We start from the raw sequence: 72,089 nt of genomic DNA on the forward strand, positions 1-72,089 counted from the left end.
ACAATGTCATGACGCACTTAATATACCATTCTGAGCAACTTTATGTTACATGTATAAGGGGCGATCGAGATGTTTCCGTTCGAATGGCACACTGACTCCTTGCCTGCCAGCTAGTCAGTGCTTATACATCCGTATCAGGGTGATTCTGATTTGCATATACGGTGCAGCAACGCCTTCAAACGGAAACTTTCTTATCACCCCTTAGAGAAATAAAGTTTTAGTGCCAAAAAGCTTTGTATTTTTTAGCAAACCATTCATACACGTGCGTAATTTCATTAATGGGACTTGCTTTCTACAGTTTCAATTGTCACACTTAGTATATGTGCTGTAAGATTTACCCTTGCAATCGAGAATGAAGTCTCACTTCGCAGAGGACTGTGGCCTGGTATGAAATTTTCCGTCAAATTAAAACGTTTGTCAGACTAAGATACGAACCTGGAAACTTTGCCTTTCGCAGGCATGCTGGACTATCCGAGAACGACTCGTGACCCATCCTCAGAGCTTTACTTCTGCCCCTACTTCATCTCCAACATTCTGCACTTCATAGAAGTGCTCAGTTGGAAGAGCACTTGCTTGAGAAAGACAATTTTTCCATGCTCGAGTCCAAGTCCAGCACACAGATTGAAAGCTTTAAACAGCCGGAAAGTTTCTTGACGCTATAATCAACGGAAATAACTTTTTTCAAATGTCTGAAGAACTTTTTTATAAGTTTTTGCTCTTATGCAGACCTCCAGTCGATGAGCTCTCTAAATTTATAGGCAATAGTAGAAAGTTTCCAAAAAATATGCAGACCTGTTTCTCCACCTGCAAACAAAATTGCTCTGTGACCAGTACAAGTGTAATTCATTTACTTGTAGCATCCATCACTAATGGCAGCACTATGCAAGAACAGCAGCAGCAGCACTATATGTTTAATGTGGAGCCGACCTATAGTTTTTAAGTATAAAAAGATACCGCACACAATTGTCACAAAGTAACACCTAAGTCACAAAGTTGCCCATTTTTATGGTAGTAATGTGAAAAGTCATTAATATCCATTTCTAATATTTTATAAAACATATTTTATCATATATCTAGGAAGTAGAGAAAATCAGAGCGTTACAGACGAAATTCTGTCTCACTACAGCTACTATTCGTCTAAAAGTTTACTTGGGGTTAAGTAGTGAATGCGCAGGTTTCACTTTTTCGGGCAAATTCTAGAAGAAGGAAGCTATTCCAGCCAATTCGAAGAACACGCTTTTCCGCGTGGTTTTACGAACCGTTGTCCCCTGAGTAGTCACCAGTCTGCCGGTCTGACAAAGGAAAGGCCCCAGATATAGCCAACCGATTCTACTCATGTTTGACAGGTCGTTTGTACACAACGTAAAATGAAGGATTATATTTTGGGTCAGTAAACCCCGCTTTGGAGAAAACTACCTCCAAAGTCCATGAATGGCAAACGCGCCAGAATTGACAGGATAGATAAACAATAGAAAACTGAGAATTTTTCGTCAACATATACGGGATCCGCAAACACATATTTTCCTATAAATACTATTTCGACTGCAACTTATGTACACATAAGGCTGTTCAACGAAAGCACAGCTGATGTAGCGACCAAAGCGTCTGCTACGAAGGTAGGCAAATGTCTAAAACTACTTGGATTAGTAAGGAACCAACAATTTAGTTCTGTTCGATTTATAATTTCTTTCAATCATTCTGTTACATGTTCTCAGTTTCCTACAGACAACTAGACGGATAGTACCTGTCACATAAACATTCGAAGCAAATACACCAGCGGCGCCAAGAACATCTAACGATGGTAATCTTCGCGCAACTGTATTGTTTCTCCCGAAGATTCGGAGGAAAACAAACTTGGGTTACTTTTAAAAATATCTTTTTTTCGGAAATTAATTTTTGTGGATACCATGCATACAATGACACTGAAAAACATACGGTGAAAGTTGATCACGAACTATGCTGTGCATGAATCTCTATTGCATTTGCTCGGTTGTGGTATTCCTGCTGGGTTTGCAGACGAAGACTGTAATTTAGAAGCCTCGAAATAAAGCCTGTAGCATGGTGATAAAAATATACGTCACTTGGCTGACACACAAGTATGCAGACTGATGACATTACTTCCACGTGCAAGACGGTTAACCCTCGTCATCTATAAAAATGCTGTCATTCATGATGGTGTTACTTTGTCCACCTCATGAAAACAATATTAGACAGAACTTATTAGGGTTTTAAAATGTGCTCGGTATATGTTGCGCCAACTGAAATCTTCTGTTTTGCGAATTTGGAGTAAGTGAAGTAAACATTTTTAAACAGTTCGTTAAACGATCGACCACTTCTATATCCCGAGGACCAGATTAATCATTAGTTTATTATAACCACGAGAAAACTTCAGACAAAATTTCCACTTGCTGTGATGGAACACTGCGCCGTATACGAATGCGATAGCTTATGTACACTGTCAACTGCGACGAAGGTTAGTTTTTCCCCTTATGCGATAATGTGCGTCTAATACTGGTATTCGCAGCAATTTTACACAGGATTATTTTCACACATCAAGGGTTAAAATTTTTATTCCTTACTCAAAATGGCTGGCTCAAATGGCTCTGAGCACTATGGGACTCAACATCTGAGGTCATGAGTCCCCTAGAACTTAGAACTACTTAAACCTAACTAACCTAAGGACATCACACACATCCACGCCCGAGGCAGGATTCGAACCTGCGACCGTAGGACTGAAGTGCCCAGAACCGCACGGCCACCGCGGCCGGCCCTTACTCATAAAAGTAGTTTGAGAAATTTATTTGCCATCTTTATTATTATTTCTTGTTAATTTACTTACCTTATTAACTCTCCTATTCTTACAATATTCGTCGTGAAGAAAAGTAAATGAAAAAAAAGAAGCAGATAGCCACGGCGAATCGAACACGTGTTCTTCTCGGCTTCCCCGCTAAATGGGTACATAAGCAGAACTCAGAAAGTTTCTTTACTCAATTTGTAGGAAAATTAGCGTTTGTGGATCCCATATACGTTGATGAAAAATGTGAGTTTTAAATTATCCATCGATCCCGGGAATTCTCCATCTAATGCGCATCATGAAGTTTAGGGGTAATTTGCTCAAAAACGGGAGGAAGGGCCAGAGGAAAGAAGGTTTGAGCAAAAATATCTTAGAGTCCATTCTTGTAGGTTTTAAACAATCGACATGGGAAATTTGAGCGGAATCGGCTGGCTTTCCCGTTGTGAGACGTGTTGTTCGCGCGGCTCTGCGCGAGCGTGCCTAACCAGCCACGAACCGCAGCGCCGCTGCGTAGCGCGGGTTGGCCTACACAGCCAGGCGCGGCACAGTGCCGCGGCACGCTGGACTGACCGACGCGATTGCTGCTGTGGAGGTGCGGCACGGCACGGCGGGACGGACGCGCTGCCGAATTGGCGGCGACGCGCCATCGCTCGCGCTGACGGATGTGGCGGCCCGCTGCGCTCCCATTAGCGCGGGGCTGGCCGCCGCCGCCGCCGCCGATTTGCGAACAACTTGTACCGCTCGCTAATGGTCGCGATTCTTTATTGGGCGCGAACGCTGTTTTCCTGTTGTCCGGCATCGACCGGACTCTAAACCACCCTCTCCCACCTACAAACACACACACACACACACACACACACACACATGCACACACAAATATACCTCCTGTTAAGTATCGCCTTATCACAGACAAAAAAAAAAAATAAACACAGTTTTATGTCACTCTTGTCATTACTGACAAACTGCACCTTGTAGCACCAGATCTGAAGAAGATCTTGTTTCAGTACACATAGTAGCGAGCACAGTTAAGTTGTTCATTTTTATTGTTATATGACTGGTTTCGGTCTTTAAAGAGACTACCCTTAGCAGTGGTCTCCAAGACTTTACAGATGGACCTGCTCCATGTCAGTGGTTCTGATGGTCACCAAAGAATGTAAGATCTGAAGTCATCTAAAAATGAAGACAAACAACCTAAACGCGATCACGACTGTGTGTATTGAAATAAGTTATAATACTATAGATCGCTGTTTTCCCTGGAGCAATGTTCCACAATTTTTTCAAGAAGACCTGCTAGTCAGATCGAAACCAATGATCAGTAGTAAAAGAAACAGCGACCCAGATGGTCTTTTTTTATTCAAACTAAATAAGGTAGCGCTGGAAGCATTTGCGTAACTGACGTCATGCACATCCACTTACATATCTGCTGCGCTGATGGCTTATTCAGTTGCTAAAATACAGGGCGATTTCAAATTACTGAACTGTTTCACGTACTTTCATCATACACTGTACTTAGACACACTGTCTGAAAAAAGTTGACACACCCAGAAGTGGAGGACGAAACGAAGTGAAACTTCATGGTACACGACACTATTTCAGTATTAGAACCAAGGGCAACACTTATTAAAAAACTTGCAGTTTGAGCATGTTTATCATTAAGACGTTGGACTCTCTCTGGTCTGAATGAATGCACTAATTCGTTTAAGAAGGGAGCAATAAAGACGTTATATCCTGTCCTGAGTCAAACTGGCCCACAACTGTCGTAACAGATTATTGATAACCAGGATACTGGCTGGGATGGAACTGACCTCTGAGCTGGTTCCACACATGTTCCATCATGGACAAATGTAGGGATCTTGCAGCAAACACTTCGTTGCAGCACATGCCACGTACATCGAGGATTGTCCTGCTCGAAATTTGCACTATGACACTGTCATATGAGAGGTAACACATGAGAACGCAGAATATTTGTGAAGTAACGTTATGTCATCAAAGTTTCTCCAGTTACTAACAGCCGAGGTCTGAAGTTATACCCGATGGTTCCCCACACAACGCCATCAGGTCTAACAGTGCTGTGCTTCTGTAAAACGTGTGACCTTTCCCCAGGTAGCACCACACTCATCCACAATGGTTGTCCAGGGTACTGCAGAACAGCGGTTTATTTCTGAACACAATGCGATGCCATTCACCAGCAGTTCACTCTACCCAGTCACAGCACCATTCCATATGGAGCCAAGTGTGTTGTGGTGTTAATGGCACCATACGCGTAGTACACTGATTCCAGTTGTCTGACTGCTGCTAGATTTACACCAGTGGTATGGGATGAAATAAAATAATTTTTCATACATATGGTCTCGCTTTAAGGAAATTTCTGCCTCTGCAGCTTACCAAAATTGTGGTAGAATAGTAGGGCTCTATTTCTGTTCAAGAAACAAACACCTTACTGTGCTACAGTGACTGCAAATCTTTTTAATTTCTTAAATCATATTAAACGACAAGATAGGATTGGGAAAAAATAAAATCAGTTTTGTAAGAAAGTAGTACTTAACTACATTTTTTCATACAACGTTATACACAAACGCTAAGAAGTATTATTCCCTCTTTTCTCTCTTGACAGCCTTCGCACAGCAGTATTCTCCAAATAATTGCTTCTTATACTCTTTAAATTCACACTTATCGCAATCAAACGGCTGGGTGCAACAAAACGAGGTATTTTATCCGTTAATAGCGATTGTATGGATTTAAAACTTACAGTAGGTAACTTTGGCACTGCACAGGAGCATGAATTACACCTTACTGTGCTACAGTGGCTGCAAATCTTTTTAATTTCTTAAAACACATTAAACGACAAGATAGGATTGGGAAAAAATAAAATCAGTTTTGTAAGCAAGTAGTACTTTACTACATTTTTTCATTCAACATTATACACAAACGCTAAGAAGTGTTATTCCCTCTTTTCTCTCTTGACAGCATTCGCACAGCAGTATTCTGCAAATAATTGCTTCTTATACTCTTTAAATTCACACTTATCGCAATCAAACGGCTGGGTGCAACAAAACGAGGTATTTTATCCGTTAATAGCGATTGTATGGATTTAAAACTTACAGTAGGTAACTTTGGCACTGCACAGGAGCATGAATTTTTATCATGTTCTAAGTCATTCACAAGCACACTATGACTGAACAGGTAGTTTATAATTTCGTTGAATACAGCTTTAACACATAATAACAATGACTCAGTCTGTCTGTTGTAATCTGTAATGTACATGGTTCGCCATGAAAACTGCAAGTTTTTGGATGGGGTACTGCAGCCAAGCATTTGGCTGTTGAGAGCTGAAAGTTGTCTCGATTTGTCTGTTACAGTTGGAGATGTGGTTGCCATGATGTCCTCGAACATTGAGCGTACTATACTATGCTCACTCTCTGGCGATTTTTCCATAGAAAAACTAGTCTGTTATGCAGACACAATGACTTTTCACCCATTTTAATATTCCAATCCGCCAACCTGTTCCAGACTGTAACACCATTTTGAGATGGGTTGAAAACTTCGACATAACGATCTCTGTAATGAAGAAGAAATCACCTGGCCTGTTCAACACACCACATACGTCGTAATACAGGAAGCAAGCTATATTATAGTGGTTAGACACTGGACTCGCATTCGGGAGGACGACGGTTCAATCCCGCGTCCGGCCATCCTGATTTAGGTTTTCCGTGATTTCCCTAAATCGCTCCAGGCAAATGTTGGGATGGTTCCTTTCAAAGGGCACGGCCGACTTCCTTCCCCGTCCTTCCCTAATCCGATGAGACCGATGACCTCGCTGTCTGGTCTCCTTCCCCAAACCAACCAACCAACCAAGCTATATTATGATGCAGTTAGGCAATGAGGAGACTATGCTTCCTAGCACACGGTGCAGCTACATACAGTGTTAGTAATTCAAAGGCTGCCTTAAAAAGCGAATTTGCAGGCCACATTATCTCCAATGTGCCAATTTCCAATGGCTTGCTCACTTACCTGATCCAAGCTTCGTTGACTTTTCTGTATGGATATCTCATGTACAGAATACGTTAACTGGCCACACTACACTGAAGACCTCAACATGATTATTGAGGAGGAAAGCGTTCGTATTCCACACCAGATGTGTTTGATCTTACTCCGAGTTTACAGAACCGGCTAGAATCATGCGTAAACGTAAATATCCAACGTATGAGCAACGTTAGCTTCAAAAGTTAAATGAAACGATGAAATATCCAATATAAACTGCGAGTTGTTACAAAAAATATTTTTCAAGCAAAACTGACTACGTATATATTTTTTGAAAACTATGCATTTCCAGTGATGATTCCAGAAGCTCATGGGATATCATACTGTTTGAATTACGTAAGTAAGTGAAGTAATCTCGACACGTGTTCTTGAGTGTTGTGTCTTTGTACTTTTCTATGAAGGACGCTTCAATACCATAGAGATGGTTATTGATGGGAAATGAGACGGTCATAGTCAGTCATTATCTGAACATCAATATACTCCATCTCATAGCTCATCCCACTTCATGTCTGTTAACTGCACTTTAGCACCGTCCTCAATATTCTCGATTACTACATCACAGCACCTCTGCCTCTACATCGTTATTAATACATTTGGATCCGTGGCAGTCCGATTATATGTACTAATGAACAATAGACTACTGGGACTCTTAGCTGCAGCTTGACAAATGGTGGTGAAGCAAGTAGTTGTGTGTCCTTTTCTGAAATATTAGGTAACCCATCTTCATATGTTACACCTTGATGAGCAATGGTGCATTGAACAGGTATGTGTCCTGCTGCAACATGTCAGTTACTGGCACATCAGATGACTGTTGCACTGCTGAAAAAAAGAAAAAGTCTTTAGTATTACAGAAATTACGTACATGAATAATGAGAGAGAGGAATACGTTAATGCTTACATGTCAGTTTTCTTGTCTCTTATTCTCCTTCGCGGCTAATCTCTGGTGCTGACACTTCATAATGCTCTCACTGCAGCGTACAGAACACAAATGATGAGGCACAATTGACCTAGAGAGGGGAGGAAAGAGCAAAGGTGTGAGGGAGGGAAAGTGGAGACAGTGGGTTATGGGGGACAGGGCAGGAGGGAGGGGGGGCGGTGGAGATTGGAGTTGGTTGACCAAGGTGGACATTGACCCCTGATGCTTCTCTACATCTACATCCATACTCCGCAAGCCACCTGACGGTGTGTGGCGGAGGGTACCCTGAGTACCTCTATCGGTTCTCCCTTCTATTCCAGTCTCGTATCGTTCGTAGAAAGAAGGATTGTCGGTATGCTTCTGTGTGGGCTCTAATCTCTCTGATTTCATCCTCATGGTCTCTTCGCGAGATATACGTAGGAGGGAGCAATATAATGCTTGACTCTTCGGTGAAGGTATGTTCTCGAAACTTTAACAAAAGCCCGTACCGAGCTACCGAGCGTCTCTCCTGCAGAGTCTTCCACTGGAGTTTATCTATCATCTCCGTAACGCTTTCGCGATTACTAAATGATCCTGTAACGAAGCGCGCTGCTCTCCGTTGGATCTTCCCTATATCTTCTATCAACCCTATCTGGTACGGATCCCACACTGCTGAGCAGTATTCAAGCAGTGGGCGAACAAGCGTACTGTAACCTACTTCCTTTGTTTTCGGATTGCATTTCCTTAGGATTCTTCCAATGAATCTCAGTCTGGCATCTGCTTTACCGACGATCAACACTATATGATCATTCCATTTTAAATCACTCCTAATGCGTACTCCCAGATAATTTATGGTATTAACTGCTTCCAGTTGCTGACCTGCTATTTTGTAGCTAAATGATAAAGGATCTATCTTTCTGTGTATTCGCAGCACATTACACTTGTCTACATTGAGATTCAATTGCCATTCCCTGCACCATGCGTCTATTCGCTGCAGATCCTCCTGCATTTCAGTACAATTTTCCATTGTTACAACCTCTCGATACGCCACAGCATCATCTGCAAAAAGCCTCAGTGAACTTCCGATGTCATCCGCAAGGGCATTTATGTATATTGTGAATAGCAACGGTCCTATGACACTCCCCTGCGGCACACCTGAAATCACTCTTACTTCGAAAGACTTCTCTCCATTGATAATGACATGCTGCGTTCTGTTATTTAGGAACGCTTCAATCCAATCACACAATTGGTCTGATAGTGCATATGCTCTTACTTTTTTCATTAAACGACTGTGGGGAACTGTATCGAACGCCTTGCGGAAGTCAAGAAACACGGCATCTACCTGAGAACCCATGTCTATGGCCCTCTGAGTCTCGTGGACGAATAGTGCGAGCTGGGTTTCACACGACCGTCTTTTTCGAAACCCATGCTGATTCCTACAGAGCAGATTTCTAGTCTCCAGAAAAGTCATTATACTCGAACATAATACGTGTTCCAAAATTCTACAACTGATCGACGTTATAGATATAGGTCTATAGTTCTGCACATCTGTTCGACGTCCCTTCTTGAAAACGGGGATGACCTGTGCCCTTTTCCAATCCTTTGGAATGCTACGCTCTTCTAGAGACCTACGGTACACCGCTGCAAGAAGGGGGGGCAAGTTCCTTCGCGTACTCTGTGTAAAATCGAACTGGTATCCCATCGGGTCCAGCGGCCTTTCCTCTTGAGCGATTTTAATTGTTCCTCTATCCCTCTGTCGTCTATTTCGATATCTACCATTTTGTCATCTGTGCGACAATCTAGAGAAGGAAACAGCTTTGGAAAAAGACATTTAGTATTTCGGCCTTTAGTCTGTCATCCTCTGTTTCAGTACCATTTTGGTAACAGAGTGTCTGGACATTTTGTTTTAATCCACCTACTGTTTTGACATAAAACCAAAATTTCTTAGGATTTTCTGCGAAGTCAGTACATAGAACTTTACTTTCGAATTCATTGAACGCCTCTCGCATAGCCCTCCTCACACTAAATTTCGCTTCACGTAATTTTTGTTTGTCTGCAAGGCTTTGGCTATGTTTATGATTGCTATGAAGTTCCCTTTGCTTCCGCAGCAGTTTTATAACTCGGTTGTTGTACCACGGTGGCTCTTTTCTATCTCTTACGATCTTGCTTGGCACATACTCATCTAACGCATATTGTACGATGGTTTTGAACTTTGTCCACTGACCCTCAACACTATCTGTACTTGAGACAAAACTTTTATGTTGAGCTGTCAGGTACACTGTAATCTGCTTTTTGTCACTTTTGTTAAACAGAAAAATCTTCCTACCTTTTTTAATATTTCTATTTACGTCTGAAATCATCGATGCCGTAACCGCTTTATGATCGCTGATTCCCTGTTCTGCGTTAACTGTTTCAAATAGTTCTGGTCTGTTTGTCACCAGAAGGTCTAATATGTTATCGCCACGAGTCGGTTCTCTGTTTAACTGCTCAAGGTAGTTTTCAGATAAAGCACTTAAAAAATTTCACTGGATTCTTTGTCCCTGCCACCCGTTATGAGCGTTTGAGTCTCCCAGGCTATATCCGGCAAATTAAAATCTCCACCCAGTACTACAACATGGTGGGGAAATCTACTAGAAATATTTTCCAAATTATCCTTCAGGTGCTCAGCGGCAACAGCTGCTGAGCCAGGGGGCCTATAGAGACATCCAGTTACCATGTCTACTAGAAATATTTTCCAAATTATCCTTCAGGTGCTCAGCGACAACAGCTGCTGAACCAGGGGGCCTATAGAGACATCCAATTACCATGTCTGAGCCTGCTTTAACCGTGACCTTCACCCAAATCATTTCACGTTTCGGATCTCCGTCAATTTCCTTAGATACTATTAACTGCAGGTAAGTACCACAAATGCTAGAACATTAACCCCTCGCCTTGGCGATAAGGAGTTGGCGTAGACCTTAGATGGTCTTGATTGTGCCAGACCTAGCTTTAATCCACTACTCATGTAATCAACATCTAGGTTCTCCAGTAATGGTTTTGATATATATATATATATATATATATATATATATATATATATATATATATATAACCTTAGCAACCCTCTCATGCTGATAAATTCATACGAATTGATTAATAACATTTATTTGAAAATTGTATAAATTAAATTTTTTATGTATTTCGGCCTTGGCACACATTTTATAAATGCAGTGGTTTTTTAAATATTTACTGAATTCTTTCCCGGCGTTAGCTATGGAACACAAGACTGTCTCTGTTAGCATAAAATGGTTAAATATTGCCAAGCCGACCTGAACGTTTAATTATCATTGACAAAACACACTTCACTATACGTTTAAGTTATTTGCTTTAGAAATTGAAAGAACGAACAGATTAACAACTTGAACGTTAATTATCCGCCTATGAATGCACAAATGTAAAACCAGTAATAAATTCCGTCAGCCTCAGGATCGCTGTAAAAGAAAAATATTTCGTAATTCACTGTTAATTTTATCTGCTCCCGATTTACGGGTTTGGTTAATTTTTTTTTTTTCGGAACAAATTTTTAAATGTGCCGCCGCTGCAAATCGTTCGGTCGCGGCACAGCCCAGCAACACCAACGATGATCGCTAAAAAATTAAATAATATACTTTTTTTAAACAGTTACAGTACATACGAATTGCTTCATAGTGGCGTACATAGTACAATTAAATGTCATTTCATTTTATTAATAGTGTGTGTGCTGGCAGGGAACGTTACATTGCCCCCTGGCAGTATTTGGCAAAGAGTTTCTATACTTTGACACAATGGTGCCAGTAACGTTCTTTACAATTCTGTTTTTTTTTTAAGGAATGTCTCTTTTAATTAGTCCCAGGGTTATATATGTTCATGGCTCCCCCATTTGGGCGAAAGCAGACAGGAAACCTGTGCAAAACTGTGCCGGAACCCAGCCATCCCAGTTGGTTCATGATTAATCTTGTCTCTTTAACAGTCATTCTTTTGAAATGATTTAGCAGTTTGTCATCAACGGTTACATGATATCACAGTCACATACAGTTCAACGAAAGTTTGTTGTGTGTGTTTAACAACTCGTAATTATAATTTTTGCGATATACTGCAAGGTCACTTGTCCTAGGATATATCACTTAGTTTTTTGAAATCATTTAGTACAACGTCGCATTTCATAATGTTCTCACTACCTACGTGTTACAAATCCATCTCCTACACTTGTTAACGTTCATTTTCTCTCGTCAATTTACGGGTATACATAATAAGTGTTCAATGTTTGTCTAAAATCGAGTTCATTGACATGTTATGCAGTTTGTGTAAATATTTTGGAATATGTCAATAATGCTGTAGTTGGTGAGCGGTGCGGAGTGATTGTTGAGCGGCGCTCGGCGCGGCGCGTTGGCTCCGTGTAGGTCATCGCCCCCGGTGTTGACAGCTACGGCGCGGAGATGCGTGTGACTGTCTGGTCTGCTACGGGCTGCTGCGGCCGCTGCATGGCTGAAGTAGCCGGATGCTCGTTGTATATCAGCTCGCCCGTGTGACATCTTCTTGCAGTGCTCCAGCAAACATGCAACAAGTTCACAAACAGTGTACTATCCTTGCGGGCATTTTTCCTGCTGTGGGAAAGAACGCATACAGTTATTGGCAGTTACTATTCAGTAGGCCTTCACTAGTCTGGTTTGCACAATGTTTCGTTGTCACAGTAACGCGTTTTATGGGCACACAATATTTTCTCACCATGTCATGACTTGTCATTAGTCACACGCAAGTTATCACCTTAGAACAAAATGTATCTCTGTAGTCAATGCGCTTTCCTGTCATCCCTTGACACACAAAGAGTATTTTTTTTTTCGCACAGTACAAGTTATAGTTTGACACTAGCTTGGTCCACCGTCTGTTATCGGCTCACTGTTCGCGTCGTGTTAGTTCCTTGTCCACTTGCACACACGGTGTAAGTAGGCTGTTTAGGTTTTTTTATTGGTAACGCCACGTAGCTCTCTGTATGAAAATCACTGGCTGTGCTGTGTGCAGTCTGTGGCTGGTTTGCATTGTTGTTTGCTATTGCAGTGTTGGGCAGTTGGCTGTGAACAGCGCGTAGCGTTGAGTAGTTGGAGGTGAGCAGCCAGCAGTGGTGGATGTGGGGAGAGAAATGGCGGAGTTTTGAAATTTGTAAGACTGGATGTCATGAACTACTATGTATATTATGATTTTTCAACACTATTGAGGTAAATACATTGTTTGTTCTCTATTACAATCTTTCATTTGCTAACTATGCCTATCAGTAGTTAGTGCCTTCCGTAGTTGGAATCTTTTATTTAGCTGGCAGTAGTGGCGCTCGCTGTATTGCAGTAGTTCGAGTAACGAAGATTTTTGTAAGGTAAGTGATTTGTGAAAGGTGTAGGTTATGTTAGGCAGGGCCATTCTTTTGTAGGGATTTTTGAAAGTCAGATTGCGTTGCGCTAAAAATATTGTGTGTCAGTTTAAGCACAGTCTTGTATAATTTTTCTAAGGGGACGTTTCAACGGCGATGATACAGTTTCTTATTGCTTGTTCAAAACATCCTCGTGACGTATTGCTGCAGTTTTAACAGTCACCGTCTGTCTCTGCCACACAATACTGCGCTTTTGTTTAAGTTTTTTTTTCAGTTACAATGTCCGTTGTGCAATGTTTTGTAACAGCACATTCGTAACTTCTTTGTTCGATCTTTACCAAGGTGTGTGATAATTGCGTACATGGTAACAAATATTAAAATTTCGTATTAGTTTGCCCAAAAATCATCTATATTTATGTTCGAGTAGATTTTATTTGTGCATTCCAGCCGGATTCAGGCATATTGTTCAATAACTCCTTTGAAATTATGTCTCACTTTACTTGCAAGGTCCTACGTAACTACAGTGTAGTCTCTGTAGGCTAAAATTGACTTGGACTGTATCAGGCTAGCTCTTTTCACTGATTCCATCTGCACATGCTTCAATTGAAGCTTCTTTGTGCGTAACTTTGCGTTACTTAAATTTGCAGTAAGTTTGCCTCCCATGGTGCCCTCGGGTCACTACTGGGTGCATTAAATACTGGTTTGAAAATAAAGTTCTCAGGGTCTCATATTATTAATATTATTCTGGGTTCGAATCTGTCAATCTGACAGCTACACACACACACACACACACACACACACACACACACACACACACACACACACACACACACACACACACATATATATATATATATATATATATATATATATATATATATATATATATATGATAGAAAAGACTGTACCAAGAAATATTTCAAGTGTGACACACATATAGAATATCATGCAGTACACAAACTAATCACTACTAAAATTTCCTACTGACGGATCTCTGTCACATTTTTAACACTACAAATAATTGCACTAATCAGGTTATCAGTGCAGACATTTAGAGCATGTTTAAGCTAACACTAATTAAAAAGAAGACATAACATAAATAATCATAAACAAAAGAGAAAGTGAATCATATTCTTATAACTAAATACTTCTACACTAGTACATTATCTCTACAGATCACACATCATTAATATTCGTTCATTTCCAAAAGAATGGTGTACCTTTTTACACATAACACATAGGACTATCAGTCATTTACTGTAGGAATATTTTCACATCCTTACACGGATACAGTCCACCTACTCTCCCTGAGTGGGGATCTGCTAAGAGATAGCTACTATTTCCTTCTTGGACCAAGGAATGGACTATGAGGCTCGACAGTACGTTTTGTGAGGCTTCACCTCGATATTGTATTGATATCCCTTAATAATTCCTGGTCGTTCTGAAAATAAATTTGCATAGTTAGATAATAACTGTACCAAATCCTGCTGTTGCATTGAGTTCAAATTTTCGGACTGTGATACTTTGTTCACAAGTGCGTCCACATTTGCTTTTAATTGATCACTTTGTACGTCTGGATAATAGAGATTTTGTCCTAGAGAATGATTGTCTAAATGTAGTATCCACTGATTCCTACATTTTATGTTAATAGCATTACAATTAGGCACAGGTACCTCTTCAGATCTGAGCATGGACAATTCTATCCTCCTACCCGTGTTCATCAAACTTAATTTTCCCCGAGAAAGGTCGATTACTGCTTCCCTTTCTCTCAAAAAATCTACCCCCAAAATGCAGGCTACCTTTAAACCCTTTACTACCAGGAACGAGCACGCTATGGCTTCTCCCCCTATATACATCTCTACCCGCACTTGGGAGTTTAATTATTTGTCGCTGTGCACTGATGGCTCCAGTGACTATGCAATTGTTCACAGGAAAAGTCAGCATACGCTTTTCTTTCCCCAGTACTCTGAATAAGTCCATACTCATGACACTGACAGTAGCACCTGCATCTACGATTGCTTGCACATCAATATTGTTAATTTTGATCTCTATTATCGCTTGTACTTTGTCTTTGTGCTCCTTTATGCACGTGGGTGGTTCAGTTATTAATTCATGTGCCATCTGTACCCCCACGCCGCGTGGGATTAGCCGAGTGGTCTCAGGCGCTGCAGTCATGGACTGTGTGGCTGGTCCCGGCGGAGGTTCGAGTCCTCCCTTGGGCATGGGTGTGTGTGTTTGTCCTTAGGATAATTTAGGTTAGGTAGTGTTTAAGCTTAGGGACTGATGACCTTAGTAGTTAAGTCACATAAGATTTCACACACACACACCATCTCTACCCCGTCATTATACCTGAGGATACAGATTTCCGATGTTTTGTTCTGTGTCGGGCTGCTCTCACTCCAAACCTCAGCCGACGATGGAGAGCGTATCTCGGCTGAATCTAGTTTGTTGGATTATTACTGGTGGATGGGTGTGGCTGTTCTGTGTCGCTGACCTCCACTATGTGTACGTTGTGTTGCGTCGGCCGCCACGGTTGCGCAATTGGCGCATTTTGTGGTGGCGGTCGGTTATTGTCATATCTTTCACTGTTATGCCGGTCCGGACTGGGCCTCTGGTTCTGTGGCCAAGTTCGGTTTGCATCGTTATAGGTATTGGTGTTCCACGGCCCCCTGGCATATTTCCATCTACTATTGCTTGATGGGCCTGTTTCATTTCGGTCATCGAACCTCCTTTTCCGGTCATTATTCACCAGCGGACTATTGCCGTTCCGGTCTCTACCTCTATTCCCGTTTTGTACATAATCTTGTCTCCTATTGTTACCTCCGCCGTTTCCATTATTTGGTGGAGGCGTGTTATTTCGACCATTTATGTGACCGTTTCCGTTACTTCTAGCCGAACAGGCTGCCTTAACATCCTCCTGAATCAGGTCACTTGAGTCCAGAACAGACAAGAAATGTTCCATGTCGTTCTCCGGTACGTGTATAAGTTTTTCCTTTACGTGTATCGGCAAGTGTGATTTCAAAAGTCCGATCAAATCGCGGTATGAAATCTGCTCGTCCCAGTAACGGGTCTTATTAATGTATTTCTCAAAATATTTTCGCAAATTGCCTAATCGTGGAGAATACGGCTCTGGATTATATACCTCTTTCCGTAATCTCTCCTGAATACATGTAGACCAATATTTGGCCAAGAATGCCTTTTCAAATGGCTCATATGCGTCGCAACTGTCAGCTGCTTCGGTTGCCCATAATGCAGCATCTCCTTGTATGTAAGACATAACGAACTGTATTATCTGTGTATGACTCCAAACGCTAGGCAAAATGTTTCTAAATCCCTTGATAAATACTACAGGGTGAACAGATTTCTTCTCCGTTGTAAAGATCTGAAACTGTCGGTTTTTAATCAGGCTTTCTTTAATCACTATTTTGGAGTGACATTTGTTTGTTTCGCTAACATTGGTTGCCTGTTCTGTTTCGCAGTCGCAATTTTTCACTGCTGTATTTATAAGCCTATCATTGTTGGACCTAGCTGCACCACATCAAAGAGGCCAGAAACAAGGGTTCTGCCCGGCTCTTTCAGCTTATAAAATAAATAAAATAAAATCAAATAAAATATTAATTATTTTAATGTTAATTATTCTGTATGATGGTGATTGTAATTGTAATTGATATTTGCTTATCTGGATAATTATTCGGTATCAGACGCTTGACAATGGCTTTTTCGTAAAGGCAATGTTACTCGTAGTTGACCGTGAAATAAAATTGAAATAATCGGACTTCGTAGTTAAATCGTTTCCAAAGACTGCTGCGGTAGGTGCGGACTCATAATCTAAATCTCAATATTACAATAATTTGCCAGCCATGCCAAAACGTCGTACAGAGGTGATTGTCTACTAAACATAAAAAAGTTACACTGTTAGTTAAATCAGATATATTCAATGAATAAGCCTACAGTTCATAATCCTACTTACTTTTATAAATATAAATTCTTTACAGAATCGAGTGCCTAGTGTGGTTGCAACTCGCAGTAATTTTCTATAACATGAAATATGGCGGTGTGCCAGACAATAAAATAAAATACGTGCTTCTCGCACCACTTCAACCAGAGCTCTCCTTTCTTAATCAAACATACGAGTAACGTAATTGTGCTTTTGTTTTATCAGCGACACAGCGCTGCAGTTTTGTGCCATAGGCTTTATTTATTTGTCCCTGATTATTTATTTAATTAATATTTCGCGTTTCCGAGGAAACTCACGCTCGGCATGCAAATGTGCCTTTATATTGCCCCCTGAATTGCGAGGCGAAAGGACACACCTGCAGGCGAGCAATTCACCTAAAGGCACAAGAAAATCTAAGTTATCTACAACTATTTACATGACCCATATTATACACATTATATACAAAATTTGAATGACGCGGGTGCGCCGTAAAAGTTCTTATGTTGGCAGATAGAGTGCGCGCATGCGCAGAAGCGTCTGTGTGACTGCCGTTATGTCGTGCAGTTAGATCACGCGGCACAGTATTGCAGTTCATATTGTTCGTGTGCGCGCGTCTCTCAGTCGTTGCACCAAGAAAATATTCAACCAAGATTACATATGAAGACTACATTCTATGACAGGTAACTTAGTTTTAAATTTACAATATTCGTTATAACACAATACAACTTAGATTGTTGAATGTTCTTAGTTACATAGTATTGTTTTGAAATACTTCAAAGAAAAATGTCCGTATGTTTCAGGTGCGTTGACCTATACACATCGTGTCGTTATCACAGTTCATATTCATCTGCTGCACAATAATTTTTTACAGGTTAGTATCGTCGTGGTAAAGTTTTTTTTGATCACAGTAACATCGTTGTATAACAACGTGATTAATACATAAGCGTGTCCATTTCCTATTTTCATTATAGTCATTGTGATGCAGTTCGTTGTGAGTAAAAGCATTGCTTATTACAGATCAGACGTGACCCGCCGAATAATTGGTCCACGTGCAGTTCGTTTTTTACATTTCGTGGAAGCTTGGTTGTAGAACCTCGGACGGCACATAGCTGGCGTCGATCCTTGGACAGTCCAGGTAAGAGTGTCCGTCACATTTCGAGAACATTTCATTCCCTGAAGTTCCAACCAAAATTCTTCCACCCGTCGTGTTGTTTTCTGGACAGGCACTTTGTGTCCATTTAATCCAGTTAACATCTTGAAGTTAGGTACTGTAGTAATGTCACTAGACGATGCACGAATTATGCACTTCACATTTTCAGTTTTTTGCTGAATATAGCTCACCTAAATGTTCGTAGTTATTAATCAAGGAAATCGTTCATCGCGTTTACATAAGTACGATGCATAATGAATGACATTAACCGTTTCCTTCACATAGGTTTCTGCGTAGTTGCAGAGTTAGTAATGTTCGTTAATGTCCGTGAACAGAGGTTCACTATGCAATGTCTTTTTTTTTTGGCACTCGTTTTGTTCAAATTTTTACATGATACATCAGTTAAAAAAAAAAGTAATTATACATACACACGTCACATATTTTCTTAGTATAAACATAATACAGTTGCACATAAACATGTTTACATCATCATTACATCGCTATAGGTTATTACATTGTGTCACATTTGATTACATGAATTGCAGATATTTACGTCCTCTTTATCGGTTTTGTGATGTCATCTGAAATTAAGATAGGTTAGACACAACATTCATTACATCAGTAGGCAAGACCAGGCGTTTTCACTACTCAATAAATATTCAAAATAGTAAGAGAGAGAAAATGTTCGATTCCTCGCGTTTTCTGCGTGTGTGTAGAGTGTCTGTGTGGCCTTGACTACTGGTAGATGCTTTTCGTGTTGAGAGATGTGCGTCTAATCTATTTCTCAAAGTAAAAGATCGCTTCACAGATGACGTCTGTCAGTTCGTCAGGTGTCATACCAAGTCAGTGGTACCTACAGTCACAAATGTTCCGTGAAAAATTAATATATCATTCACTGCTACGTAATCATAAATTTTACTTTAATATTCAGTCTTCTCGGTGGAGCCGCGGCGTTGAAAGAAAAGTTCTTCTGTCTTCAACTGCGACTCTGGAACGCTGAAATGAAAATTTCTATACTACTTATTATCTGTGTTGTAACGAGTTGCTTAGCAATGTTTTGATGGGTATGACTTTGACATTATTCAGCATGAAATGCTCTAAGATCTCGGTGTGCGTATAGCCCAATAATTTTGTTAGTTCTACGATGTTGTAACAGATACGCACCAGGGTGCGGTATGTTAACAATTATATAAGGTCCTTCATATAGCAGACGCCACTTAGCGTTGCGTCGTTTGCGTGCAACAGATTTATGATGAGTACGAAGTAGTACAAGCATTCCTACCTCGAATTTTTGTTTTCTTTTTATTATGTTTCTGTGATGTTTGTTTCGTATTTGTGCGTGATGTGTCAATGTAGTCAATACTTCTTTTATTTTCTGTTCAGGTGTGATTTCCTTGTCTGACAACTTAGGTAATGGTTCTATCCACTGATCGTTCTGTTTGCAATTGAACATGATCTCGTTAGGTGTGTAATTTGTATCGTAAATATTTAAGTTATTGTGTACGTCTTCGAAAAGACTTAGGTAGGACACCCAATTAGTATGTTTTGATGAAATATAGGTCCTCATGAATCGATTTAATTCTCGGAAAAGTCTCTCAGTCGCGTTACATTGTGGACTAAACCTCGAAATAAATATACTTTTAATGTTATTGTCCTTCAAGAAATTTCTCCATTTGTACCCAGAGTAGTATGCTGCATTATCTGACAGAATTGCTTTAGGTTTTCCCACGTGCGTCAGGTAATCACTTGAGAATCTTCGTATTATAGCACTTGCAGTGGCGGATTTTAAAGCATAAAGTTTTACATGTTTAGAAAATACATCGTAAAAAGCTAAGATATATTTGACGCCTCCAGAGCTTGCTGGATGCGGTCCACTGATGTCAGTACACAGAATTTCCAGGGGTTTACTGGGTAAAATAGAATGTAAATCTGTTTTTGTGGATAAATTCTGAGGTTTTGATTTTTGACATATGACACATGTTTTCAGTTCCCTGTAAATTTTTCTTCTCATATTGCTAAAATAACAGTATGTGCTGAGCTTTGCCAAACACTTTTTCGTCCCATAATGACCCCAAACTAAGTGTGTGTGCCAAATTAAATTACGTTCAGACTCTTTGGGAATGCATACACACCAGTTAGTAGCATTTGGATGTCGTCGATAAAATAGCACACCATTGTGTAACTTGTAATACTTAGTCAAAGGATGATTGTGTTTTTCTACCAGTAATGTTATTATCTTATACCAGTGAGGATCAGATTTTTGTAATTCAGCCATGTTTCTGCACATATCAATATAATATTGGTGATACTGCTTGTCTTGCATTAAGAGAATCCTGTAGTCATTTATATTTTCTAAGTCACTGTTGGTATCATTCATACCTTGTGGAAGTCTAGACAAAGTGTCCGCAATGGTGTTGTCCTTACCTCTTATGTACTTAATTTCAAAAGAGTAGTTCTGAAGTGTAACTGCCCATCGTGATAGTCTAGGATGTACAAGTTTACAAGTTAACAAAAATGTCAGGGCCTGGTGATCGGTGTAAATTACTGTATGTTTTCCAAATAAATAATAATTGAATTTCTTGAATGCCCATACTATGGAAAGTGTTTCTAACTCAGTAGTCGAGTATGTACGCTCACATTCAGTTAAAGTACGACTTGCAAACCCAATAATTCTTATCTGTTCCTTTTCTTTATTCTTTACAACTTGAAATAAGCAACAGCCCAAGCCAGTACGTGAAGCGTCACAAGTCATACAAAAATCTAAATTGAAATCTGGATGGCTCAATATGTTAGCATTCACTAAAGCATGTTTAATTGTATTAAAGTCATTCTGGCACTGTTCCGACCAGATCCAAACTTGATTCTTTCTGAGTAGATTTAGCAGATGTTTACTGTTCAAAAGTGGTTGTGGCAAAAAACGTCTGAAAAATGAACATAGCCCAAGGAATGATTTTAACTGCTTTTTAGTTCGAGGGCTAGGAAAGTTTCTGATAGCATCTAATTTACTGGGATCAGGACGTATGCCCTGTGAATTAATGATATGTCCTAAATATTTTATCTCACTGCAACCAAATTTTGATTTTCTTAGGTTGGCTGTGACTCCAGCTTGTGCAAATTTTTCTAAAATTCTTTGAAGTGTGTCAACGTGTTCATTCCAGGATTGTGTAGCTATCAGTATATCATCTACATAGTGTGTGACTGTCTCAACTAAATCGTCGCCTAGCACGGTATCCAGGGCTGTAATGAATACCCCAGAGCTGACATTCAGTCCGAAGGGTAGAACACAAAACTGATAGGTTCGCCCCCCGAACATAAATGCAGTATATTTCCGAGAATCAGGAGTGATACCCACCTGCCAAAACGAATTAGCGAGATCTATTGTGGAAAAATATTTTGCATCTAGAAATTTCTGTAATTGCTCTTCTAAATTTTCAGGTTTTGTGTGAACCGGTAAAATTATTTCATTAATAGCTCGTGCGTCTAACACTAACCTAATGCTTCCATTTGATTTTTTGACAACAAGTAGAGGACTACAGTAAGGTGAGGTGGATGGTTCAATGACCTTCCAGTCTAACATTTGTTTTAATTCTTGCCACACAGCAGGTCGTTGAGATAACGGTACGTTATATGTCTTGTGGTAGAAGATCTTGTGAGGCTTAACTTCAATCTTGTACACATACGTGTTGATAACACCTAATCGTTTGGTAAAAACTTGTAAATATTTGGATAACACTTCCTGTAGTTTTATACGTTCATGTACACTGAGAGCTGTAGCTTCACTTATCTTATGATCAAGCAATGTTTTCAAGTCCATTAGCTCTGCGTCAGATGAGTGTGTTTGCATGTCTTGAATGTCTTTGTCAAGTACTAACTGAACCTTGTACCCTGTACAGTGTTTGTCATGCTTTAGAGTTCTCCTGTCCAAATCAATAATAATTACCCTGCTTTTATCATTTAAAATACATTTACCTTTGGAGAAGTCTATAATGCAGTCCTTCTCGCTCATAATATCTATTCCTAATATGCAATTAGTCACAAGGTTTTGTACAACCAGGAATGGCCATTGTACGGTTCCATTACCTATTTTAACGTTTACAAAAACTTGCTTCGTAACCCTACATGACTTATTACCTAGTGCAGTAGTTATTTTACAGTTTTGGGCAGGAAACTCAGGCACAGGTTCCAATTCACACATCTTTTTATAAAAATTAAAAGATAAAACGCTCACAGCTGCACCTGTATCTAGGACAATAGTAGTTGGAATCCCACCTACTACACCAGTAGTGGATGCTAAAACAATTTCATTTGTGTTTAAACGACATTGTGTACTGTCTTGTAAAAGTTCATCTGATATATTGTTATTGTGGTTGTATCTTATAAATAAAACAGGTAGTTTTTGTTTAGAATTACTCGGCATATCATTATTCTGTTGTTCAAGTGTGGTGTCAAATAACTGATTAACATTGAAGCCGCCCCCCAAGAATTCTTCAGCCACGACCTGGGGCAAAGTAGTGACTGTTTCTAGTTTGTTGGATTAGCATTTGTACTAGGTACTGACACAGATTGAGGTTGTGCATCAGGTGTCATTTCTATTATATTCACATTCGGATATTGCCTATTATGATCTCCAAACTTTTGCGGTTGTTGTTGCTGTTGCGCATTATAACTTACCTGTCGGTCGTAAGGTATGCTCCAATTTTGTCCTGGTGGCTGCTGTGGTAAAGCAGAGTTTGAATGAAAGTACTGATCGTTACGAGTCCAACCTTGATGCTGTCTTGGCTCGTAGTTATTATTATTTCTATTTCTGTTTGTGTTTTTGTTATTACCTTTGTATCCGTTGTTACCGTTGTAGTTATTACCGCGGTGCCTTTTGTATGGATTGCCGCATGAAGTGATATTACTGTTGTAACTATTGTTTGTATTGGAATACGCGTGTTGATTTTGATTTCCGTACTGAGACGGCATGTGAGTTTGCTGTTTTTGTTGTACCGCGTATCCAACTGTGGGCGCGCCAGAATTGTGTTGGCAAGCCTGCATGTTTTGCATACCACTAGTGTAAACATTGTGGCTGCTGTTTTGCCGCGCGAAGCGCTGGTCTTCAAGTAACATGTCAACCGAATCTAAAGCTGTTAAAAAATAATCTGAATCGTCATCCGGGATATGTAGAAGTTTTTCTTTAATGTTGAAAGGCAATTTGGCCTTCAACGCACGGAGTATATCACGCGTTGCGACTGGTTCGTCTAAAAAGTGTCCCATGTTCAAGTATTTTTCAAAATATCTGCGTAAGTTGCCATTTTTACTGTTAAAAGTTTCAGGTTCTAAAATTTGTCTTCTGAGTCGCTCCTGGACGGATTGCGACCAGAATTTGTTCAGAAAAGCACGCTCAAACTCACTGTACGTGGTACATACGTCAGCTTGACTGTATGCCCAGACAGCTGCATCGCCTTGGATGTAACCGACAATATATGAAATCTTTTTCCGGTCACTCCAAGTGCGTGGAAATGCGTTACTAAAAGATTTAAGAAAAATCACCGGATGAATGGTTCGTTTTTCTGGGATAAAAATCTGAAATTGCCTGTGTTTCATTAAGCTTTCGTCTTCCTTTGCATTATGATATGGATTTGTCCCACTGTAATTACTGCTATGTCCAGCTGGCGAGTAATTACGATAATGTTGCTGTGGTTTACCATGATAATAGCTTGTGTTTGTGTTTGCACATCGTGGTATGTGTTGTAGTCGTGGTGCGTTTTGTTCTTGTGTATTTGTCGTGTGCGGAATGTGTGTATCATACTCGAATGTATATTGGTTTCTGAACTGTACATTTTGACTGATATTTTCGTTACATTCAGACTGTGGTCGATCGGTGAATTGTCCCATGGGTGCAGTGACGGATTGTACTGCGTCACTGATCAGCTGTTTGTTATTAGTAATGTATTGCGCTACGGAGTCGTGCACAATTGTTGGTAAATTTTCACGTAAGCATGTATCAAAATGTTTGTCTTTGTTCACTACCCAATCATTAAATTCTTTATTAATATTTTCAAAATGAGCTGTGGCATCAGATTGTAAGATGTCAGTCAGGTGTTGTTCAACATTGTCAAATTTATTCTGTACGTCAGTAATTCGTTTTTCAAGGTTGTCATGTAGTGAAGGATATGTTTGAATTTGTTCAGTAAGAACTTCACACGTGACATTAAGGTTTTTTATTTGTGTCTGTAAAAGTGCTACGTCAGTTGTAGTCTTTTCTTGTCTCGTATTAAGCTGGGAAAATTTAGTACTGAGTTCAGTCATCTGTTTGGTCAGTGTGGCCTCTATAAGTTCCACACGTTTACATAAAGTGTCATTACCTGTCTTGAGTGCTATGAGGTCAGATTTAATTGCGTCATTTTGTGTCTTTAAGGTTGCCATGTTTTCGGCGTTCTGTTTGATTAACATTTGTAACATGTCGGCAATGTTTACCGTTTGCAAGGTCTCTGCCCCCGCCGCGTCATTAGACGTGACGTCATGCATTAACATGGGCTCTGATTGAGACTTTGAAATTTTTGTGGTGGACGGCCTATTGTCAAAATTTTCGTCAACACTTGCGTCAATGTTTGATGAATCGTCACTACCGGTTGCTGTCGTAAAGTCATTTTCTAACACTTGTCTCACGTCCGAGTCGGATTGCGTCTGAATAGTACGTCCTTGCTGTTCCATTTTTGCGTATTGTTTTCTAGTTATTACCATGCCACACGTGAAATATGTTTCAAGAAAATATTTGACACTGATTTTAAAATAAAATGCAGTTGAGCATGAATCGCTCGTAGCAACAATGGCTGTCTATTAATTTAAAAATATAAACTGAATTTGAGATTATTGGTAATGGCTGCTGTCCATGTTACTACGTATCGTACAGAAGTCGGCCATATTGTACACTCGTGTATTGGTATTGTTGCATACGTTATTGTTTAGGGAAAAGTACTGAGAATGAAATTTATCACTGAAACTGTTATGCGGAAAAGAAACACTACAGAATTTACTGAAAAGCTAATACACTGAATTATACGTCTGGTCAAGCCTGCCAATGCAAGGATGCTGCGTCTTACCTTATTTTGCTGGAAGCTTCTTTGCGTCTTCCGGCAAAATTTCAGAATTGCAATGTCTTCAAATTTTGTTATCTCTCATACATTGACGTCCAGGTCCAGAAAGTTGATTTTTTTTTACATGAAACAAAGAGAACAATGTAACAAATGACAAAATAACAAGTCCGACACGCAGTCGCCAATATAAAATAAATAAAATAAAATAAAATAAAATATTAATTATTTTAATGTTAATTATTCTGTATGATGGTGATTGTAATTGTAATTGATATTTGCTTATCTGGATAATTATTCGGTATCAGACGCTTGACAATGGCTTTTTCGTAAAGGGAATGTTACTCGTAGTTGACCGTGAAATAAAATTGAAATAATCGGACTTCGTAGTTAAATCGTTTCCAAAGACTGCTGCGGTAGGTGCGGACTCATAATCTAAATCTCAATATTACAATAATTTGCCAGCCATGCCAAAACGTCGTACAGAGGTGATTGTCTACTAAACATAAAAAAGTTACACTGTTAGTTAAATCAGATATATTCAATGAATAAGCCTACAGTTCATAATCCTACTTACTTTTATAAATATAAATTCTTTACAGAATCGAGTGCCTAGTGTGGTTGCAACTCGCAGTAATTTTCTATAACATGAAATATGGCGGTGTGCCAGACAATAAAATAAAATACGTGCTTCTCGCACCACTTCAACCAGAGCTCTCCTTTCTTAATCAAACATACGAGTAACGTAATTGTGCTTTTGTTTTATCAGCGACACAGCGCTGCAGTTTTGTGCCATAGGCTTTATTTATTTGTCACTGATTATTTATTTAATTAATATTTCGCGTTTCCGAGGAAACTCACGCTCGGCATGCAAATGTGCCTTTATAAGCTATACCCACTCCCTAAAGGCAGGGGACTCGCAGTACCTGCTAAACTCAAAATTTGGAAAACGACCATCCTCCCAGCCATGCTCTACGGTTCAGAAGCGTGGAGTATGGCAGCAGACACCAATCTCAAACAGTTGGAAATCATCCAAAACAAAGCCTTCCGAATCGTTGCTGACGCTCCATGGTTCTCGAGCAATCAGGAGATCAGAGCAATGTTAGGACAGCCCTCATTCTATCATACCATTAAACAAAAATCATTAAACTTCTACGTATCATCAAACGCATCACCACACCAACTCATCAACTCTCTGGGAAGGGACGAAAACCCTGATCAGAGAGCACCAATCACCACAATCCATCGCCAATTCAGGCGTTAGTCATATGAACCCATACGTAAACATACACTTACATCATCATCACCGCCGCCTCCACTAACATCATCATCGCCGCCACCTCCACTAACATCATCTACCCAGGGGAGAAACGACCCCTAACCATTACCGTATAACCCCCGAATCCGCACCAACAAGGACCATTTCGAAAGACAGAGCGTTTTCAAGGACGCTGGCTCTTCAAACACATCATGGGTATAGACCCAGCCATTTCACTTCTGACCTAGCTGATGTCACACACGCCTGGGCGTCGCCGTGCAGCAAGCTGTTTTCCAGCTCCGCAAGACGACGGTTGACATTCCGCTGCCACAGCGGAATGTCAGTGTGCACCGCCCTTTTTAGGTTCTGCACTTCCGCACTCGAACCCAAGTCCCTGGCCTCAATCGCGGCGTGCAGCAAGCTGCTTTCCAGCTCCGCAAGACAACGGTTGACATTCCGCTGCCACAGCGGAATGTCAGTGTGCACCGCCCCCTTTAGGTCCTGCACTTCCGCACTCGAGCCCAAGTCCTTGGCCTCAATCGCGGCGTGCACGTTCTCGTCTATTTTTTTTGTAAATTCATTTTCAATTTTGTTCGCCTGTTCGGACATTTTCTGCTGTATTGCTTGACTTGTGTCAATTTCTAATTATTACATCCTGTTAGCCAGTACACTGATTTCATCTACGATACTGGCGTTAGCCACCTGGATATTATCTACTCTTTCGCTCAGTTCTTGCACCGCTTTGGGTATGGTTTCATAGTTTTGTCTCGAACTAACGATCTCACTTTGCATGGCTTCCAAAGATTGCATTAACTGCAAATCTCTCTCATGCTGGCATCGGTCACGCTCTGCTTGTTCATGCATAAACGTAGGTTGGAAATTGAGCATGCGCTCGAACATAACTCTTAATGATTGCACTTCTGACACCTCACCACTCCTGGTCCGTGTCTAGTGCTTGTGGGTGGCACAGTACTTCTACTTTCAACTGAATCACTGGCTGGCAGTGCCAACATTTCTTGCCCTTCTGCCCCCAGATTCTCACATTGTACTTCCTGAACTACGCCACTAACATTACTTTGTGCCCCACTTTCTAACTCTGTATCACTGCTTGCTAACTGTTGTTCATTATCCATGTTTATATTTTTCTGACTACGCAATCTAACCATAGTCAACAAAAGAAACAAAATCTGAACTAAATATCCTAACACTCTGGTTTCACTGACATAATCACACAAGAAATGGTCATCTGTTGAAACACACTTATTATATACTACGATGACTAACTACTCAAGTGTCCTGTTATTTTAAAAAATGAACACTAACAACAAGCACACCACTAATGATCCGAGAATACCGCACTGAGGCTACTTTACTACCCACAGGACAACTACAATGTAGTTTTACCTTTTGGTGACCTATCTTGGGTGCCGCTGCCCCCTGGTATTGTGGTAGGTAATTAATTTTTTGATATAATGAGCTCTCTTTTTCAGCTTGCCTCTGGGTATATGGTGTTCTCATGCATCATATACAGGTATTACCACACAATATTGGTTAGGCAATACATACAATACATGAAAAAATTATTAATTGTTCTCCAGCAAAGTTCGACTACAATAATTCCCTAATTATCTCATGGATATTTTGTGGCCACTGCTTATTCGGGCCCCACGTTATTGGGCGCCAATTTGATGAAATAAAAAAAAATTATATATATATATATATATATATATATATATATATATATATATATAATGTCATAAAAAATGAATAAATGGATTTAAATATTTTTGTTATTTTTTTCTCTTTCAGTACGAACTTTGTTGTAGAATCCCTTATTTACGTGTGGTAATGAAAATTCATTTAGACAGAATTAAGCACATTTAAAATTACGTGAACCTTAGCAACCCACTCATGCTGATAAATTCATACTAACTGATTAATAACATTTATTTGAAAATTGTATAAATTAAATTTTTTATGTATTTCGGCCTTGGCACACATTTTCTAAATGCAGTGTTTTTTAAATATTTACTTCTTTCCCGGCGTTAGCTGTGGAACACAAGACTGTCTCTGTTAGCATAAAATGGTTAAATATTGCCAAGCCGACCTGAACGTTTAATTATCATTGACAAAACATACTTCACTATACGTTTAAGTTATTTGCTTTAGAAATTGAAAGAACCAACAGATTAACAACTTGAACGATAGTTATCCGCCTATGAATGCACAAATGTAAAACCAGTAATTAATTCCGTCAGCCTCAGGATCGCTGTAAAAGAAAAATATTTCGTGATTCACTGTTAATTTTATCTCCTTCCGATTTACGGGTTTGGTTAATTTTTATTTCGGAACTATTTTTTAAATGTGCCGCCGCTGCAAATCGTTCGGTCGCGCCACAGCCCAGCAACACCAACGATAATCGCTAAAAATGCTGAAAATTTCTTAAAGAAATATTATAGATGACATGGGCAAGCTAATTGACATTAGTAATACACAATTTTGATAAATTATAATGTATTTAGACCACAACAATAATTAAACTTACATTACTTTGTAATTTCTCCTCTAATGGCGGCTAAAGATAGATACAGACAAAAGAAGTCTACTCATTCATAAAATGCTACGTCACAGGTTCCTCCTTCTCTCAGCTCTCGAGGAAGACGACAAAGAATGCACATTATGTATTCCTATCTACACTCTTGCTGATTGTGAATGTCTCTTTGTAATCTTACAACATTATTTTCCTCTGTGGCTGTATTTTACATTTTTTATCGCAGATGTTAACATATTTCGTAATTACATTTTGAGTATAGAAATATTACAATCATAAATACATCGAGAATATTATTACAGAAAATATTACAATAATAACGAATGTCCTTTATACAAAATTAAATAATATTTTTTTAAACAATTACAGTACATACGAATTGCTTCATAGTGGCGTACATAGTACAATTAAATGTCATTTCATTTTATTAATAATGTGTGTGCTGCCAGGGAACGTTACATGGTGTACTATCGTCCACTTTGGTGTTACATCCTCTTTCTACCCATAGAAGAACCAGGCTAGTCATCTGTGCTCTCTGTAGGGCTTGGGTCATCATCGGTTTTAATTTGTTGCTGCAACACAAAAACTCAGTGGTAAGTGACTGTCCACTTCAGAGTAAGACAATTATGTAGGGTCATTCTCTCTCATCAACCTCTTTACTGGTTTCTGGGTGCCACAACACTTGAGGTGAATCAACAACGACACAACTTATAGAATTAAAAACACATTACTTGAAATAAATGTTGCTAATACGGAACAACATACATTAAATCAAGCAGATACATCATTAATTTGTATTTTCAATGAAACAAAGAAAACTTATTGATTAGTAACATCAGAGGGCTCGGACTGGCTGGAATATCAATTTACATTAGTTATGTGTTGTGAGTCTCTACACACAACTACGTGTACTCTTAACATACGTACGACAAGCAGCTGAGTGAAGAGCTGTAATGCCTGTTGTGTAAAGTAAAAGCTCCATCCACTTGGCGCAGTGTATGTCCTGTTTACGATCAGTAATCTATACACACATCAAGCAGTGGTCTGAAAGCTCTGCGGCATCTTGATGTGGTGCTCGTTTGTCGGTGAATGATTGTCATTGAACAAAAACGTAAGCCGACGTTTGTGACGACTGTACGGCAGAAAAGTACGCAGGTCAGTGATGAGTAACACTAGCCAAGTGACAACTTCGCTTCATGAGTGTGCAGGCAGTTTTCAGTTATTCCCCTCTTCTGTATATTCTGGTTCTGTTATGTGCCATTACTCAGAAGAAGTATCTTTTATAACTAATGGCGATGGCGTTTAAATGCTGTTCTAACGTCTTATTTTTCACCCCACCCCCATCCACCAGTTTAGTGGAGATACTTTTCTGGCTACACAGCTTTTTTCCTATGTCACCAGAGCATGTTTGTTTGGACCGTGCTACATCTTCTTCTTCTTCAAGAAATATGTTCAGTGTCATCCTTGGCAACATAACAGTATACAATGAATATGACAGACGAAACAGTGCCCGGGGCTTTAATTTTATGCCACAGAGTCTGGTGTGTTTATATCTATACACAACAAAATCGGTTGTAAGACGACCAGGAATTCAGCAGCTACTGTGTCTTTCGGTTTATGAAGTCATGCGATTCAGCAGGTATCAAGAGACAGGATATTGATCCTAGTGGTGGTTGATCTGTGAAACGATTTGTGGTAGCTTTGTGGAAGCCAGGCATCACAACGTACACATGCGATATGAGTTGATTTCAGTGATGCTTATATACTGACAGAGAAGGAAAATATTTCAATACGAAGCATGAGATCACTATTTATTAAATTATCATCGTGGAGATGTTCATCACATAACAGCTACCAAAACATTAAACTTTCATTTCATTCAGAACAGATACTCACGATCAGTATCAATATGAGGTGGGACCATCGTAGTCGCAAACACAGTATTGTAATCATAGGGCGTCATGTCGAGAAGTTTCTTGCGTCCTTGTAACCCATGCTATCTCGCAACATGAAAACTGCCGACAGAAGGCTGGTATGAAAGTACATGTCTGTCCATCGCATCCCAAACATGCTCCGAGTGTGACACATCATAGCACAGAGCAAGACAGTTAACGATCTGCACATTCCTCAAGGTGTCTGTGGTGTGAACTTCATCGAGGGATCAGGCATTATCCTTTTGCAACATTACACTTGATACATTGGTCATGAAGGAAATGTCAGCCAGATTTTCCATTCTTCCTACATATTGGTGAGCATTCAACCTCCCTTCAGCATTTTCCAAATGAATCCGGTTGTCGGAACCAGCACCTTACCACATCACGATTCCAGGAGTTGGGACGATTAGTATTGCATCTTTTCATCCGTTTTGCTATGTCTACGGACACACTGGGGTCGATCTCACCACCACAAACAAAAAATAATGGCACTCAGTATCCCACTTGACTTTGCCTCTACACCACACAAACATCTGTCATGTCGTCCGTAGCATGTATCAGTTGTAAAGAACATGACAGCTAAAAAATCTGAAACCAGCTTCCAGTAATCTGTTCCCAAAGGCTAGTGATGACACTCTTCCAATAACCTCCGTCCGGATTTCAGCTGTTGACATCCATCAAGTCGTCAGAACCAGTCAAAGTATACTATGATTTCTACAGAGCAGTCCTTCTGAACGAATTATGTCACACTGTTGTCCTGAGTCCATCTCATCACTACTCACTCTACAGTCATTGCAATAATACAGTACAGTTCGTTGATACGATGTTGTGGAATCAGAGAAATGGTGATAGGCTGTACGCACTCATCCTCTGGGCGTGCTGTGGCGTGCTCTCAACTTGAAAAGTTCCATTAACTTTAGTCATAGCCAATAGCTGTAGTGTACTCACACCGTTGTTTGTCTATAGGAAGGACCTTTTCGTACTGAAAATAAGTTCAGATGGTTGAAACGTGATTATCTTCCCCTTGGTTAAAAATTTAATATGGTTCAAAAGTTTTAGGTTAATTCAAATAAGACGTGCCATATGCAAAGCTGCACATTTAAATTATTTCAGAGCTGTGCATACATCACGGGGAGAAAGAACCAGCCAAAATCAATGTCATTAGCTTACACAGGGTGGTCCATTGATCGTCACCAGGCCAAATATCTCACAAAATAAGTGTCAAACGAAAAAACTACAAATAACGAAACTCGTCTAGCTTGAAGGAGGAAACCAGATGGCGCTATGGTTGGCCCGCTAGATGGCGCTGCCATAGGTCAAACGGATATCAACTGCTTTTTTAAAATAGGAACCCCCATTTTTATTACATATTCGTGTAGTACGTAAATAAATATGGATATTTTAGTTGGACGACTTTTTTCGCTTTGTGATAGATGGCGCTGTAATAGTCACAAACATATGGCTCACAATTTTAGACAAACAGTCGGTAACAGGTAGGTTTTTAAATTAAAATACAGAACGTAGGTACGTTTGAACATTTTATTTCGGTTGTTACAATGTGATACGTGTACCTTTGTGAACTTATCATATCTGAGAACGCATGCTGTTAATACCACATTAATGCAATAAATGCTCAAAATCATGTCCGTCAACCTCAATGCATTTGGCAATACGTGTAACGACATTCCTCTCAACAGTGAGTGTTTCACATTCCATAATGTTCGCACATGCATTAACAATGCGCTGACGAGTGTTGTCAGGCGTTGTCGGTGGATCATGACAGCAAATATCCTTCAACTTTCCCCACAGAAAGAAATCCGGGGACGTCAGATCCGGTGAACGTTCGGGCCATGGTATGGTGCTTCGACGACCTATCCACCTGTCATGAAATATGCTATTGAATACCGCTTCAACCGCACGCGAGCTATGTCCCAGACATCCACCATGTTGGAAGTACATCGCCATTCTGTCATGCAGTGAAACATCTTGTAGTAACATCGGTAGAACATTACGTAGGAAATCAGCATACATTGCACCATTTAGATTGCCATCGATAAAATGGTGGCCAATTATCCTTCCTCCCATAATGCCGCACCATACATTAACCCGCCAAGGTCGCTGGTGTTCCACTTGTCGCAGCCATCGTGGATTATCCGTTGCCCAATAGTGCATATTATGCAGGTTTACGTTACCGCTGTTGGTGAATGACGCTTCGTCGCTTATGGGGGTGGGGAGGCGGGGAGGGTAGGACGTGAAACGGGCCGACTTGGATCAGGAGAGACACCACAGGACATTTTAATTTACATTGTCTATACTTTTACAAATAAATTCGTACAACTTTGTTAGCATGACCAGGAAGGATTCAGGATTCACACTCATAGCAGAGGAAGTTCAAAAACATAACTAAACAATTTTTTTTTACATGTGAAATTTCATCATTTTTTCACTTGTTTTAGCTGCATTTGTTACTGTAGGTACACTTTTCTTCATAAGTACGAGAGATTCTTCGATGAATTTTGGACAGCATACAAACCATACTTACAGATGTATGAAACTCTAGAATTTCCCAAATCTGTTAAAAACTGTGGTACAAATTGAGATAATTAACTATAAAATACGAGTTTTCTCTAAACACGAAGTTTAAAACGTAACAGCCCATTCATTTTTCCATAGATTAAATAAATTCTAGAGTTTCATACACCTGTGAGTATGGTTTGTAAGCTGTGCAAAGTTCATCGAAGAATCTCTCTTACTTATGAAGAAAAGTGTACCTATAGCAACAAATGCAGCCAGCAGTAAGTGAAAAAAAACAACATGAAATTTCACATTTAAAAAGTATTATTTTTTCGTGTTTTTGAACTTCCACTGCTATGAGTGTAAATCCTGAATTCTACCTGGTCATGCTGACAAAGTTTTATGAATTTATTTGTAAAAGTATGGACAGTGCAAATTAAAATGTCCTATGGTGCCTCTCCTTCTCCAAGTCGGCCCGTTTGACGTCCTAACCCCCTTAATAGAACGCGTGCAAAAAATATGTCATCGTCCCGTGATTTCTCTTGTGCCCAGTGGCAGAACTGTACGCGACGTTCAAAGTCATCGCCATGCAATTCTTGGTGCATAGAAATATGGTACGGGTGCAATTGATGTTGATGTAGCATTCTCAACACCGATGTTTTTGAGATTCCCAATTCTCGTGCAATTTGTCTGCTACTGATGTGCCGATTAGCCGCGACAGCAGCTAAAACACCTACTTGGGCATCATCATTTGTTGCAGGTCGTGGTGAAGTTTCAGATGTGGCTGAACACTTCCTGTTTCCTTAAATAACGTAACTATCCGGCGAACGGTCCGGACACTTGGATGATGTCGTCCAGGATACCGAGCAGCATACATAGCACACGCCCGTTGGGCATTTTGATCACAATAGCCATGCATCAACACGATATCGACCTTTTCCGCAATTGGTAAACGGTCCATTTTAACACGGGTAATGTATCACGAAGCAAATGCCGTCCGCTCTGGCGGAATATTATGTGATACCACGTACTTACACGTTTGTGACTATTACAGCGCCATCTATCACAAAGCCAAAAAAGTGGTCCAACTAAAACATTCATATTTCTTTACGCACTACACGGATATGTAATAAAAAATGGGGGTTCCCGTATTTAAAAAACAAAAACAAAAAACAAAACGCAGTTGATATCCGTTTGACCTATGTGCAGCGCAATCTAGCGGGCCAACTACAGCGCCATCTGGTTTCCTTCTTCAAGCTAGACGACTTTCGTTCTTCGTAGTTTTTTAATTTGATGCTTATTTCGTGAGGTATTTGGCCCGGTCACTATCAATAGACCACCCTGTATAGGAGAAACTACAAGGCACGGTAAGCAGAGGAAAAACAGTGCTGTCTGCTGTGTACTTGAAGTCCAGCCACACATTCTCGATCACTTAAAATACCTGCCATTACGTGTCATGGTCTTGCTTTTACACTGCACTCGTATATGTGAAACCTGATTGTTCTTGCGTGTCAGTCACAACAAACTCCAGAATGATGCATTAAAGAAAGAACAAATTACTCTAGTAAAACGAAATGTATTACTGAGGCTCTCTGTCGCCTAATTAGGTTGGTGTACATAAGTTCCAATATTTGTGCAAAGCTGTCCACAGTACTCTCTGAATTCGAGGAGCTTGCACGACTCAAACTTATTCTAATTGAAAAGACAATTCCGCACTAACGAATTAGCCATTCGCATACAACATGACAATAGCTTTGCCGACCTGCCACGTGGGACTTTGACACGAACCGCCACCATAGGTCCGGGATCCCGCAGCAATAAGGTAATAATTTCTCCAAGATAAAAACTACGTTAACCCTGCAGTCGCCACCATACAGCCATCGGCGACAATGTACTGCAACACTGAGACGGTACACGACTCAACAATCATCAGTGTCCAACTAACGGATATCTGGTTGAGCATGACGTTTGATATGCCGTATACTTTGTTCTATTTAACTTAGCTCATTCTAGGTCTGCATCTACTGTCACCAACAGAATATACTTTTAAGCATTTAAAAACACTGCATTATAGACTGAACGATTCAGACTTGATCAACATCAAATGAGCAAACAAAGCTTAGGAGGTAACTAAGATGGACTGCCATCTGGCGTAGGTCTAATGTCTGACAAGGCCCGACGTACACCCCCGTCTACACGGTGGTCTGTCACCCCTACTAATTCCATTTTTCAACTTCCGTGATGTCACAAAAAAGACATTTTCCTAATAATTTTTCTACTGAAATTTGAATTTCCAACGTCAATTTCACCACCCAACGTTCTTCTAGAACAGTATCTGCCATAATTTTTCCTTCGTTACTATTCTTATAAATGTGTTTTTTGAGTGTACTATTTTTCTTTCCTCAGTCGTCCATGACTTATACTCGTCCATCTGCTTCTTGCCAAGTGGTGTCTGCCCTTAAAAATTGCGTCAAATGTTTGGTTTTCACTCATAATATTACTAAGACAGCTTCCAAAATACTTTTAATGTCGTGCTGTAAACTCCGCCCCTCTGTCACCCCAATAACCTCTACGAAATCGTATTTTAGTTGTGAATTAAAAGGGAAATATCTTGTGATCCATAACTCTGATCAATGTCAAATTTCCTTCAATGCTCTTAAATAAAAGGCCACACCCAGACAACTTTGCTCCCAACCTCTGTCCCACGTTGCTCAATTATCACGATTTAAGAAACAATTGCGTCAGCAATTAGCGAGGTCGGTAATTGTACCTCTAACTGCCACGTCCCAGAAGGATATAATTGCTAACAATAATGAAAATACTGGATGGGGTATCTTCCAAAGATCGCAAAGCCACACCACAGTAAGCAACGCGCATCGATACCACAGACATTAGCGATGTCTCGCTGTAATCGGAATGAAGAATGGGAAAGGCTAAAGAAGACACAACCTGTGACTCAGTGCCCTCAGATGGAGATCAATATAGAGCCTACAATGGAAGTGTTCAGCCTTAGTTTGTGACCTCAGTTGAACCGGTCTAACGACCAAGTAGGACATAAAGAGTTATTCCGGTCTGAGATGGAAATGTATTTTTATAAATGTTGACCACTGTACTTCAAGAGAATAGTTTGTTATGGTACGAGGGTCACTCCAAAAGAAATACACACTACTTTAAAAAAAAACCATCTTTCCATCTTTTATTCTGCATGTTAGAAAGTTTTACAGTGTATAGATACATCCTTTAGGAACAATATTTTCATTTCCCCACATAATTTCCATCCCTCTCAACTGCCTTACACGATCTTGGAACCAGTGCATGTATACCCTCACAGTAAAATTCTGGACCAACCTGTTGGAGCCACCGTTTGGCAGCGTGCACAAGGAAGTCATCATCTTCAAACATTGTTCCACGAAGAGAGTGTTTTGTTTCCCAAAGAGATGATAGTCACATGGAGCCACAGTCCTTCGGAATCGAAAAACACCGTAGCCATAACTTTTCCAGCAGAAGGTGTGGTTTTGAATTTTTCTTGTTCTTGGTTGAATTTGTATGATGCCACTCCATTGATTGCCTCTTTGTCTCTGGTGAAAAATGATGGCCATGTTTCATCGCCTGTCACAATTCTTCCAAGAAATTCATTTCCACCATTCTCGTACTGTTCCAAAAGTTCGCTGCGTAGCGTTTTTCTTGTTTCTTTGTGAGCCACTGTCAACATCCTTGGAACCCACGTGGCACAAACCTTTCTTAACGCCAACACTTTCAGTATTCTGCAAACACTTCCTTCCCCTATCCAAACGTAGCGTGACAATTCGTTCACTGTGATGCGTCTGTGAGCAGTCAACAGTTTGTTAACTCTCTGCACATTGTCTGGAGTGTGTGTAGTACGAGGCCTGCCGCTGCGAGGACAATCCTCAATATTGCCGTGCCCGCTTTCTCACCGACATTCTCACCTGCTTACTCACCGACTAACTGTACTGCGATCGACAGCAGCATCCCCATACACCTTTTTCAACCTCTTGTGGATGTTTCCCACCGTCTCGTTTTCACAGCACAGGAATTCTATGACAGCACGTTGTTTCTGACGAACGTCAAGTGTAGCAGCCATCTTGAAGACATGCTGTGACGGTGCCACTCACGGGAACAGGTTGAACTAAGTTTGAAAACAAACGGGAAGGATGTATCTACAGGCTGTAAAACTTTCGCACATGCAGAATGAGAAATGTATTTTTACTAAAATAGTGTGCATTTCTTTTGGAGTGACCCTACATCTACATCTATATCTACATGATTACTCTGCAATTCACATTTAAGTGCTTGGCAGAGGGTTCATCGAACCACAATCATACTATCTCTCTACCATTCCACTCCCAAAAGCGCGCGGGAAAAACGAACACCTAAACATTTCTGTTCGAGCTCTGATTTCTCTTATTTTATGTAGGTTGGGCTCAACAAAACATTTTCGCATTCGGAAGAGAAAGTTGGTGACTGAAATTTCGTAAATAGATCTCGCCGCGACGAAAAACGTCTTTGCTTTAATGACTTCCATCCCAACTCGCGTATCATATCTGCCACACTCTCTCCCCTATTACGTGATAATACAAAACGAGCTGCCCTTTTTTGCACCCTTTCGATGTCCTCCGTCAATCCCACCTGGTAAGGATCCCACACCGCGCAGCAATATTCTAACAGAGGACAAACGAGTGTAGTGTAAGCTGTCTCTTTAGTGGACTTGTTGCATCTTCTAAGTGTCCTGCCAATGAAACGCAACCTTTGGCTGGCCTTCTCCACAATATTATCTATGTGGTCTTTCCAACTGAAGTTGTTCGTAATCTTAACACCCAGGTACTTAGTTGAATTGTCAGCCTTGAGAATTGTACTATTTATCAAGTAATCGAATTCCAACGGATTTCTTTTGGAACTCATGTGGATCACCTCACACTTTTCGTTATTTAGCGTCAACTGCCACCTGCCACACCATACAGCAATCTTTTCTAAATCCCTTTGCAACTGATACTGGTCTTCGGACGACCTTACTAGACGGTAAATTACAGCATCATCTGCGAACAACCTAAGAGAACTGCTCAGATTGTCACCCAGGTCATGTATATAGATCAGGAACAGCAGAGGTCCCAGGACGCTTCCCTGGGGAACACCTGATATTTATTCATTCATGTAGTAAAGTGAACTAATACTTCATGTATTATAGTTCCAATGAGCCATCTTCCAACTCCGTCAAAGAACCCACAGTTAGGCCGGATGATTATAGTTTCGTATGATCATACACAGGAGTGTCAGGTTTTGACCATTCGATCAAGGGGTTTATGATGCCCCGTTTCCCATTTCTGTCAGTTGTGTAGCAGTATAACGTCTGTGTCAGATGCTTAATCTCTTCCCAGTTTTCCCCCATAATTTGCAGAAAGCGTCGTGCAACGTGTTGCTACGCTGGCTGGCGCGCAGCGTCCTCTCTCGCGAGCAGTGGTTGCGTGGAGGCTTGCAGAGGGCGGGCGGAAACTGCCTCGGGCGGGGGCCGGACGGGGACCGGCGTCACGGCCGGCGCCGTTTAATGCGAGTCCCGTGTTCGGGCGCCGCGTCGGATTAGCGTCGACCGCCGTCGTGCTTGCCCCACGGCGGTCGCCTGCGATACACGGCCACGTTCCCGCGTCTTGTTTTCATTCTCTCTCCGCACCGACGCCGCCGCACGGCAGCTGGTATTGTCGTGTTGTACTTCAGCTGATACCGAAATTCAAATAACTGAGAGGCCCACAGGTATCTGTGTACAGGGAACTTACAGTTACAGAAAACACTGCTGGATACTTTCGTCCACATAACATCTTAACCAAGGCGACAAATTTTTTTAAATAAATTTTTCTACAATCATCATAGAACCATTACTAGTGGACGCTTTCAGAAGTCACATGCAAACAGGTCATCGGCCTTCAACTATTTATGAGCTGTTCGTAATGAATAATGACTCGAAAAATGGATGGCCATTAAATACACTACTGGCCATTAAAATTGCTGCACTAACAAGGGAATGGTCAGACTTGTCATGCCGAAACATGTATTGATTTTTTTAGCACTGTTATTTAACTGTGCAAAAGGTCCGTTTGCAAAATTGTAGTTGCTGACATGAACTGGAAGTCCCTAAAACAGAATCACGAACATGGCTGTTTTTCCTGCTTGGCGCTTGCAGTGACGGCTGGCCACCCCTGGAAATTGCGAGTCGCGTGCGTTGCGCGCATGGTCTGGAAGTGCGGCCGTCTTATCGCGGCGTTCACTAAAGAGGAATATCGCTGCAAGGTTTTGGTGGAAAGGGGAAACGAATATTCATTTCTGTGGCATGCACGTCCTTTTAATTTCTGGTACGTATTTCGAAACATACCGCCCTGAAACTGGTTAGAGATATGAAAGATGTTCTGTACATGTTCATCTATATTCCGCAAGCCACTTTACGGTCAACATTCAATCTCCCCTCACAGGTGATGGCGAACCCTGTAAATGTTTTGCTGCTTTTCATGGAGATATACCACAGACGCCAAATGAAGCAATCAACAGAAAACACGCGTGAAGACTATGTGTTGTGCGACATGGTTGTTAAACTTCTAGACGAGCATGTAAATGGCGTAGACATGTGGCTAGAAACAACTGGAACACTCGATATTGCCGACTGTGACTATACAGACGGCGAAGACACCGACGAAAGTAGCACTCGTGAAGACTCTTCGAGTGATAGTACCGCGTATCATCATCAGTTATCTCCGAAAGTAACACCAGCAACTACAATTACCTTATCAGACAAAGAAAAAGCGGTGACGTATTGGTTGAACGAAAGTGGTAAGAAACGCCTACGTGTCAGTACTGTTCAAAATAAGTATCGCTTTGTCCGTTCTGAACGTGAATTGTATAGATGGAAAAAGCAAGTCGCTCGACGACGTAATAGTCGACTGGAACTTGCGACGGAGATAAATGCGCGACTTTTTGAGTTATTTACCGATGCCAGACAACAATCATTTGGTGTGAGCAATACAGCTTTGCGTGATTGGGCGTTAGAGATTGCCAACGCGATAGGCGCTACAGAATTTACAGCTTCTCAAAGTTGGATTACTCGCTTCAAATGATCACATAAAATTGTGGCAAGAAAAATAACAAAATTTGTATCGAGAAACAGGTCGGAAAATGAAGTGACACAAATCGAAATGATAGAAGCTTTTCTTACGAATGTAAAAAAATAAGATCGCTAGTTTTAGTGAATCGTACGTGTACAGTGCAGATCAATCAGGTTTTAAAAAAGAAATGCGTGCGAAAAGAACACTGTCATTCAAAGGGGAAAAACATATTGAGGCGATTGCACAGTCCACGACTGCACTCACCCATTCATACACTATAATGCCCATAATTAGTCTGGATGGTTCATTGCTGCCTAAACTATATGTGTGTCTTCAATAACCAACTGGACGTTTTGGACCACGTGTCAAAAGAACAATGTTCTATGCAAACAGTCTTGTAGTAGACGCATCGAAGTCTGGAAAAATGGGAAACGAAAACGTTACACTTTTCATGCGTCATGCTTTTCTTCCGTTCTGCGGGAACAAGTCTCTTCTCCTTCTAGATTCGTGGTCAGGTCATAAAAGGTCTGATTCATTAAAAGCTGTATTTCGAGCCCACCCTGACAGAGAAGTAGCTATGCTTCAGATTCCACCAGGCACGACCAACGTAATTCAACCTTTAGACAGAGAATTTTTCCGCCAGTGGAAGGCATTTTACAGAAAACTAACAGAGAAAAATTATTGTGTGCTGATCACTGCAATTTCCTGTCTATCACCGTGACAATATTCTCAAGCTGCAATCAGTAGCACATTATCGATTTTCCTCTCCACGATTTCAGAATTTGATTAAATATGCGTGGCACTCCTCGAAATATACTGATATTAGGCCTGATTCATTCCTAACACCAGCCCAGTTTTGTCTACGGACATCTAACAACGTCTGTGATTCGCAGGGCTGTCATATGTCGTCTTTGCTTGTATGTTCTTGGTGCACAAAAAACCTATGTTTTGAACATTGTATCAATGTTTCGCATTTTTGTGGTAATTACAAGATAAAAATTTGGACGTGTTCTAAATCGTATATTTATTTGTGTCTATTTCATAGCTATTTGGAAAGAATGTCGTAGATAACTTATTAGCCATATTTGTCAACGAATGTTTAATTATCATACGATCGCTTTCACTGGGGGAATCAGCTCTCTCACCGCTGTGGCAAGAGAGCGGCGCGTAGCTAACGCCACCTTGTCGCTAGATGGCGTTGGTATAACGTAGCGAGAGAGGTCAGGGTTGTACAAGAGGCAGTTATAAGCGTGGAAACCATGCGACAATAATGTCTTACTTCATAAAATTGTTTACAGACTTCCAGGTCATGTCAGCAGCTAAAATTTTGCATACAGACTTCTAGCAATGTAAACTCACAGTGGTAAAAAAAGCAACACAGGTTTCGACATGACAAGTATGACCGTTCCCTTGTAAGAAGAAATGCGGATGATAAACGGGTACTCATTGGACAAATATATTATACAAATATATTATACTAGAACTGACATGTGATTATATTTTCATGCAATTTGGGTGCATAGATCCTGAGAAATCAGTACCCAGAACAACCACCTCTGGCAGTAATAACGGCCTTGATATGTCTGGGCATTGAGTCAAACAGCGGTTGGATGGCGTTACAGGTACAGCTGTCTATACAGCTTCAACAGGATACCACAGTTCATCAAGACTAGTGACTGGCATATTATGACGAGCCAGTTGCTCGGCCACCATTGACCAGACGTTTTCAATTGGTGAGAGATCTGGAGAATGTGCTGGCCAGGGCAGCAGTAGAACATTTTCTGTATCCAGAAAGGCCCGTACAGGACCTGCAACATGTGGTCGTGCATTATCCTGCTGAAATGTTGGGTGTAACAAATGGCACCCGATACCATCACGCCGGGTGATACGCCAGTATGGAGATGACGAATACATGCTTCCAATGTGCGTTCACCGCGATGTCGCCAAACACGGATGCGACCATCGTGATGCTGTAAACAGAACTTGGATTCATCCGAAAAAATGACGTTTTGCCTTTCGTGCACCCAGGTTCGTCGTTGAGAACACCATCGCAGCCGCTCCTGTGTGTTATGTAGCGTCAACGGTAACCGCAGCCATGGTCTCCGAGCTGATAGTCCACGATGCTGCAAACGTCGTCGAACTGTTCGTGCAGATGGTTGTTGTCTTGCAAACGTCGCCATCTGCTGACTCAGGGATCGAGACGTGAATACACGATCCGTTACAGCCATGCGGATAAGATGCATGTCATCTCGACTGCTAGTGATACGAGGCCGTTGGGATCCAGCACGGCGATCCGTATTACCCTCCTGAACCCACCGGTTCCATATTCTGCTAACAGTCATTGGATCTCGACCAACGCGAGCAGCAATGCCGCGATACGATAAACCGCAATCGCGATTGGCTACAATCCGGCCGTTATCAAATTCGGAAACGTAATGATACGCATTTCTCCTCCTTACACGAGGTATCACAACAACGTTTCACCAGGCAACGCCGGTCAACTGCTGTTTGTGTATGAGAAATCGTTTGGAAATCTCCCCGTGTCAGCGCGTTGTAGGTGTCGCCACCAGCGCCAACCTTGCGTGAATGCTCTGAAAAACTAATCATTTGCATATCACAGCATCTTCTTCCTGTTGGTTAAATTTCGCGTCTGTGGCACGCCATCTTCGTGGTGTAGCAATTTTAATGGCAAGTAGTGTAATTTGTGTGCGCATTGACTGAAAACAACTTTGTTGTTTAAAATTATTTATTCACTGATGCTCTCTGCCAACAAGCGGCAAATATGACGAAATTGTGTGATTTTGTCGTTGCTGTGGCACAGCTGAATATTTGGGGCATGTAACAACCATCTTATCGAATGAAAGAACAAGTTCGCTGTTACCAGTCACAGTTTATTTATATCCACAAAGTTTTAAACATCCATCATATGGTGGATTTATACGTGTTAACACGATATACGTGTGCTCTGTTACGACTTAGGGGTATCCTGTGGTACTGACTAGTGGAGAAACGAAAACTGTTACTGAACATTATTTTAAGAAAGTTTTTGAAAAAAAATTAAACGTAAACGTAAATGTAAAAATAAAACTACTAAATCAGAATACCTCTAATGGTCAAAGGCCCCATTATGTGTCGTATTAAATCACGTATAAAATTTTACATTTTGTAAACAAATATTATGTCTGCGAACTACTAGGTGCAATGAACATATAGCAGAAATAGAAACATGATTTCAAAATACGAAAGACATATAACGAAACAACGCTACTATTTCAGCGTAAGTTTTAAGATTTTTGTTTGGGCTGATGAGAACATATGTTACAGTAAATACTTCAAATAGTATACAAGTCCTTTTGCGTCAAGTTTATTTCACTTAATTTTCGTACTCGTTTGTGTAATCAGGTGACATGTTACAAACTTTAAATGAAATAATTATATTGCCAACAGTGGTAAAATTTAGATAAATAACACTTTTGGTAGGATTCAGAGATGGTGCATGAAAGGAGTGCGAGACAGAGAGCTAAGTTTTGGGTATGCTAGAGCTGTGAGTCTGTTAAACTTACATCTGTTACGAGTTTTACGTGAGTAACTGATGAAGTAATACATCGACGCTGATATGTGGAAAAATATACTCTCACTAATATAAACGGATATAGGTTATGTAATGTCAGGATGACATGGGGTACAAACTGGCAATTTTATGGGGTTGAACTATTGAGTGTTGTGAGTTACTCTGAAATAATAATGTTGTTTTTTTATATGTTTTTTTCTACTTCGAAATAATGCTTCTGTTTTCCCTAGATATTTCTGCAACGAATAGTTTCAGGATACCATCTCTGTTTATCAAACGTAACAGTTTATATGCGATGTATTACGACAGGGGAAGGAGCCAGTGACAACTTCAGGTATTCTGTTTTGGTTGTTTTATTTTGTCATTTATCTTTACGTTTAGTTTTAAGCATAAATCTCCCCAAGACGAAATTTTTAAATAGTGTTTTGTTTCTCTATTAGTGAATGCCACAGATTACCCCAAAGCCATAAAACAACACGCACATGTAGTATTAACAAATATAAATCCTCCTCATGACGGAGTGTTAGAGCTCTGAAATGCGTGACTGGTAACAGTAAACTTGTTATTTCATTCGACATCAGTAACAATGACGGTAAAGCTTAACCTAAAACGTTCGTATTGAGACTATTTTAGTGAAGAAACCTTCCTGATTTATAAATTGTTATTTAGTAAATATAGTATTATAGCCATTATTGCTGCACTGAACACACACACACACACACACACACACACACACACACACTATAGACCGCGTGTAGTAACTGTCTTCTACTGCTTTTTGTCTTTTTTCATCTGTCCATACCGTGGTACGAACTGTCCCTGAAAATCTCAAACTTTCTGATTTTACTTCGAGAAGTTGGCCTGTCAAGAATTCCTACTTTTGCATGGCTAATTTATGTGAAGTCCTTTTTCACTTCCCTGTACCAACTGATACACGTTTTGATTTTTGTCGAAATGGTGATATACATTTTTAGTCAGTCTTTCCAACTTCGTTCGAAACAAGGGACCATAAAATGAAATTCCCTTTTTCATGAGAGCATTAGATAGTTTTCCAGTGTTGGTGTAGATTTCTTCATTACTTTCCCTGAACTGAGTATTTTCCACAGAACCTTCCTTAATTATATAATATATATTTATTATAATATAATATTTATTATATTAATAATTAATATTATATATATATATATATATATATATATATATATATATATATATATATATATATATATACTTGCCTTTAATTCTGATGTACCATATTTTTTCATTGACCTTTTTAAATGTCATCATATTCGCAATTATTTTATTATGAACCGCAAATCCTGTCCCAAATATATGGGGACCATGCTTTTTTCCGCTGTATATGATCGTTTAGTTTTTCTCTCGATGCGTAGAGGTAGGGGTGTAAATGTGGGAACCCAGTTAGTTTTTGCTGTATAAAAGAAATGTTTACTTCTCTTTCAGCTTCAAAAATTATCCGAATCTAATTCATAATGTTTTAGCAATGAATTTAATATTATGAAACACAAAAACTAAATATGTTAAAAATTAAAAAAAACATTTTCTGCTTGCACAACAACTCATTAATTTTTCAAGAAGTGCGGGTAATGTGGAAACGCCTTAAAATTGTGGGAAACTGACAACTTCAAACGAAAACTATTAAAAATGTTAGAAACTATTTTATTTTAGATTAAATTTAAATTTCTCAAAAATATTTTCAAACGCAACTGTAATAGAAAAATGCTTCATATGCGAAGTTCACTTGCAAAAATCGCATATGTAAATATCTCCTTCACTTCCGGCACACAAATAGTGACTCCACTCCTCACACGCTACATACTTAATCCACAATTCTTCCTGAACGTCTAGAATGAAATTTTCACTCTACAGCGGAGTGTGCGCTGATATGAAACTTCCTGGCAGATAAAAACTGTGTGCCGGACCGAGACTCGAACTCGGGACCTTTGCCTTTCGCGGGCAAGTGTTCTACCGACTGAGTTACCCAAGCACGACTCACGCCCCGTCGTCACAGCTTTAATTCCGCCAGTACCTCGTCTCCTACCTTCCAAACTTTACAGAAGCTCTCCGGCGAACCTTGCAGGACTAGCCTCCATATCAGCGCACACTCCGCTGCAGAGTGAAAATTTCATTCTAGGAACAACCCCCAGGCTGTGGCTAAGCCATGTCTCCGCAATATCCTTTCTTTCAGGAGTGCTAGTCCTGCAAGTTTCGCAGGAGAGCTTCTGTAAGGTTTGGAAGGTAGGAGACGAGGTACTGGCGGAATTAAAGCTGTGAGGACGGGGCGTGAGTTGTGCTTGGGTAGCTCAGTCGGTAGAGCACTTGCCCGCGAGAGGCAAAGATCCCGAGTTCGAGTCTCGGTCCGGCACACAGTTTTGATCTTCCTGAACGTCTTTGGAAAATGCGCCTCCTCAAAAAATACAACTGGCATCTTCTTCAGTAGGTTTTTCTTCCCCAACTGGGAGATCCAAATTTGACTCACCTGAAGAGACAGTTGGTGCATTGGGCTCTTCATCTGAATCCTCAGATAACTTAAGCCGTTTTCTGCATGTTTTTCTAGGTGGAGCTTAACGTTTTTTCTTGCTTTTGGCAGGTGCCTTAGGAAGCTTCTGTTTACCCTACAGTAAGGAGTCTTCAAGGGATGGTTTATAAGGTGAAGATGTCAAAACAGCTAATGAACCTGGCTTACGACCACGATTGGAAACCTTCCTCTTTAGAGGAGGGATTGGCATGGTATCTTGCGGAAACACACACGTGTTTGATGAAGTATTTGACAACGATGTTGACCTTCTGCTTTCTATATGGCCATCTTCACTTGGGCTCTCAGTTGCCTCTCCTTAGGGCTAACCGTTTGATTTCGAACCTTACTATGTTTCACATGTTGCATATTGTAGTAGCAGCCCAGCATATTTCGCAGCATAGAAACGTCGCTGCGGACATCTGAGGAGTAAATTAGAGCAAGATCATTTCTTGGGTATACTTCCTTTGGTTGCGCAGAATGGGTTTACAGTGACAAGTGCTTACAGCCCCCGTTTAAAAATAGCTTTCAAGCTGAGCGCGGCTTCCATCCGATTCAGCTTCTCACTAACTGAGCATCTGCTTCGCAGCCGACCGAGGCTTACCAGCGAATTGCAAGCGCCGAAATGCGTCATACCGTATTCCACGGAAGGGCGAAGCAAATACTTGCATCCGTCACCACTGGCTTCACAGGAATAAAGGCTGCCAATAAAAAGCAGTAAATATAAGGGCCGCTAGAGTACACACGATCGTTAAAAGTAAACTAGAGAAGAACAACCTGCTGCTAGAAGTTGGTATTGCAGACGGTGATCCCAGTGACACCTGTAATACCGGACAACAGCTTGAACAAGTGTCGTCGACAGGCAAGGTGGACTCCACGCAATTACATCGCGTAATGCGGCTCTCAATTACAGCTTGAGGGACGCCAGCGGCGCGAGGTCACTGCGCCTTTAGGTCTGCGGTGTAGATGGGAAGGCGGGGGACGGAAGGAAGGAGTAGGACGGGAGGGGGGGAGGGGCAGACGTTGCGGCCGACCTGCTCCCTCCCCCTCACCCCCCCACACGGATATTAACGTATCCGGCGCTCCAGACGACACCGACACACGGCAGTTAAACGGTGTCGTAATCTGCAGGCACAGAGACGCAGAAATAATTAATGTGGCAGCCAGCAGTTTAGGGGCCGCAATCTCGGGGAAATCTGTACCACTAAAACCGGCACTCTACCGCCGCGCACAAATGAAATTCGCTTTTATACGTCACAACCTGCGCCGGGCCTTCGCTGTGTCCCCTTCCTCCTCCTGCCTTTTCTTTTATTTTCCTCCTGTTGCTGCTAACCTTCTTCTTCTTAAACCCTAGCTGTCCAACATTATTTTCCAGTTTCTGTCCTCTCGACCTCTCAGTCCCTGCTTTCGTGACTGTTTCCTCTTCGAAGATTATTAGCGTTTATGCCACATACTCAAAAAGTGCAGTTCTTTTATTCGAGCCAAGAGTATCCGTTTGCTAAATGTCAGAAAACGGAGTACAAATTATTCTAATAGATCAGACAAGTACATTTATAACGATTATAAAACTTAAACCAAGCAGAAGAAAAAGTTAAAATACTGAGTGCCTCAAAAGTCTACTGTAGAACTTCAGGAATGGATTACTCATATAAAAGGAAGGAGAAAAGGCTAGTGAATATTCTCTCTGAAATGCATACCATAACAAGAAACAAGAAAAAAGTGTCCAATATCATAGACTCTGAAATGCATACCTCAAGATCTATGAGCAGTTGTTTAACTTCTCTATGTGAAGCACATCTCGCTACTGAATAAGTGCTAATAGCTTATAAGGTGTGCATTTTAGAGCCCACGTTTGCTGGACTTATTTTCTTTAACAAAATATATTAAAAACAAAAGAGATTAGACTACTTGAGTCCAAAAGGGTGCGACTTCAGCTGCGTCGAGAGTTACCAACAAGAGGTCGTCAGGCTGCAGTGTGTGGCTGCAGTCTGGGAAGGAACACTAATGTTCATTTGACTGAACTCATCACAACTGGGCGGATTAGGGGGCACTGCGTATCAAATTCTTAATACATTGTATTTGGAACATTCTGTTCCAGTTTCTAGTCTGTTAAAGGGTTTCCACATGTCCCAGTTCGCTAGATGTCCAGGGTTTCCTGATGGTTCCATCCAGTAACGGTCCTCTGAAGTTGACCACGTATCAACTGTGGGCCGAGTCTGGTGTTCACAGTGGCCTGTTGCAATGACGATGGTATTTCTTGGTTTTAGTTTTTGGACAGTTAGTCGAACCCCATGTATTGTACTGACAAGGGATCGTTTCCCATTGGTAATAAACTATCTTGATGAAACTGGGCGGGTGTGTAGAAGGGGAAAAGAGTGCAATGTGTACTTCTTTTATTTGTGCCAAATTTCGGTTTTAAGGAGTAAAACATACCTCCAAAATTATTTGTAGTTTTAGGTTTAGAGAGAGCATCTTCGAAACAACGTCATACAAAAAATATTTTTGATATAAAAACTGACATTTAATTAATGTTCTTGGAGACTGTATAATCAACTTTTGAAATAATTTGAAATTTTGCATAAACCCAACCACCATTAAGTAATTCTGAAAAACGAAAACTTTTTCTACAACGTAAATTAAAGAAGCTTTCAAGCCACAAATATTCCTATGTAATTAAGCGGTTCCCGAAACACCAATTTTGGAAAATGTGCCGTACGCATTGTGCTGTCAGAATGTTCTCAACTTACTGAACTGAAATATCTAAACATTCATTACTATTCTAATTATTTATTTTACTTTGTGAGGTGACTTTCAGATCTAGTTCTGTTGAACGATTGTGATGTCTATCTCGACTTGAGAAACAATATAATCAAACTGCAATCATCAGTACATATTCAGTTCTCTTCGCCAAGGATTATGAATACTGAAATATGCCTTATACAAATCAGGAAATTTAGAGGATCACCCATGACAATCTCAAGTTATGTTTAAGTTTTGTATGTAGGCTGTTTAGGTTTTTTATATTGGTAACGCCATGTAGCGCTCTGATGAAAATCACTGGCTGTGCTGTGTGCAGTCTGTGGCGAGTTTGCATTGTTGTCTGCCATTGTAGTGTTGGGCAGCTGGATGTTAATAGCGTGTAGCGTTGCGCAGTTGGAGGTGAGCCGTCAGCAGTGGTGGATGTGGGGAGAGAAATGGTGGAATTTTGAAATTTGTAAGACTGGATGTCATGAACTGCTATATACATTATGACTTTTGGACACTATTGAGGTAAATACATTGTTTGTTCTCTATCTAAATCTTTCATTTGCTAACTATGCCTATTAGTAGTTAGTGCCTTCAGTAGTTTGAATCTTTTATTTAGCTGGCAGTAGTGGCGCTCGCTGTATTGCAATAGTTCGAATAACGAAGGTTTTTGTGAGGTAAGTGATTTGTGAAAGGTATAGGTTAATGTTAGTCAGCGCCATTCTTTGTAGCGATTACTGAAAGTCAGATTGCATTGCGCTAAAAGTATAGTGTGTCACTTTAGTGAATGTTTGAGTACGTTCAGTTTTGCTCAGCTGTTTGAAAAGCAAATAATGTAAGAGGTTTATCAGCACAGTAATTCATAAATTTTTCTAAGGGGACGTTTCTGTTCGTTTTTATTGTCTTCTCGCTGTGTATATTATGTGCATGGTGTACAAAGGGTAATGTTTTAAACGTTCTCTTACAGGTTACTATTATTGTATATATTTCCTATCATAATAATGAGTTACTTATTACTTTCAATTAAAAAATACACATGTGTAAAAGAGTAAACTGAAAAAGACAAATGTGAAATCTAAAATAACAATTAAAAATATAAATCACATATAACTAAAGTAAATAATTACAATAGCGATTAATGGTTAGATATTTTAATTAGGTATATTGAAAATACTCTGACAGCACATGTGTACGCCTGATTTTCAAAAATGGTGTTTCAATAACCAGCTTTTTTACACAGGGATGTATGTGGCTTGTCAAATCAGTAACAGCTTGCACTGTACGTGCTTGAGCAATGTCCTGCAAAATGATGGTCAGGTCCTGCAGAAAGTGTCATCACTACTCTCTCTGTGCTGTTCATTTTTGGAACGCAGCCTACGACCAGCTTAGAGACAGAAGTGATGACACTTTCTGCAGATCCTGACCACCATTTTGCATGATAATACTCAAGCACGTACAGTGCAAGCTGTTCCTGATTTGTTTGACTGATGGGACTGCTAAGTGCTATACCACCTACTGCACTCGCCTGACTTAAGCCCTCGTGAGTTCTACTCTATTTCTAAACTGAAGGAAACGCTTCACGGCATTTGCTTCAGAGATGCTACAAATTCGTCAGGCACTAGACCGCACCGCTCGAACTGTCAACACAACTGGCACTGCTAAGCGTATCCTACGACTTCCACATCGCTGGCAACGGGCTATACATAATGCTGGAGACTACTTTGAAGGTCAGTAAAACTTTGAAACACGTATCTATTTTGTACGAGCTGTAAATAAATAGTTGCCACTATTGAAGTTCCAACACTGGTATAAGGATGGCGGTAGTATCGCGTGCATGATTTGTAAAAGGGTAATACATTGGCGAAACTGTCATCTGTACTCACCTGATTCATGTGATAAGTTTTCCGACGTGATTATGGCTGCACTGTGAGAATTAACAGACTTTGAACGCAGAATCGTTGTTGGAGCTAGACGCTTAGGACATTACGTTTCGGAAATCGTTAGGGAATTCAATACGAGGTGTGGCTAGAAAAAAACCGGACTAGTACTGGTGAAACAATAAAACGAATGCAATAAGGCTGAAAGTCGCGTGGCCTGTCACGTGATTCTCCCTCCACCTACTGCTCGAGTTTCATTTGCCTCCTGCACTCAGTCTGCCCGTGGCGTCTGTTTTAAGTAGTTGACATTTTGTCTGTGCGTCGGAAAATGTTGAGTGTACAGAAAGAACAGCGTGTTAACATCAAATTCTGTTTCAAACTAGGAAAATCTGCAAGTGAAACGTTTGTAATGTTAAAACAAGTGTACGGCGATGATTGTTTATCGCGAACACAAGTGTTTGAGTGGTTTAAACGATTTAAAGATGGCCGCGAAGACACCAGTGATGACACCCGCACTGGCAGACCATTGTCAGCAAAAACTGATGCAAACATTGAAAAAATCGGTAAACTTGTTCGACAAGATCGCCGTTTAACAATCAGAGCAGTGTCTGAGTTAACAGGAGTTGACAAGGAAAGTGTTAGGCAGATTCTTCATGAAAGTTTCAACATGAACAAAGTGTGTTCAAAAATGGTTCCAAAGTGTCTCACAATTGAACAGAAGGAACGCCGAAGAATGATTTGTTCTGACATCCTGGAAAACATTGAAAGTGATCCCACCTTCTTACAAAATGTTATTACTTGCGATGAATCGTGGTTTTTTACTTACGATCCCGAAACTAAACGCCAATCGATGCATTGGAAAACTCCTGGATATCCACGACAAAAAAAAAAAGCACGAATGTCAAAATCGAAATTCAAGGCAATGATGATTGTTTTTTTTTTTGACATCAAAGGGATTGTGCACATTGATTGGGTACCAGAGGGACAAACAGTGAATCAGCATTACTACATTAGCGTCCTGGCTACCCTACGTGAGCGAGTACGGAGAAAACGGAACGATTTGTGGAGAAAAAAGTCATGGATCCTTCACCAAGGCAGTGCCCCAGCTCACAGTGCGTTGTCAGTGAAGACGTTTTTGGCAAAACACAACATTCCCATCTTAGATCATCCCCCCTACTCACCTGATTTGGCCCCCTGTGACTTTTTTCTTTTCCCTAAAGTCAAGAGAGCTTTGAAAGGAACTAGATTTGAGACTGTTGAAGCAGTAAAAGAAAAAGCGCCGGAAGTAATGTATGGACTTACCGAAAATGATCTGCAGCATTGCTATGAACACTGGAAAATTCGTATGGAGCGGTGCAGAGACCGAGGAGGAGAGTACATTGAAGGAGATAACATGAAATTGTAAATAATTGTAAATAAATGTTTTTTCCAGCATCAGTCCGGTTTTTTTCTAGCCGCACCTCGTATATCGAGACACACAGTGTCAAGAGTGTGGTGAGAATACCGAATTTCAGGCCTTTCGTCTCACCACAGAAAACGCAGCGGCCGACAGCCTTCTCTTAATGACTGAGAGCAGAGACGTTTGCGTAGAGTGCTAGTACACAAGCAGCACTGCGTGAAATAACCGCAGAAATCAATGTGGGACGTACGACGAACTTACCTGTCAGGACAGTGAGAATTTGTCGTTAATGGGCTGCGGCAGCAGAAGACCGAGGCGAGTCTCTTCGCCAACAGCACGACATCGCCTGCAGCGCTTCTCCTGGGCTCGTGACCATATCGGTTGGACACTAGACGACTGGAAAACCCTACCCTGGTCAGATGAGTCCTGACTTCAGTCGGTAAGAGTTGGTGGTAGGGTCCAAGTACGGCGCAGATCCCACGGAGCTATGGACCCAAGTTGTCGAAACGGCACTGTGTGAGATGGTGGTAGCTACATAACGGAGTGGGCTGTCTTTACGTGGAATGGACCGGCTCCTATGTTCCAAATGAATCGATCATTGACGGAAAATGGTTATGTTCAGCTACTTGGAGACCACATCCAGTCATTCACAAACAACAACGGCACTTTTATGGATGACAATGCGACATGCCACTAGCCCACATTTGTTTGAAGAACATTCCGGACAGTTTGAGCAAATGATTTGGCCACCCAGGTCGGCCGACATGAACACCATGGGACATAATCGTGAGGTCAGTTTGTGCACAAAATCCTGCCCTGGCAACACTTCCGCAATAACAGACGGCTCTTAGAGACAGCATGGCGTAATATTTCTGTAGGGGATTTTTAACGACTCGTTGAGTCCATGTTACGTCGAGATGTTGCACTGTGCAGGGAAAACGGAAGTCCGACACGATGTGAGGAGGTATCCCATGACTTTTTTTCACTTCATTGTAAACGACGCAGTCCAGGAAGGGCAAGATTATGTCATGAATGTTGAGGGACATACTACAGCTTATTCGGGACATGATGGTGCATGCAGTAACATTGGTATTACACTAGCTAATAACAAAGCCATCACACACAAAGAAGACGGGAAAGCACATGATCACGTAACTAGTCGTGATCTCAAAGCAGTAACATTTACACTGACACAAAACCTTAACAGAACGGACACAGTACAGACAACGCCCTTACTATTGCGCCGGCCGGAGTGGCCGAGCGGTTAAAGGCGCTACAGTCTGGAACCGCACGACCGCTACGGTCGCAGGTTCGAATCCTGCCTCGGGCATGGATGTGTGTGATGTCTTTAGGTTAGTTAGGTTTGAGTAGTTCTAAGTTCTAGAGGACTTATGACCACAGCAGTTGAGTCCCATAGTGCTCAGAGCCATTTGAACCTTACTATTGCTTAGAGCGGACTGGGAGAAACTCAAACACATAACACACGAACACACCTTAGAGAATATAAATGGAGTGGCGGGAACATCAAATTACAGAAATAATTAAGGACGCACGTAACAAATTCATGACACGATCACACAACACAAAACGCGAATCATTACCACTGATAAACGAACTCGCATGACTCAGCCAAGAAGCCACATGGAAAAGGAAGCAATACCACACAGCGATAACAGAAAGAGACGGAAGGATTTAGCTTGATCCGTATAGACAAGCACAGACCCTATGTAGCCAGGCACTTTCGGACACACGGAAACAGACCTGAGATAGACTGATAGCCACGCAACACATCAAAGCATCTGGAAGGCTCTGAGCACTATGGGACTTAACATCTATGGTCATCAGTCCCCTAGAACTTAGAACTACTTAAACCTAACTAACCTAAGGACATCACACACATCCATGCCCGAGGCAGGATTCGAACCTGCGACCGTAGGGGTCACGCGGTTCCAGACTGAAGCGCCTAGGACCGCACGGCCACACCGGCCGGCAAGTGCTAGACATCACGATCACATATAGAGCTGCAAAGTCTGTATAAACATGGAGAGACTAGACTAGCTGAATGCAGTTACCAGTTTACAACCACAAACTAAACACCAAGTGAACAGCTGGCACATGGATGCACGGCAAGGTGAGTGCGACGCAAGTGATAAGGAACTTAGATTGTACAACATTCTCTCCGACATACGGGAGCGGTTGGGAATGAAACATATCGAGCCCATCCGCGGTACGATACATTTGTTAACAGGAGACAGACGTTATTCCGCGCAGACAGGCAGCACGAGTCTGAGGCAGATACCAACATGCGCATGTGGGAAAGAAGGTTCCCCAGAACTCATAGTCTTTTCCTGTGGACAATACACGAACATTAGATACACTCTGTATTTAGATTACAGCGACACGGAACCGGATATTTACACTGTAACCAGAAACGAAGACCACTTAATTCAGCTAAACATCCTGACAGACAAGGTATTTAAAGCCATGTGTGAATAGTAGTAAAGCAGTTTTGCTATTTGGGGAGCAAAATAACTGATGATGGTCGAAGTAGAGAAGATATAAAATGTAGACTGGCAATGGTAAGGAAAGCCTTTCAAAAGAAGAGAAATTTGTTAACATCGAATATAGATTTAAGTGTCAGGAAGTCGTTTCTGAAAGTATTTGTATGGAGTGTAGCCATGTATGGAAGTGAAACGTGGACGATAAATAGTTTGGACAGAAGAATGCTGAAGATTAGATGGGTCGATCACATAACTAATGAGGAGGTACTAAATGTAACTGAAGAGAAGAGGAATGCGTGGCATAACTTGACTAGAAGAAGGGATCGATTGGTAGGACACGATCTGAGTCATCAAGGGATCACCAACTTAGTACTGGAGGGCAGAGTGGAGGGTAAAAATCGTAAAGGGGGACCAAGAGATGAATACACTAAGCAGATTCAGAAGGATGTAAGTTGCAGTAGTTACGCGGAGATGAAGAGGCTTGCACAGGATAGAGTAGCATCGAGAGTTGCACCAAACCAATCTCTGGACTGAAGACTACAGTAACAACAACAACAACAATGTACGTAATATATAAAAGGAGAAAGGTCGTTACCATACATCCCTAAAAGGTATTGCCTGACTTACTTCAAATTTCTGTAGGAGCTCCTAATGAGCATTGGGGCTGACATAGGCAAAAAGCTTTTTAATACATACAATATACATAAAAATATAAAAATATACGTAAAATATACAAGGTGATATTTTCCTCCTTGCACAAATTCTAGGAATTGATCGATGAGAGGTCTAACGAACTTACGTGCGGAAATACATGGTCTCCATCCTAAAGACCATTTATTCAATCATACAGTCTTACAGAGGCTGCGGCCTAATAGGCGCTATACCATGCAGCTACAGTTTCAGTATGTCTTGAAAATGGTTCCCATGTGTCTCAGCACATGGGTGTACGCGCAGTAGCATGTTCTGTCTCACACATTCACATTGTCCAGGCTGCATCCGCCCACATCTGGATTGGGCTCTGCATACACGATAACTTTGACGTGGCCCCATAACCAGAAATCGCACAGGTTGAGATCCAGTGAACGAGCAGGCCATGCAGCTGAACCCTCTCCTCCAATCCATCGACCAGGGAAGACACGATTGAGAGCCATCCGGACGTTAACAGCGAAGTCAGCCCGAGCACCATCATATAAATCTTCGAATGATCAATGGCACTTCTTCCAGCAGGGGAGGCGAAGTCACCCGCAAAAAACGCCGATAGTTCCGGCCTGCTAGGTGAGGTGGAAGAAAGACTGGTCTGAAAATACGGTCGCCAATTATTCTGGCCCACACGTTCAGGCTGCACCGACGCTGATGATTCCCTGTAACATACCATGGGGGTTGTGCATACTATCCCACAGATGACAGTTATGAAAGTTGGAGGTGGCCTCGTCAGTGAATTGGATGGTTGACAAATCCATAAATCATGGTTGCCTGGTGAAGGAACCAGTGATAAAACTGCTCCCGATGTGGAAAACCTGTCGCTAGTAAGCCATGCATACGCTGTGTGTGGTAATGGTAGTAACATTTGTCATGGAGAATGTTGCACACAGTCGTCTGGCTTAGACTGTACTGGCGGGCCAATTGCCGGGTACTGACGCGGCGGTCACGTTCCACAGGGTTATTCACATTTTCCTCAAAGTCTTGTGTTCGAACATTTTGGGTATGTCCTTCATGATTTCCTGCTTCTTGAAACGACCCTGTCTCAGGCAAACGGCGAAACACTGTTGCAAACATTGAATGCTGTGGTTGTTGTCGGTTGGACTAGGTCTCCTGATACAATCTTGCTGCCCGCCGCCCGTTGCAATTTGCCTTTCCGTAAGTTAACTCACTGTCGGCAAGCTCTCGATTCGAAAACGGAACCATTGTGTACAACGTGAAAGTGAAACATGGACGATAAATAGTTTGGACAGGAAGAGAATAGAAACTTTCGAAATGTAGTGCTACAGTAGAATGCTGGAGATTAGATGGGTAGATCACATAACTAATGTGGAGGTATTCAATAGAACTGGGGAGAAAAGGAGTTTGTGGTACAACTTGACAAGAAGAAGGGACCGGTTGGTAGGACATGTTCTGAGGCATCAAGTGATCACGAATTTAGCATTGGAGGGCAGCGTGGAGGGTAAAAATCGTAGGGGTAGACCAAGATATGAATACACGAAGCAGATTCAGAAGGATGTGGGTTGCAGTAGATACTGGGAGATGAAGAGGCTTGCACGGGATAGGGTAACGTGGGGAGCTGGATCAAACCAGTCTCAGGACTGAAGACCACAACAACAACAACAACGACGTGAAGAATTCATACGAGCAACACCAAATAGGCAGCTGGCCTATAGGCATCAAGCCGATAGAGTCCAAAGGGCAGACGGCAACTTCATCACAGTGTCATAGCTATGTAATGTACACTGAAAATTGTAAATACGTAAAACAAACAACACAAAATGTAAATGTTACGCGGATGATTAATGGAGATGCGAATCTAACACGTATAACCGAATGAATGAAAATGTATAGCATGTAGTGTCAGGTATCAGTGAATAACTCTTAGATTATTGTTATCTAAATGTCCAAACTGATGTAAGATTTGTGATTAGTGGTCAGTGGCTCGACGAATGGAGTGCGAGATACTCACAGCCAACCACAATTTGTGAAGGGACCAACTCACACTCTTGTTTCCTATCCTCTACTTTATTCCACTTGAAACAAATAACCAAAATTTCCCGAACATTATACTTTCCCTGCACGGTAAGAGTTTTAACTACGCCATCTACTGTTATATTTTACGAAAAGTATCTCATTGTGTTTTTGGGGTATTCGTTTTCTATTATTTAGCTTGGTTTTCACTGTTTAAACTAGAGCTATGTCTGAACACGACTCGAACTTTTCGAACAGTTTCGGTCCCAGTTCAGGAAAGCTCTGTACTGTTCTATATTTTGATCGGCCTGCCATCCACTGACCACTGACTTATATTGGTCCTATATCCACGACCTATTTTAAGGTTTCTATGGCACTGTGGATTTTAATAATAAAAACAACTGTGAAACACGGACTAAAATATCTTCTAGGGTTTATGACATTTGTAACAACGGCAACTAATCAATAACTAATTTTTTGCAAACACGTTTGTGTCAAATTCTCGAGCTGTTGCTCGTCTCTCGATCCAGTGACGTCTGATGGTATTGTCACCAAGACGGACATCGCCGCTCTAATTTAGTCTCGCGACAGCAATTACAGTCAGTCTACCACGATATATTACGTTTATTAGGCATTTAATTTTTCATTAATTTTCTTCGTTGTTTGATCTGTGAACAGATTTCAAGCAAATTGGCCAAGAACTATGCAGTAAATCGGACAAGTACTTTTCGAGATGTTTGTTAACAACCTTTCTCTTGTATACAGGGTGATTTTTTCCAACTTCTACGAACTCTAGGGATTGATCGATGAGAGGAAACGGAACAAAAATGGTCTAATGAACTTATGTCTAGAAATGCCCGGTTTCCATGCTAGTGACCGTTTATTCAGTCATACATTGTTACAGAGTGTGTGGTCTAATATGCGTTGTACCAAGCAGACAGAGTCGCAGTATGCATGGTTTCCTCCTAGAGGATGGTACTGTTGCTCATACGTCATGCCCTAGCACCCTCTGAAGCCACAGTCATTGGTAACGTTGCGTCCGATTTACTTCTCTTACCGACTCACCTTGTAGTGGATGTGATACAGCGTTGTACACAATAGTTGCATTTTCGAATCAAGAGCTTGCCGACATGGTGTTTACTTGCAGAAAGGCAAATTGCAACGGGCGGCTAGCAGCAAGATTGTATCAGGAGACCTAACCCCGCCGACAACAACCACAGCATTCAATGATTGCAACAGTGTTTCGCCGTTTGCCTGAGACAGGGTCGTTTCAGGAAGCAGGAAATCATGAAGGACATACCCAAAATGTTCGGACGCAAGACTTGGAGGAAAATGTGATTAACCCTGTGGAAAGTGACCGCCGCGTGAGTACTCGGCAGTTGGCCCGTCAGTAGAGTGTGAGCCAGACGACTGTGTGAAACTTTCTCAATGACAAATGTTGCTACCCATACCACATACGAGGTGCATTCAAGTTCTAAGGCCACCGATTTTTTTTCTGATTAACTACTCACCCGAAATCGATGAAACTAGCGTTACTTCTCGACGTAATTGCCCTGCAGACGTACACATTTTTCACAACGCTGACGCCATGATTCCATGGCAGCGGCGAAGGCTTCTTTAGGAGTCTGTTTTGACCACTGGAAAATCGCTGAGACAATAGCAGCATGGCTGGTGAATGTGCGGCCACGGAGAGTGTCTTTCATTGTTGGAAAAAGAGTCACTAGGAGCCAGGTCAGGTGAGTACGGAGCATGAGGAATCACTTCAAAGTTGTTATCACGAAGAAACTCTTGCGTAACTTTAGCTCGATGTGCGGGTGCGTTGTCTTGGTGAAACAGCACACGCGCAGCCCTTCCCAGACGTTTTTGTTGCAGTGCAGGAAGGAATTTGTTCTTCAAAAGATTTTCGTAGGATGCACCTGTTACCGTAGTGCCCTTTGGAACGCAATGGGTAAGGATTACGGCCTCGCTGTCCCAGAACATGGACACCATCATTTTTTCAGCACTGGCGGTTACCCGAAATTTTTTTGGTGGCAGTGAATCTGTGTGCTTCCATTGAGCTGACTGGCGCTTTGTTTCTGGATTGAAAAATGCACCCACGTCTCATCCATTGTCACAACCGACGAAAAGAAAGTCCCATTCATGCTGTAGTTGCGCGTCAACATTGCTCGGCAACATGCCACACGGGCAGCCGTGTGGTCGTCTGTCAGCATTCGTGGCACCCACCTGGATGACACTTTTCGCATTTTCAGGTCGTCGTGCGGGATTGTGTGCACAGAACCCACAGAAATGCCAACTCTGGAGGCGATCTGTTCAACAGTCATTCGGCGATCCCCCAAAACAATTCTCTCCACTTTCTCGATCATGTCGTCAGACCGGCTTGTGCGAGCCCGAGGTTGTTTCGGTTTGTTGTCACACGATGTTCTGCCTTCATTAAACTGTCGCACCCACGAACGCACTTTCGCACATCCATAACTCCATCACCACATGTCTCCTTCAACTGTCGATGAACTTCAATTGGTTTCACACCACGCAAATTCAGAAAACGAATGATTGCACGCTGTTCAAGTAAGGAAAACGTTGCCATTTTAAGTATTTAAAACAGTTCTCATTCTCGCCGCTGGCGGTAAAATTCCATCTTCCGTACGGTGCTGCCATCTCTGGGACGTATTGACAATGAACGTGGCCTCATTTTAAAACAATGCGCATGTTTCTCTCTCTTTCCAGTCCAGAGAAAAAAAAAATCGGAGGCCTTAGAACTTGAATGTACCTCATACATCGTATGCGTGGCTTACTAGCGACAGAGTTTCCACATCGCGAGCAGTTTTTTCACTGGTTCCTTCACCAGGCAACCATGATTTCTAGATTTGTGTCATCCATCCTACTCACTAATGAGGCCACCTTCACACGGGGTGTTTCCTCCAACTTTCATAACTGTCATCTGTGGGATAGTATGCACAACCCCCATGGTATGTGACAGGGAGTCATCAGCAACGGCGCAGCCGGAATGTGTGGGCCAGAATAATTGGAGATTGTGTTTTCGGACCAGTCTTTCTTCCTTGTCGCCTAACAGGCCGGAACTATCAGCATTTTTTGCGGGTGACTTCGGCTCCCCTGCTGGAAGAAGTACCATTGATCATTCGAAGATTTGGTAGTTGCTACTTGATGGTGCTCGGGCTGACTTTGCTGTTAACGTCCGGATGGCTCTCAATCGTGTCTTCTCTGGTCGATGGATCGGACGAGGGGGTTCAGCTGCATGGCCTGCTCGTTCACCGGATCTCAACCTGTGCGATTTCTGGTTATACGGCCACGTCAAAAGTATCGTGTATGCAGAGCCCAATCCAGATGTGGACGGATGCAGCCTGGCCACCGTGAACGTGTGAGACAGAACATGCTACAGCGTGTACACCATTATTGTGATTATTTCATTACGCAGATAAATTTCGTTTTACTCCTTATTTAGTTACACTAGATGTTATTCTATACTTCTCAGACTCTGAGTCTGGCTGTTTCATTTGCTTTAGCAGTTGACACATGAAACAAATCTAGTTTAAACTTATTACTAACACATCGAATTAGACTCGTACCAATTCCTAATGGATAACTATTTCCTGTATTCACAGTCAGTCGATCGCATCCTATAGCATATCAGATCAGACCTCACCACACTATTTTACACGGTAGTATTGATGGTTTTCAACACATACTGAAACTGTAGCTGCATGGTGCAGCGCGTATTAGACCGCAAGCTCTGCAACAATGAATGATTGAATAAATGGTATTTAGCATGGAGACCATGTATTTCCGAACGTAAGTTCATTAGACCTCTCATCGATCAATTCCTAGAATTTGTACAAGGTGGAAAATATCACCCTGCATATTTTATGTATATTTTTATGTATTGTATGTCCGCCCCTCGTGGTCTCGCGGTAGCGTTCTCGCTTCCAGAGCACGGGGTCCCGGGTTCGATTCCCGGCGGGGTCAGCGATTTTTCCTGCCTCGAGATGAATGGGTGTTGTTGTGTCGTCTTCATCATCATCATTCATCCCCATTACGGTCGGAGGAAGGCAACGGCAAACCACCTCCATTAGGACCTTGCCTAGTAAGACGGTGCGGGTCTCCCGCATCGTCCCCCTACGCTCTGTAAAGAAGCATGGGACTTCATTTCATATATTGTATGTATTTAAAAAAATTATAGTCTATGTCAGCCCCCATGGTCATTAGGGGATCGTATAGAAATTTGAAGTAAATCATGCAAGACCTTTTAGGGATGTTTGGTAGAGACCTTTCTCCTTTTATATATTACGCACATTGTTGTTGTTGTTGTAATCTTCAGTCCAGAGATTGGTCTGATGCATCTCTACATGCTACTCTATTCTGTGCAAGCTTCTTCATCTCTCAGTACCTACTGCAATCTACATGCTTCTGAATCTGCTTAGTGTATGCATCTCTTGGTCTCCCTCTACGATTTTTACCATCCACGCGTCTCTCGAATACCAAATTAGTGATCAGTTGATGCCTCCGAACGTGTACCACAAATTCCTCTTCCAATTCCATTCAGTACCTCCTCATTTGTAAAGTAATGTATCCTTGATCACGAACATATATGTTTCAAATCAGATTAAGAAATCTTATATAGACAGTGACCTTTCTCTTGTCCTGGAGGTAAGTTATGCAACATTTCATCAAGATCGGAATGAAATTGTAGATATGTATGAATTGTAAACAAACAATGTAAAATAAAATACAAAACTAAGAAGAGATGCCTTCCTCCTCGTGGCAGGACACGGGAAACGATGTGATCGAATGAGGGGACTGGTGCGTGCTATACATTCCCCACTCAGGCAGCACACGCCGGTCACACCGGCCGAGTGGCAACTGACTACCAAACGTAAGTTAATCAGTTGGTGGGTCACTAAAAATAAAGCAGCTCCGTCCGAACAGGCCTTGGAAAGCCCAATGGCACCGACCGACAGCCGTGTCACCCTCAGGCACAGGCGTCACTGGATGCAGATATGGAGGGGCATGAGGTCAGCATACCGCTCTCCCGGCCGTATGTCAGTTTACGAGACCGGAGCCGCTACTTCTCAATCAAGTAGCTCCTCAGTTTGCCTCACAAGGGCTGGGTGCACCCTGCTTGCCGACAGCGCTCGGCAGACCGGACGGTCACTCATCCAAACGCTAGCGCAGCCCGAAAGCGCTAAACTTCGGTGATTTGACGGGAATTGGTGTTACCACTGCAGCAAGGCCGTCGGCAAAGCAGCTAGTGAAAAAAAAAGAAAAAGAATCCACTTTCGTGTGATGCAGTTTTAATGGCCAACACTGGAGCGGCAGGGCAGCCTGAGACAGGTGAGGCGAGCCGCCTTGCAGACGGGCGGCCGCCGCAGCTGCTTGCGATTCAGCGGCAGCGCGAGGCTCGAGGAGCGGCAGGTCCACGTGAAATATGCATCGGCGCCCCTGGCGGGCGTCCCCGGCTCGCAGCCGGCGCGGGGCGCAGACAACACGATTTACCCGGCGCCGGCCGATCGATGCCCCCCGTTTGGCAGGTCGGGCGCGCCACGCCGGTCGCTCCCGTATTCTCTTTGTAGCGCTCCGGGCAAACGGGCGGCCGTCGCCGTCTCGCCGCCGCCGCCGCCGAGGAGCGAGCAGCGGCGCCCGACGCCGCCTGCACTGCTGCCTAACGCGCCCAGAGTGCCCCGGCTACTGGCGGCAGGTCGCGGGCCACATTGTCACTGAGTGCACTCAGAAGTCCGACCAGAGACAGACCTCCAACCTACGCCGTGCTGTATACTCAGCTGTTTGCTTTGATGCTGCGCATGTTGACAGGTTGCTGTGTAGCGGTTCTGCATTCAGTTCTCCACAACGTGTTTTGTGAAACCGATGAAATTAAGTTTATGTACAGTATTTCGTACAAATACCTCGTAGATTAAAACTGAGTGCTGTACTGAGACTCGAACCCGATGCCTTTGCTGAGGTCCCGGGTTCGAATCCCGGTCAGGGCACGGTTTTAGTCTGCCAGGAAGGTTCATAGCATCGCAGACGCCACTGTAGAGTGAATACATCATTGTATATATATTTCAGTTTGTAAAGTTTGCGTAATAACTTTTTTTATGCGAGCAACCAGAACTGGACAAGTAGTGGTACAGGGTGCCATCCGCCACGCAGCGTACGGCTGCTTGGAGAGTATCTGTGTGGATGTGGACGTAGATGCAGAGCCAAAAAGAAAATTTGTATTAAACATGGACTCTAGGATGCATTCCTTAAGAGCTGCGAGTACTTGTTCATCTTCCTGCTGTGTCACACATCTTGTCTACTGAAGGGTCTTTGCCTTTTCTATTTCGACAAGTCGTATGATGGACCAAAACAAGAAAAAGGTCTAGTAAACATCAGGTCTAAAATGCATGCTGCAAGCGCTATAAGCACTTGTTTGTCTCCATTACTGTGAATCATTTCACTACTACTGAACAAGTGCTCATAGCTTTTAAGGTATCCATTTTAGAGCCGACGTTTGCAGGAAGTTTTTTTCATGTTTTGGTCCATACTAACTCCTCCCAAAATATCTAAAGCAAAGATCTCCAGTAAAAGAGATGTAGACCATAGCAGCTGTTAAGATAGTCGTTTTACATCCCATGTTCGCTAGACTTTTTTTCATGTTTTAATCCATGCTACCTCCCCTGAAAGTTTGTTGGTGAGTTCTAGTTTACACTGTATAATTATTTCCAGCAATGGAAATTCAGTGTCCATTCTCGAATATATGAATGAACCAACTTTACTGTTACCAGTCGGTGTTTATTTATTTCCACGGCGCGTTTCGCTTGTTTAAACGTCCACCAGGTGGATTTATGCATATTACTATGGCATATAAATGCTGTGTTACCACTTTGGGGTAACTCGTGACACTGCCCAGCAGAGATAAGCAAAACAATATTTCAGAATATGGCTCTGCAGTAGTCTTTCATTAAGCATTAAGCGTAATTGTAAATGTCAAAGTAAAATAACTACAAGGGGATACCTCCAATGGTCACAGCGTCCTTTCTCCGTCGTGATACATCACAGACAAACCATCACGCTTGGTAAACAAAACGGCGTCTAGAAACTAACAAGTGCAAAGAAAACACAGCAAAAACAGAAACACTATTTAAAACTGTAAAAAGCACATACCAATACAAAAAAACTATTTCGGAGTAAGTTGTAAAGCATTGTGGAGATCATCGTTTGTGTAAATGAACAGGCATGTTAGTTAATATCTCCAGTTGTACACAAGTAATCTTCTGTCAAGCTTATACACCTGATACTCTTTACACATTTGTATTAATCAGGTGACATATTGAAAACATGAAATATAATACTTATGTTTCCAACAGTGTCGAAATTTTAACTTAATGCGTGTTTACTTGTCATTAGTATCTTATATATTGTGTGTGTGTATGTGAGCGGGGGTTGGGAAGAGGGGGAGGAGGGGGAAGGATGGGATTCAGAGACAGATGATGAAAGGAGTGACAGAAGGAGAGCAATGTTTCGGTTACGCTGAAGCTGTGAGTTTGTTGGGTTTCTAAAAACTAGGCGAATATTGAAGTAGCATGTTGATAAACGACTAGAAATATACACACAGATATATTCTTAATAATACAAACAGACATTTATACTGTCAGGCTGACATGGGGTGCAATCTATTGCTTCTTGGGTGGACACCAGTAGTCAACAGGCAGTGTGTGAGTGTGGTTTAACAAGTAGCGCACTCTGCACAAAGTTGATGTTGTTCAGAAACTACGGAGGAAGCCGAAGATTAGCATATTTTGCAATAACAAGTCGTCTCTTAAAGACGGTATCCTTGGATGAAAAATATTTTCATGCAGAACTCGCTGGTGCAGGAATTGCATCTCAGTTATATCAAACTGCAGTCCTTCAAAGAGGATTTCAACAACTATTTCAAGTACAATTAAAATAAGTATTTTCAAAATTTGTTCCTTCAGGACTGGCGACGAATTTCTGTTAGCAATATCAGAAGGAAAATACTGAAGGTCAGTTTGCACTGGCTTCTCACCCAGTTGTAAATGCTGGCACTCTGGTTTCGTGGGAAATTCTGAGTTATTAAAACGGTGAACTAAGGTAAGAATGAAGTGATGAATGTTTTTCTAGACGGGAAGACCCACCTAAAACCCCACTGCATTATAACATTAGACTTAACAACAGTCAAACAAGTTTACACAATGTTAACTTTTGTTAAAAATTCAGTTTCAGTAAAAGAAATTTTGGAAGCGTGATTTCTACTGATCTTTTCTAGTGCGTAGTTTGTTGTTACGACTACTACACATGGTTGTAGCAAGGTAGTGAGTTAGAGGAAACGACCGAACACTCGGAAAATAGACGATAAAAATTCACGATTTTGGAGAAAATAGAGAGAAGGGTGGTTACAAGCAGTAATATCCAAAATTACAATGACCGTGTCAGTGCATCATACACGCAGTCAGAATATTTGCGGCCGGATAAGTTACTCCATCGGCACCTTGGTGCGCATATATTCCACAACCTCGAAGTCAGAGTTTAATTGGTTGTCATCTGATTGTAACTGGAACACAAGGTCTCTGTTATCGATCTTTCCTATCTTGCCCATCTATCACGAACTCCTTCTCTGTTGCTACCAACAGCCCCTGTAACAAGCTACACTGCACTCTGCACACTATTCAAACCGTTTCCCTTTTAAGAACAATCATCATAAAATTTCTTCAAGAACTAACGTATACGTTGCGTATTCAAACAGTGAAGAAAGTTTTTTCATCTTCTCGCATTTATCCTTCTTTCTCTTTCCATCTTTCTGTCATTCTCGTTACTTTCTCTTACCTTTTGTCTATTAGTTGCGTTTTGTCACGTCCCGTCTTTCTCTGCCTCTTTCGCTTCTCCTCTCATGTCCGTTGCTGCTGGCACTCATAATTTAAACCTACCTTCATCTAACTTGTGATTATTGTTTTTACCTCTCAAGAATGAATAAAAATTGTGTTTGTTTTTTTTCTTTTTCCATACTATGACAAACGCTGAATATTTTATAATGTCGTACATTAGACAGGTTGTGTGTACCCTTGAGACTTGGCAGTCGTGTGGCTATCTACTGCCCATGCTCATTATATTCCATGTCCATGACTGGATAAATTAACACATGTGAACAAGAACTGAGCAAGTGTGAGTATATGTAGCTGCATAGAGAATTTTGTTAGAATGAAGGTGAAGCTTGTAAAAGTGGAACAAAGATTGAACAGTGTGAATGTCTGAGAAGAGTTGATGGAATCCGTAGGAGTAAAGAAGAGTCGAATGAAACCTAAAGCTTCCAAGCTTTATCTTATCCTGAGGAAGGTATGCAGGAATTATTTGTCCAACAAGAAATAAATCTAACAGAGTAATCTGGGTCCAGGTCGACAACCCTTCCTGTTACGTGGTTAGGCAGTTGATGGGCTTCCAGACGTCACTGCACGACCGAAAGTATGAGACCTGTAAACCTCGCCTTCATTTGAGTAAGGAAGCGGAGATGCAGCGGTTGAAGCACACAGCGGAAGATACGAAGAAGGGAGCGACACCACCACAGATGTGAAGGATATCAGTACACTCCTTGGTCCCATATGTAGTGGTAGTCCACAAGGTTGGAGATTAAGAGCCGCTTAGCCATTAGGAACTGGCACGTGTGTAATTCGATGTGTTAGTAATAAGTTTAGACTAGAGTTGTTTCATGTGTCAGCTGCTAAAGCAGATGAAAAAGCTAGACTTAGAGGCTGAGAAGTATGGAATAATATCTTGTGTAACTAAATAAGGAGTAAAACGAAATTTATCTTCCTAATGGAGTAGTCACAATAATCACGAAATATGTCTTAAACCAAAAATACTGCATAGCTGACAGCAGTGGGCGCCCTTCTGGTTCAATTGGTTGCACGAGACCAGAATAATATAAGAAGTCAGGGACAAAGTACGGGCTGATAACGTCACGGTGTGTGATAGAAGAGGTACAATTCTGACACAGACAATTCTGCAAGGGTCTCACTGGGAGCTATCGAAGGACCCTGAATAAGGAAAAGTGTGAAGTTATTCACATGAGTTCTAAAAGAAATCAGCTAAATTTCGATTACGCGATAAGTCACATAAATCTGAAGGCTGTAAATTCAACTAAATACACTCCTGGAAATTGAAATAAGAACACCGTGAATTCATTGTCCCAGGAAGGGGAAACTTTATTGACACATTCCTGGGGTCAGATACATCACATGATCACACTGACAGAACCACAGGCACATAGACACAGGCAACAGAGCATGCACAATGTCGGCACTAGTACAGTGTATATCCACCTTTCGCAGCAATGCAGGCTGCTATTCTCCCATGGAGACGATCGTAGAGATGCTGGATGTAGTCCTGTGGAACGGCTTGCCATGCCATTTCCACCTGGCGCCTCAGTTGGACCAGCGTTCGTGCTGGACGTGCAGACCGCGTGAGACGACGCTTCATCCAGTCCCAAACATGCTCAATGGGGGACAGATCCGGAGATCTTGCTGGCCAGGGTAGTTGACTTACACCTTCTAGAGCACGTTGGGTGGCACGGGATACATGCGGACGTGCATTGTCCTGTTGGAACAGCAAGTTCCCTTGCCGGTCTAGGAATGGTAGAACGATGGGTTCGATGACGGTTTGGATGTACCGTGCACTATTCAGTGTCCCCTCGACGATCACCAGTGGTGTACAGTCAGTGTAGGAGATCGCTCACCACACCATGATGCCGGGTGTTGGCCCTGTGTGCCTCGGTCGTATGCAGTCCTGATTGTGGCGCTCACCTGCACGGCGCCAAACACGCATACGACTATCATTGGCACCAAGGCAGAAGCGACTCTCATCGCTGAAGACGACACGTCTCTATTCGTCCCTCCATTCACGCCTGTCGCGACACCACTGGAGGCGGGCTGCACGATGTTGGGGCGTGAGCGGAAGACGGCCTAACGGTGTGCGGGACCGCAGCCCAGCTTCATGGAGACGGTTGCGAATGGTCCTCGCCGATACCCCAGGAGCAACAGTGTCCCTAATTTGCTGGGAAGTGGCGGTGCGGTCCCCTACGGCACTGCGTAGGATCCTACGGTCTTGGCGTGCATCCGTGCGTCGCTGCGGTCCGGTCCCAGGTCGACGGGCACGTGCACCTTCCGCCGACCACTGGCGACAACATCTATGTACTGTGGAGACCTCACGCCCCACGTGTTGAGCAATTCGGCGGTACGTCCACCCGGCCTCCCGCATGCTCACTATACGCCCTCGCTCAAAGTCCGTCAACTGCACTTACGGTTCACGTCCACGCTGTCGCGGCATGCTACCAGTGTTAAAGACTGCGATGGAGCTCCGTATGCCACGGCAAACTGGCTGACACTGACGGCGGCGGTGCACAAATGCTGCGCAGCTAGCGCCATTCGACGGCCAACACCGCGGTTCCTGGTGTGTCCGCTGTGCCGTGCGTATGATCATTGCTTGTACAGCCCTCTCACAGTGTCCGGAGCAAGTATGGTGGGTCTGGCACACCGGTGTCAATGTGTTCTTTTTTCCATTCCCGGGAGTGTATTTCAGTTTGTAATGTTTGCGTAAAAACTTTTTTTATGCGAGCAACCAGAACTGGACAAGTAGTGGTACAGGGTGCCATCCGCCACGCAGCGTACGGCTGCTTGGAGAGTATCTGTGTGGATGTGGACGTAGATGTAGAACCAAAAAGAAAATTTCTATTAAACATGGACTCTAGGATGCATTCCTTAAGAGCTGCGAGTAATTGTTCATCTTCCTGCTGTGTCACACATCTTGTCTACTGAAGGGTCTTTGCCTTTTCTATTTCGACAAGTCGTATGATGGACCAAAACAAGAAAAAGGTCTAGTAAACATCAGGTCTAAAATGCATGCTGCAAGCGCTATAAGCACTTGTTTGTCTCCATTACTGTGAATCATTTCTCTACTACTGAACAAGTGCTCATAGCTTTTAAGGTATCCATTTTAGAGCCGACGTTTGCAGGAAGTTTTTTTCATGTTTTGGTCCATACTAACTCCTCCCAAAATATCTAAAGCAAAGATCTCCAGTAAAAGAGATGTAGACCATAGCAGCTGTTAAGATAGTCGTTTTACATCCCATGTTCGCTAGACTTTTTTTCATGTTTTAATCCATGCTACCTCCCCTGAAAGTTTGTTGGTGAGTTCTAGTTTACACTGTATAATTATTTCCAGCAATGGAAATTCAGTGTCCATTCTCGAATATATGAATGAACCAACTTTACTGTTACCAGTCGGTGTTTATTTATTTCCACGGCGCGTTTCGCTTGTTTAAACGTCCACCAGGTGGATTTATGCATATTACTATGGCATATAAATGCTGTGTTACCACTTTGGGGTAACTCGTGACACTGCCCAGCAGAGATAAGCAAAACAATATTTCAGAATATGGCTCTGCAGTAGTCTTTCATTAAGCATTAAACGTAATTGTAAATGTCAAAGTAAAATAACTACAAGGGGATACCTCCAATGGTCACAGCGTCCTTTCTCCGTCGTGATACATCACAGACAAACCGTCACCCTTGGTAAACAAAACGGCGTCTAGAAACTAACAAGTGCAAAGAAAACACAGCAAAAACAGAAACACTATTTAAAACTGTAAAAAGCACATACCAATACAAAAAAACTATTTCGGAGTAAGTTGTAAAGCATTGTGGAGATCATCGTTTGTGTAAATGAACAGGCATGTTAGTTAATATCTCCAGTTGTACACAAGTAATCTTCTGTCAAGCTTATACACCTGATAATCTTTACACATTTGTATTAATCAGGTGACATATTGAAAACATGAAATATAATACTTATGTTTCCAACAGTGTCGAAATTTTAACTTAATGCGTGTTTACTTGTCATTAGTATCTTATATATATTATGTGTGTGTGTGTGTGTGTGTGAGCGGGGGTTGGGAAGAGGGGGAGGAGGGGCAAGGATGGGATTCAGAGACAGATGATGAAAGGAGTGACAGAAGGAGAGCAATGTTACTAAAAACTAGGCGAATATTGAAGTAGCATGTTGATAAACGACTAGAAATATACACACAGATATATTCTTAATAATACAAACAGACAGTTATACTGTCAGGCTGACATGGGGTGCAATCTATTGCTTTTTGGGTGGACACCAGTAGTCAACAGGCAGTGTGTGAGTGTGGTTCAACAAGTAGCGCACTCTGCACAAAGTTGATGTTGTTCAGGAACTATGGAGGAAGGCGAAGATTAGCATATTTTGCAATAACAAGTCGTCTCTTAAAGACGGTATCCTTGGATGAAAAATATTTTCAGGCAGAACTCGCTGGTGCAGGAATTGCATCTCAGGTATATCAAGCTACAGTCCTTCAAAGAGGATTTCAACAACTATTTCAAGTACAATTAAAATAAATATTTTCAAAATTTGTTCCTTCAGGACTGGCAACGAATTTCTGTTAGCAATATCAGAAGGAAAATACTGAAGGTCAGTTTGCACTGGCTTTTCACCCAGTTGTAAATGCTGGCACTCTGGTTTCGTGGGAAATTCTGAGTTATTAAAGCTGTGAACTAAGGTAAGAATGAAGTGATGAAAGTTTTTCTAGACGGGAAGACCCACCTAAAACCCCACTACATTATAACATTAGACTTAACAACAGTCAAACAAGTTTACACAATGTTAACTTTTGTTAAAAATTCAGTTTCAGTAAAAGAATTTTTGGAAGCGTGATTTCTACTGATCTTTTCTAGTGCGTAGTTCGCTGACGACTACTACACATGGTTGTAGCTAGATAGTGCGTTAGCGGAAACGACCGAACACTCGGAAAATAGACGATAAAAATTCACGATTTTGGAGAAAATAGAGAGAAGGGTGGTTACAAGCAGTAATATCCAAAATTACAATGACCGTGTCAGTGCATCATACACGCAGTCAGAATATTTGCGGCCGGATAAGTTACTCCATCGGCACCTCGGTGCGCATATATTCCACAACCTCAAGTCACAGTTTAATTGGCTGTCATCTGATCGTAACTGGAACACAAGGTCTCTGTTACCGATCTTTCCTATCTTGCCCATCTATAAAAAAATTATCACGAACTCCTTCTCTGTTGCTACCAACAGCCCCTGTAACAAGCTACACTGCACT

Source organism: Schistocerca cancellata, chromosome 6 (assembly GCF_023864275.1).
Source record: "Schistocerca cancellata isolate TAMUIC-IGC-003103 chromosome 6, iqSchCanc2.1, whole genome shotgun sequence".
NCBI lineage: Eukaryota > Metazoa > Arthropoda > Insecta > Orthoptera > Acrididae > Schistocerca > Schistocerca cancellata.